At 37.7% G+C, this 71,820-nt stretch overlaps 4 protein-coding genes across 11 annotated transcripts; 1 reads left to right on the forward strand and 3 right to left on the reverse strand.

Annotated features, from left to right (window-relative positions):
- Positions 1-5,420: 5,420 nt before the first annotated feature.
- On the reverse strand, positions 5,421-44,791 carry LOC144311447 (olfactory receptor 6M1-like). 4 transcript variants are annotated; one of them, XM_077893952.1, is made up of 4 exons: positions 44,665-44,791; positions 21,664-21,863; positions 6,701-6,812; positions 5,421-6,484 (listed from the first exon to the last, which is right to left on the reverse strand). In XM_077893952.1, exon 4 carries the CDS (start codon positions 6,452-6,454, stop codon positions 5,507-5,509), a length of 948 nt encoding a protein of 315 aa, XP_077750078.1. In that variant the 5' UTR covers positions 6,455-6,484; positions 6,701-6,812; positions 21,664-21,863; positions 44,665-44,791; the 3' UTR covers positions 5,421-5,506. The 4 variants fall into 4 exon arrangements, with proteins under 4 accessions (XP_077750078.1, XP_077750077.1, XP_077750079.1 ...); XM_077893951.1 differs by lacking the exon at positions 44,665-44,791 and adding an exon at positions 43,783-43,879; XM_077893953.1 differs by lacking the exon at positions 44,665-44,791 and adding an exon at positions 27,765-29,956.
- LOC144305709 (olfactory receptor 6M1-like) lies at positions 23,412-24,868 on the reverse strand. The gene has a single exon (XM_077884770.1). It carries the CDS (start codon positions 24,790-24,792, stop codon positions 23,845-23,847), a length of 948 nt encoding a protein of 315 aa, XP_077740896.1. The 5' UTR covers positions 24,793-24,868; the 3' UTR covers positions 23,412-23,844.
- OR8D4 (olfactory receptor family 8 subfamily D member 4) lies at positions 31,656-44,787 on the reverse strand. 3 transcript variants are annotated; one of them, XM_077893956.1, is made up of 3 exons: positions 43,783-43,880; positions 34,755-34,832; positions 31,656-34,321 (listed from the first exon to the last, which is right to left on the reverse strand). In XM_077893956.1, exon 3 carries the CDS (start codon positions 34,304-34,306, stop codon positions 33,371-33,373), a length of 936 nt encoding a protein of 311 aa, XP_077750082.1. In that variant the 5' UTR covers positions 34,307-34,321; positions 34,755-34,832; positions 43,783-43,880; the 3' UTR covers positions 31,656-33,370. The 3 variants fall into 3 exon arrangements, with proteins under 3 accessions (XP_077750082.1, XP_077750083.1, XP_077750081.1); XM_077893957.1 differs by lacking the exons at positions 34,755-34,832; positions 43,783-43,880 and adding an exon at positions 44,665-44,787; XM_077893955.1 differs by lacking the exon at positions 34,755-34,832 and having other exon boundaries at positions 43,783-43,915.
- A 2,860-nt stretch (positions 44,792-47,651) lies between the features above and the next one.
- TMEM225 (transmembrane protein 225) lies at positions 47,652-51,960 on the forward strand. 3 transcript variants are annotated; one of them, XM_077893958.1, is made up of 4 exons: positions 47,652-47,953; positions 50,219-50,365; positions 50,618-50,752; positions 51,488-51,960. In XM_077893958.1, the coding sequence occupies exons 1-4, from the start codon at positions 47,722-47,724 to the stop codon at positions 51,712-51,714; spliced, it is 741 nt and encodes a 246-aa protein (XP_077750084.1). In that variant the 5' UTR covers positions 47,652-47,721; the 3' UTR covers positions 51,715-51,960. The 3 variants fall into 3 exon arrangements, with proteins under 3 accessions (XP_077750084.1, XP_077750085.1, XP_077750087.1); XM_077893959.1 differs by lacking the exon at positions 47,652-47,953 and adding an exon at positions 49,200-49,610; XM_077893961.1 differs by lacking the exon at positions 47,652-47,953 and adding an exon at positions 49,447-49,610 and having other exon boundaries at positions 50,202-50,365.
- The last annotated feature ends 19,860 nt before the right edge of the window (positions 51,961-71,820 follow it).

Here is a 71,820-nt window from a genome sequence, read left to right on the forward strand (position 1 = left end):
AAAATCAAATAAATCCTATTGGGAAAATCTTATTGCTGGAAGAAAATGCACAAATACAAATTTATATTTTTTCATGAAAGTACAAGTTCTCAGACTCCCTTAAATATTTATGAGCTGTCTATAAAGTCAGGGTTAAGTAGCTTAATTCTAGACAGAAGTATATTTCTCCATTTATCTTTGGAGATAAAGGCCTATCACAAGTTCAGTTATTAGTCCAACAGCAGTCTATCATAGACACGTGTTTCGGGAGCAAAGCTGCCACATTTTAGGGAACATACAAAGCGTTGCTACTTCTTCCTTCAAGCACTGATCCTCAGGGACTTGATGAGCTTTAATCTCAGCCACAGCTAATAAAAATGCTTAGTGCTTACCATGTGCATGTGTAAGGCAACTTGCTAAAGTTGTCCATGCTTTATCCTATTTCACTATTGGATAACCCTATAGTGATACTATCATCTCCACTTTACAGATGAGCTAACTGAGGAGCTGAAGATTAAATAACTGCCCCAAAGTCACTCAGCTAGTGAGTGGAGTCAAACCATGGGCCTAACTTCAAAAGCCATGCTCCTACTTCCTACACCATCCTGTTCCCTTCTGTGGTAAAAACTGCAGTAAAAGTATTTGTGGTGAGTACCTCCCACAGATACAGATCTAAAATCAAAGAAAACCAATAAGAGGACTTGTGAGAGCATCTTTCTCAAATATTTCATTTTACAAATGAGAAAAATGAAAGTAGGATTTTCAAGATCGAGGTGGTAAGAGAACAGAACGAGAACCTGTCTTATGTTTGCCAATTTAATATTATTTCTTTATGGCATTGAGCTTCCTATTCAGTTCACATTTACTAAACACTAATGAAGAGAGTTCTAGAAATATAATATAGATATAGATAGATAATAAATCTCCTATAATCGAGTAGAGTTAGGAGAAGGAAAATTCAGGAAAACACCAAAGAAAATTTGTATTCAAGTCAAATGTATTTGTTATAAAATCTCACTCTTGGCTTGCCAGTAAATGAAGAGGTTTGCTCTATACCACAGACCACCCCTCCCACATTTTATCCCTTTTATATGGGGCTCCTTAAAAGCAAATTATCTTATTTTTCTAAAGGGTTAAGAATAAGGGATTTGTTTTAGATTTTGGTGGCTGGGGTGTTGAAAGTGGTGAACACAGAGAATAGATGTTTACATGGCAACTATTTAAAGGCAATCATGAGATGCCGTCCTATCTAATTTACCACTGTTTCCATTTATTATTTCTTATATATTTTCTCACCAGAACTCCTAACCTGCTCCCCAACTTACAGCATTTCTGGGCATCCCAAACACAACACAACACAACAACACAACACAACACAACACAACACAACAGACCACCACAGCACAAACACAACACAACACACACATGCTGGAAAAGAAATGTGGCACTTCACAGTCTTCACCCCATTGGTGAGGGATGGAGTTCTGCCTTAGGGATGTGAGGATGGCTGAACACAAGATTCCTGATATGGGACAGATAGGACTGTCATTTAGTGTGTTAGTCACATATGCCTACAGCCAAGGAAGGAGGATGCCACATGCCATGCGGGACCACATGGGGGATACACTCAGAGGCAGAATGAACAACTGCTTAGTTGGCAGCCAGCCAAAACCCTTTCGGGGTTTTTGTTTGTTTGGTTTCGTTTTGGTTTTGTTTTGTTATTGTTTTTAAATTTTTATTTAAATTCCAGTTGGTTGGGGATCCCTGGGTGGCTCCTGGGTTTAGCAGTTTAGTGGTTTAGCGCCTGCCTTCAGCCCAGGGCATGATCCCAGGGTCCTGGGATGGAGTCCCACATCAGGCTCCCTGCATGGAGCTTGCCTCTGTCTCTCTGCCTATGTCTCTGCCTCTCTCTGTGCGTGTCTCTCATGAATAAATAAAATCTTAAAAATAAATAAATAAATTCCAGTTAGTTAACATACATGTACTATTAGTGTCAGGTGAACAATATAGTGATTGACACTTCCATATAACACCCGGTGCTCATCATGACAACTGCACTCCTTGATCCCCATTACCTATGTCACCCCTCTTCCCCACATCCCCGCCCAACCCTCAGTTTGTTCTCTTTAGTTAAGAATCTATTTCTTGGTTTGCCTTTCTCTCTCTCTTTTTTTCCCCTTTGCTCATTTGTTTTGTTTCTTCAATTCCAATACAATATGGAGTTTATCTCTCTCTGACTGACTGATTTCACTTAGCGTAATACTAAGTCCATCCATGTTTTTACAAATGGCAAGATTTCATTCTCTTTTATGGCTGAGTAATATTTCAGTGTGTGTGTGTGTGTGTGTGTAAACACATTCATCAGTCTTCTTTACCCACTCATCAGTCAATTGAGGACTGTGTATAATGCAGCTGGTCTGGCTGAGACGGGAACCAAGTAAATGGGGCCTTTCCTGATGTGGGGGAGTATATCTGGCAAAAGTAGAAGAACTTAGTTAGGCCTTTGAGGCCCTTGAGGCTTGAAGATATCAAGACTACACATAAAATAGTAGGCATTTTAATATATCTTCCCTGAAATATATTGCCCACAGGCTCTTGTTTTTATGCCAGCTTCCATTTTGGAGGTGTTCATTCCACTGCAAGGAACTATACATTCCCTTTCACTTTCTCTTCTCTTTCTCCTTCCCTTTCTCTCTTCTCTTTGTAGAAATATGTATATTTGTAGAAGATATATATTATGAATATATATTTAAAAACATGTAATATCTATACATACACATTTTTACAAATATCCATATATCAGGCAGAAAGGCTGATAAGAAAAAATGTGTCATCCATAGGCTGGAGATCCAGGTGAGGCCATGGAGTATACGTTGAAGAAATAAAACTATAGGATTGGGAAATTGTGGTCCACCATTGATACCTTGGTTTGGGGTTTCAGAGTTTGAGTAATTCTATATAACGGCAACACCAAGGTTATAATGGAGCTGATGATTGAACAGGAATGCAAGAGATACTCACTGGAAGTAAGATTAAGAAATTCAAATTTTAGTATATTTTATGAGCTGTTCACATGGATATTAAGGTTTCTTTTTTTGTCTTAAAGATTTTATTTATTCATGAGAGACACAGAGAGAGAGGCAGAGACATAGGTAGAAGGAGAAGCAGGCTCCCTGTGGGGAGCCCGATGTAGGACTTGATCCCAGGACCCCAGGATTACTCCCTGAGCCAAAGGCAGATGCTCAACCCTTGAGCCGCCCAGGCACCTCCTGGATATTAAGGTTTCCTACAATGATAGTAATCTGTAGGATGAAGTGGAAGACCACAAACCTCTAAAAATGTCTTTACTCAATATGTCACCAGTGGTTTTCATGTTTTGAAATTCAATTAAAAAAAAATTCCTTCCTCATTGTCTTATCTGAATGCTCCATGACAGTTCTTTCTTGAAACTTCCTTGAAACTCAGGTAATAAAAGACAGAAACAAATAAATCTTACAAGATTGTGTAATATAAGCCTTGGAGAAGTTTTATCAAAAACCAGAGGAATGGTGATTTGAAAGTGGAAATTGGGAGCAAAAGAACACTGTCAACAATAGCAACAATAATACTGAGCCTGTTCCTACAGCCCTGTACCACTAGCCCCCTGGTATATGGAAGGGAGGCCACTTGCTTACAGGAACCCCAGGGCTATTAGTACCCTCAAGTGAAAGTCAGATTTATGGTAAGATAAAAAGGTACCATGTGGGGCTCTTGGGTGGCTCAGTGGTTGAGTGTCTGCCTTCAGCTCAGGGAGTGATCCTGGAGTCCCAGGATTGAGTCTTACATTGGGCTCCCCACAGGGAGCCTGCTTCTCCTTCTGTCTGTGTGTCTGTCTCTCTCTCTGTGTCTCTCATGAATAAATAAATAAAATCTTAAAAAAATACAATCTTTAGAAGAGCAAGTTTTGGTAACTTGCACTGGGACCTTATTTAAGGGACCCAGAAGGGGAAGATTCTCGTGGATGAGGAAGATGGTTGAGCACAAAAGCTGTTGGGGAGGTCATGTCAGAAAGTTACATTTGTTTGTGACTCTGCAGGACACTATCTAGGGCATGTGCTTGTGGGAAGGGCTAGTGTCAGTTTATAGTCACCAGGCTGCTTGGCCAAATGGCTACCATGGAGTAGCTTAGCTAAACTTTTGACCACCGATAATAAATCCTTTGGTATACTTCACTGCAGCTTTTGAGAATTTGTGATGTAATTGAGATGTCTGTTCAGTTGTTGCTACTGAACATTTTCTTACAACTGAGTCAGGAGGAAGGAATATGTGAGAATTGGCTGGCAAGAGGAAGGATCAATGAATTCATTACATAAAACAGTGGCTCTCTGGTTGTCATGCCCTTTGTCCATAGTTGGAGGGATATAGTTCATCTAGCAAGTGGATGTGCTTTAAAATTTCTATAGGTTATTTTGGTCCATTCCTTTCTTCTTCCCATATTGAAAAAGAGTATTTAAAACACCCAGTTATAGTTGAGTATGGCAAAAGTAAGAGATTTCCCAGCTATCACCACATTTGGGACAAGTATCTAATAAGAATCAATGTAGAAACATTATTATATTATAATAGAATATATTATAATAATGTATTATTATACATTATATATTATAACAGTGTTGATCATAAGAATAATAATCAACATAAAAGTAAAAAGGTATATTTATGTTATTTTTCAGAGTTTATGAAGTTATTATACATTTTCAGTGTCAAGTCTGGCCCAACCTGGGGCCAGATATAGTTGGATACCAAAATTATGTTTAAATTCTCTTACTGGCTCAGGATTTTCATTTCTGTAGTAGTATAGCAGATTGGAGCTTTTGAGTAACATGGGAACTCATGAAAAGCAATAAAACAACACAAAGGGGCAACTATATTAATCTTTATCTAACAATGACCTAAATAAAAACAAATATTGGATATGTTACTGCTCTTCCTTGTTTTGTTATTATTATTATTATTAGTAGTAGTAGTAGTAGTAGTAGTAATTAATAGAGTATTTTTTGTGGTATTTAGTTTTCTAGAATGAAGCCAATCATGTTGCATCATCATAATACCTAGAAGAAGCATTAACTTATAATTATCTGTGGCTGGATTTCTTAGACCATTTAGATTAAGCCTATAATAAGAAAAAGAGAAAGGAAAAGTGTAAAATATTTCCTACTTTGCCAATGAGAAAACAAAAGTTCAGATAGTGTAAATGTCATATGATAAAAAACTAGTATATCCAGGCATAAAATGCATGTTCTGTGTCATTACTTAAGTATTTTAAATTAATTCATGATATTCTGTGTGTGATATGGTCCATTCATAGATTTAAAATGTATTATTTTCTCTATGCTTGAATTGCTTCCTCTGGATCTTGACTAAAATACTTTATATCTGATGCGGCATGAAGCCTTTTTATATCTTCCCACAAATTTTATGGTCTTCAAGCATGCTGTTATTCACATGGAGTCCAGGGTTAAAAATAGCCTTTTTAGGAAAAAAACTTTCAAGTTCTCTTGTGCCATAAGGACATAATTTTGAAGATTGCTTCTCTCAAAACTTCCTTTACCTTTTCATTCCTTAGACTATAAATGAAGGGGTTCAGAAGAGGGGTCACCATTATGGTCATGACAGCTGTCACTTTGTCAAACTCCAGTGAATGGCTCTGGCTGGGCCTCACATACATGAAGATGTTGCTCCCATAGGCAATGGACACAACCGTGATGTGAGAAGCACAGGTGGAAAAGGCCTTCTGACGTCCTTGGGCTGAGGGGATGCGCAGGATGGTAGAGATGATGTAGGTGTAGGACACAATGGTGAATACCAGTGAGGTCAGGAGGACAAAGGAGGACAAGAGGAAGTTTATCATCTCAATGAAATGAGTGTCTATGCAGGCCACCTGCAGTAAAGGGGCAATGTCACAGAAGAAATGACCAATTTCCCTATAACAGTAAGGCAGTCTGGAGACCACGATAATTGGGCACAGCACAGAAAAGAAAGCCCCTATCCAGCAGCCCAGAACCAGCAGGAGACAGACCCTGCTGTTCATGATAACGGTGTAGCGCAGAGGGTTACAGATGGCCACGTAGCGGTCAAAAGACATCACTGCCAGGAGGATAAACTCCACTGTCCCCAGGAAAAAAAAGAAGTATACTTGGGTCATGCAGCCAGCAAAAGATATGGTCTTCTTGTCCTCTAGGAGACAAGCTAACAGCTTTGGGGTAACTGAGGTAGTGTATAGAATGTCCAAAAATGACAAATTACTGAGAAAGAAGTACATTGGGGTTTGGAGGCGATTATCAGCCCATATTAAGGGAATGATGACAGTATTTCCTGTTAGAGTTAGCATGTAGGTAAACAGGAGGACCACAAAGAGGGAGATCTGAAGCTTCCGGATAACAGGGAAGGCAGTCAGCGTAAATTCAGTCACTCTGGTCTGATTTTGCACATCCATCACATGCAATAGCTACTGGGCAGCACGTCTCTGAAAAAAAAATTATAGAGATGAAAATGAGGTTCAGTAAGTTTTCAACTCTCCGATGTCAGTGCTAAAGATGAGGTAGTAAAAGCTTTGGATGAAGAGTCAAGAGTGACTTCATGCTGCTACTCACTCTCCTATACATAGGACCTTGGATAGATTACGTGACTTCCTCTAACCTCAGTATTCTCATTTTTAAAATTTTTGATTGAATGAAATTACCTCCACGGTCCCACTAAACTCTGCTCTTTGCAATGGTTTTTGTCTTTGAGCCAGTGCTTCTTCTCTTCTTTCTTTCTTCTCAATCTACTATTTTCCCAGCTAAGTTCTGTGCCTGAGAAGAGAGAATACTTAACTGAGAATCCAGCCAGTTGGTTTGCAAAATGGTGCAAGGGAATGTTAACAAAAGTTGAGTTCCTTTCCCCCCAAGTTATTTTGACCCTTCAGGTATTGTCCACATAAAAGAATAGAAACCAAGAAAGTCCAAAGAAAGGGAATCTGACCTGCATTTGTCTCCCCTCACTTTTATTATTGGGATTGTGTGAGTCTCAATGTGATATATGGCTGTACCCACATTGTTCGGATGTACTAATAATCAGTCTCTCATGAGGCTGGATAGGTTGTTCTTATTGCTTATACTGGTAAAAAGTTTTTGATGTCTACTCTGTTATGGAGCAAGTAGGTGTATGATGTATGGATCATAATTTACATAACCTATTTCATACATTTGAAAAACATCTTTTTGGAAAATAATCTTTGTTCCTTGCAATGTTGTGTGTATGGCAACATCCAGAAGAATAACAAATCTTTTCCCTCCCATTCCCTGATTGGGAATTCCTACAGATCCTCTTAAATAGGGCACTTTGCCTTATATTCTTTCAGCAATTTGGACATTTATTGTAAATGGTAGTCCAAGAAAGTGGATGCAGATGGATGGTGTTTGAAATGCTTCTCATGGAATACTGCTCAACTTTGGTGAATATCTACTACATGCCTGATTAATTCAATTGAAGTTCTGTCCTTTGGTATTTTATTTTGTGACTAATCTTTTAGTTTTATGTTAAAATGACTAATTTATGAACAAGAGCTAGGATCCCTACAGGCTTGGAGCCCGCGAGGTTCCTCTTGAAAGTAGGTCATTTACCTAATACTCTCTGAGAAAAGTAATTCATAGCAGCCTTTTTTGCCCTAAAGACTTTAAAAAAAAACTTCTCTGAATGGATTTCCATTTGAAAAGTTTGCTGTGACTTTTACGGTTCCTGTAGTTGCTCATTTTTTTTTTTATTCATGATTCATTAATTCCAAAGATAAACTGCTTTTAAGTTATCGAAGGACCTCAAAAGGGTGATCTATTAAAATAGGGCCTTGGTACCAGTAGGTATGCTTCCATCATAAATATGATGATATTCACCCCTCCTCCCACTATCCTATACCCAGGTAATAAACCTCAAGACTAATTACTATAGCATAAAAAGGCATGACCATGTCTGGGTGGATACGTGTTAATGTTACTGAGATCTAACATAAAAATAGAATAGAGCATGATATGTGGACAAGTGGAAATGCTTTGAAATTCCCTTTCATTTTCCCCTCTCCCACCTTCCTTACTGACCATACTAGAGAATAGCAGGTGTTAAAGAGGACGAATGTGGATTCTCATGCAGCTGCCTGCCATCTATTCCAGTGTTGCTTCCATTTGTCTAGCCAGTTGTTTCCCAACTTCCCTAAAGTCCTCCATTTTTCTTCTTGGGTATTTAGTTTCTGATTGTCCTGATAGGAGCTTGATTCCTTCCCAGTGTTGTAAAAGTTAGACAAGATGGGATCTGCAGAAGCACTGTGCCATTTTTCAGCAAGATTCCAAGATAGTTGAAGACAAATACAGTTACCGTTTGCCATGGTTGTCATTGGGTCACATATGAATGGGAAAAATGGCATCGAGAGCTTTCTATTCTGCTGTATTTGGGTCAAATAAACTCTGAGAAGAACTAGAGATGCAACATTGATGTCTTTGGAGAGTCTCTTAACTTCATGATCCTGGAGAGCAAGCTGGCTTTGTGTTGGTCTTCTCCAGATGACCTCTCTAGAGCCCATCCTGTCCAGGGGGAAAGGTTCTGGATTATGGCAATCTGTGACTAAGGATTTAACTGTAACCTTGCCAAGTTAAGGCTTTCATTTTGCGGGAAGATTATTCTTCGTTACCATTTGTGGATCCTTGAAAAGTGGCATTAATGAGACTCCTAAGCATCCTGTCCTAACCATCTGCTTTGTAAAATGCAGATAACGACAGTGGCAGATTGAGGTCCTCAGCTAGGGCCTCTATATACCGTGATGTATATATACTTAGTGTTTGGTACATGTTTGTTAAGAGCATTGGGATGGGGAAGGAGGAACAGAAAAGGACTAAGATGTGGTGGGGGTGGGGATAAGAGATAATTTGGGATCTTTGCCGCTGTCAGTAAAACGTGACAAAATTTAATTGCAACCAAAGTACATTAAGGACTTTCATTTACATACTTACAGTAAAGCTATCATACTTGACAGCTGCCATCACTGTCATTTCAGGGACAGCCATAATTACACTTTAATTCATAAACTATACATGTAAACAAATTTAGGGAGACTCGAACTATTTAACATATAAATATGGATAATTGCATAATAAAGTATACTCACATTATACTGATTGTGGCACAGTTGGTATTTTCTCTATTCGAGTATGCAAGGAAACTGGAATGCTGGCTGTTTTTCCTGCTGCATTCCCTCTGTTATTCTTTCAATTCTGTGATGCTTTAGCCTTGAATTGTGTGTAAATCTCAGTCCTCATCTGAGACGGTTCCCCATGAAGTAGCTAATCAAAACCACACCAAATGGTTATTCAGTTTTGGCTTCAGTGCTCCATCCTTCTTCCTCTGAATGAGAAATTGTCCTTCTTCATTACCTCTGTGGATTTTTCTCCATTCTTTTTGTATTTCCACAGGAAAAGCGAAGTCTCTATTTACACTAGGAATGAGTCCTAGTGTTATATTACCTTGTCATCTTTCATGTGACCGTGTATGTCAACCTGAGAATATTCCTCAGAGTTTCAAGTCCTATGGATTCTGGAGCACATTCTTGTTAAGAGGGACAGAATGGGGGGGCGGGGGGGGGGTTGGTGGTGAATGCAGCAGTCACACACCTGTATCTAGCTAGAGCAGGTCCTCTGACTTCTATTTTGGATCTCTGCCAAAAGTGGCCCGGACTTCCCAAATCTCAGCTGGGTTTTTTTCTTTTTTTTAGTTGTGGGAATGTGACTTCTTATCTATTCAGTGAATTTCCATTTCTTCTGTGGATCCATCCTGATTGTCAGAAGATTTCATTTTTGCATTCCTTGAAACATCTGTCTAAACTCTCACCCTTGGTGAAAATTTTATTTACCTGGGTCACCCCTGTTCATTTATCAGGTATACTGTGACTTGATTTTACATATAACCGCCTTTATTTACTCTCTTCAGATAATAACATTACCCTGCCTATATTAAAATGATTACAATGGGATAAACTGAAATTTAATGAGATTTTGTGTTCTTCTTCAGAGATTTGGTTTACAATGGCACCTGGGACTATGGCATAAGAAAAGGTTAATTATTATTATTGCAATCACAGAACATTAGATTGGAAGTAACTAATCACATTATAAAAGTTAGGGTCTCCTGGGACATTCTCTTGGTTGTTTATTTTATTTATTTAAAGAGAAACTTAGCTGCTTTGAAGCCTCAGGGAACTAGAAACTTGGAAAACTTAAAACATGTTTTTTTCTGAAATAATCATTATGTATTAAAGTAAGCTTTAAGGTGATTTCCAGAGATTATTTACATAGATTTATATGTCTATGTACCTATTTTAAATCCATCTCTTTGATGTACGATGTATGGATAATATAAATTTAATTGTACAGTCAGTTGAGTTTCGACACATGGATCTGTTCACGAAGCCCCCAGCATCACTGTGATGGTTTATAATATTTCCATCATCTTAGAAACTGTCCTGTGCCCTTTTGAAGCAAATGCTCTCCTCTCCTTATCTCAGTCTCTGATAACCACTGAGGTGTTTTCCATCAGGGCAATTTGAATTTTGCAGAATTTTATATAAATGCTGTCTTACTGCATGTAGTATTTTGTGTTTTTTTTTTTTCACTTACTCAGATGCTTTGAAATTAATCCAAGTGTTTCAGGTATCAGTTATTTTTTCCTTTGTATCACTGAGGATTATCTATTATGTAGATTGTGCAGATCACAGTTTGTTTATTCATCAGATGATAGACACTTGAGTTGTTTTCAGTATTTGGCTCTTATGAATACAGTTCCTATGAACAGTTGAGTTCATGTTTTTATGTGAATATTTGTTTTCTTTTCTCTTGGATACATTCCTAGGAGTAGAATTACTATGTTTTATGGTAAGTATACGTTTAACTGTATAAGAAACAGTCATGGTATTTTCCAAATTTATTTTCATTTTTTTTCATCTTATTGTTTTTTGATTTTTTTATGGTTCCCTTACATCTTTCTTCCTCCCTTGTTGTCTTAATTTGTGAATTGATGATTTTCCACAGCAGTATGCTTTGATTCCCTTGTCTTTGTCTTTTGGATATCTACTGTTGGTTTTTGCTTTGCAGTTACCATGAATGAATTGCCCATAAAATCTTTTGTAGTTAGATCAGTCCATTTCATGCTGATAACAACTTAACTTTTATCACATACAAAAACTATCCTTCTATTCCCTGCTCATTCTCCCCACCTACATTTTATGGTTTTGATGTTGTAATGTACAATTGACCCTTGAACAACATGGGAGTTAGGGGCACTGGCCTCTTGCACAGTTAAAAGTTCATGCAAAACTTTTGACTCTCTCAAAACAGAAGTCTTCCCAATAGAGAGTTAATTACCACATATTTTCTTATGTATTATATACTGTAATGTCACAATAAACTAGAGGAAACCAAATGTTATTAAGAAAATCATAAGGGAGAGAAAATATGTTTACAGTACTGTATTTATGGAAAACTGTGTGTAAATGGACCTGTGTAGTTCAAACTTGGGTTGTTTGAGGGTTAACTTTATACTCCTTTTTATTGTATATCCATTAATAAGTTATTGTAGCTATAGGTTTTTTAAAAAAGTTTTTTTTGAAGATTTTATTTATTCATGATAGACACAGAGAGAGAGAGAGAGAGAGAGAGAGAGAGAGGCAGAGACAGGCAGAGGGAGAGGCAGGCTCCATGTAGGGAGCCTGATTTGGGACTCCATCCTGGGACTCCAGAATCACGCTCTGGGCCGAACACAGGCGCTTAACCACTGAGCCACCCAGAGATCCCCTTAAAAAAGATTTTATTTATTTATTTGAGAGAGAGAGAAAGAGAGAGTGACTGCACAAGTGAGGGTAGAGGCAGAGGGAGGGAATCTCAAGCAGACACTGCACCAATGTGGAGTGAGGCTAGATTGCAAGATGCAAAAATCACAACCTGAGCTAAAATCACGAGTCAGAGGCTTGACCAACTGAGCCACCTGGGTGCCTCACTAAAGTTAGTTTTAATATTTTTTTTCTTTAACTTTTATACTCAAGTTCCAGTGATTAACCGGCCACCATATTTTAGTAACATTGCTTCCGTTTTCCTCCTGAACATGTCAAACTCATTCCCTTCTAAGATCTTTGGCTTTAGGTGTTACCTCATTTTGGAGGTCCTGAATTCTTTTTTCCAGATTTTTCCATGGCTAACTTGTCATTAAAGTTAAATGTTAGTATCTCAGAGGTGTTTTCTCTAACCGTTCAATCTGAAGCATCAGTCACTTTCAATCTGTTCACTCTGGTTCAATTCTCTGTGTAGCATTAATCACCACTTGATATTTTCTAATTTATTTGTGTAAGTCATCTAATTACTAGAATGCAAGCTTATTGAGAATGGACTGTTTCTTGTGTTCCCTGCTGAACCCCCAGTGCCTGGGAGCGTGCCTGGCACATTTAATGCTAAATGAATGTTTATTGATAGGATGATTGAATACATGTTCATTAAATGTAGCTAATTGATGTTCAGAACTAATGATACTGCAACACATTCAAGGAAATATCCACCTTCATGTAGCTCACAGGTGGATGATGAGAAGACTCAAGGACTATTGTGGGATTGATAGAGGGAGGAAAGTTTTATGGGATTGTTGGACAAGAATGGCAATGCAGAGGAGGTAACAACTCTTGAAGGACAAGGAATATATTTTTAGACAGACTAGTGGTAGTAGTGCTGGAGGGAAATATTTATGTCCAAATAAATAGAATTTTATAAAATTCTTTTATAAAAATTTTTATAAAAGACTGAAGGGCATGGAGCATCTGGGGACTTCAAGTTATTTGGTAAGTTAGGCACTTGGGAGGAGGAGCAATTGGTGAGGCTGACACAGGTGAGGGACAGATATGATGGTCTCATATGACATATTGGTTTTTTAAAAGATTTTATTTTTTTATGAGAGAGAGAGAGACAGAGAGAGAGAATGCACACAAGTAGGGAGAGCAGCAGAGGGAGATGGAGAGGGAGAAGCAGGCTCCCTGCTGAGCAGGGATCCTGAGGCAGGGCTTGATCTTAGGACCCTGGGCTCATGACCTGAGCTAAAGGTAGTGGTTTAACCCACTGAACCACCCACGCACCCTGCATATGGACATATTGTGAGAGATCATTCAGAATCATTGAGAGAATGCTATTTGATCATCTTTGTATCTTAGAATGTTACTCTGGCAAACATATGGAGGGTTAATCTGATGGAGATAAGGCTAGAGATAGGGACATTGGTTAACCTGCCTTCCCAATAATCCCCTGATGCATAATAAGGCCTTGATTTTTGAAATGTAAGAATGATGAAGAGGAGAAATAGATATGAAGGCTAGGAAGCAGAATAAAGGGCTGACCAGTCCTTATGGGCCCTGAGGAAGGAGTCTCTAATTTATTCCACTTTCTGACATGGATGGCCAGATAGCTTTTGGTGGCTTTTAAAATTATTCAGAAATTCTTGGTTAAACACACAATATGTCATATAGCTTCAAATTCTCTCTTGATGTGCTTCTTTTCACACAGAACCAAAATACATCAGATTGGGCTTTATAAATAATCACAAATAACAAATTCTTTCAAAAGTTTATGTCAATCACTACTGTCATTTGAGGAGAGGTGGTACTCTGAATCATGATCTTTCAAGAGGAGTTAGATTATAAGTTTTTAAAATGAATTTCACTTCTTCCCCCCTAAAGCTATGATTTATTTACATTGGGCATGGGACCTAGAGTCCCAGATTAATTACTGTATTCTTTAGTCACTATGATCATTTAGGAATGTTACCACTAACTTGCTACCGGTGGAAGAAGTTTGAAAATAGTAAATGTTGCAATCAACTCACTTTGGCTCAATACATTTCCATCTAGATTAATCTTCAAACTTTCACTAAAGGAAAAATAAATTCCATAGGACATTTAACTATACTAATAAAACAAAAGAAACAACTGGATTTTTAAAAAGGACAAATTTTAGGTATTTATTCCTATGCCTAAAATGGATATCTAATTTAAGAATATGAATTATGAGAGTTTAAAATGGATTGAATAAAGTAATTTCATATTTATACACCAAGAAGGGGGATCACTTCTTAGATACCTGTGCATCAGTATGGAAATAAATTTAACCTCTTCAAAAAAGTGCCCATCCAAATGTTATTAAATTAACATTTTTGCATCCTGAGCACAGAAAATCTAGGAAATGTAGAAAAGTAGAGTGTGTATTTCCTAATGGCAAAAATGGGTGGAGAGGAGTGGGAGGTGCAGGCTTCCAGTTAGAGAATAAATGAGGTAAGAGAATGAAAGGTGGAGCATAGGGAATATGGTCACTGGTAAAGTAATAGTGTTGTATGGTGACAGATGGTAGCTACACTTGTGGTGAACAGAGCATAACCTATAGATTTCTTAAATCACCATGTTGTACACCTGAAACTAATGTAACATTGTGTGTCAACTGTACTTCAATTAAAACAAAAGTCACCTAAAATATCAGATTAACCAGCATTGACCATTTGGAACATTTCCTTTTAGCCTTTAAGAGATTCTAAACTGTTAAATAACTATGAATAAATTAAAAATTTTTGAAAATCCCTTTTCTAGCTATTTACATATTTACCCTTACAGGCTTTCCTTGTAAGCGTTTCACCTCTTATGTGAACATCATTTCCCCTCCTCTCGACTTCCATTGTGTAAGCTGAATAGAATGTAAGTTTTCTTAAAGCAAATACAACCATCCCAGACATTTAAATACTTGACTCAAATCAAGTTACTGCTACTTGAATCCAATCTTTACGAGGATGTCACACTCATGTGCATAAATAGCAAAAACCTATTAACATATAAATAATTTCAACTTAGCTGTTTAGTGTATAGGATTTAAGCTCTTATTTAAAGAACTGTTCTCCAAGAGATTTGGGGGTGGTTGTCTGACAGCCTGCTCTCTCATAAACTAATGATAGTGATGGAAAGTGGAAAGAAATCATAAAAAGAAAAAGACATTCTAAAAGTGGTAATTGATCTTATAATTGGCAATTTAGGTAAAATTTTGTCTTTCCTTTTTTTTAATGTTTCAAATTTATTTTTATTTTTTAAATTAATTAATTAATTAATTGATTAATTAATTTAATAATAAATTTATTTTTTATTGGTATTCAATTTGCCAACATACAGAATAACACCCAGTGCTCATCCTGTCAAGTGCCCCCCTCAGTGCCCGTCACCCATTCACCCCCAACCCCCCCTCCTCCCCTTCCACCACCCCTAGTTCTGTTTCCCAGAGTTAGGCGTCTTTATGTTCTGTCTCCCTTTCTGATATTTCCTACCCATTTCTTCTCCCTTCCCTTCTATTCCCTTTCACTATTATTTATATTCCCCAAATGAATGAGAACATATAATGTTTGTCTTTCTCCGATTGACTTATTTCACTCAGCATAATACCCTCCAGTTCCAACCACGTTGAAGCAAATGGTGGGTATTTGTCATTTCTAATGGCTGAGGAATATTCCATTGTATACATAAACCACATCTTTATTCATTCATCTTTCGATGGGGACACTGAGGCTCCTTCCACAGTTTGGCTATTGTGGACATTGCTGCTAGAAACATCGGGGTGCAGGTGTCCTGGCATTTCATTGCATCTGTATCTTTGGGGTAAATCCCCAACAGTGCAATTGCTGGGTCATAGGGCAGGTCTTTTTTTTAACTCTTTGAGGAACCTCCACACAGTATTCCAGAGTGGCTGCACCAGTTCACATTCCCACCAACAGTGTAAGAGGGTTCCCTTTTCTCCACATCCTCTCCAACATTTGTGGTTTCCTGCCTTGTTAATTTTCCCCATTCTCACTGGTGTGAGGTGGTATCTCATTGTGGTTTTGATTTGTATTTCCCTGATGGCAAGTGATGCAGAGCATTTTCTCATGTGCGTGTTCGCCATGTCTATGTCTTCCTCTGTGAGATTTCTGTTCATGTCTTTTGCCCATTTTATGATTGGATTGTTTGTTTCTTTGGTGTTGAGTTTAATAAGTTCTTTATTGTGAAAATGTCAATGTTACCCAGGGCAATTTACACGTTTAATGCAATCCCTATCAAAATACCATGGACTTTCTTCAGAGAGTTAGAACAAATTATTTTAAGATTTGTGTGGAATCAGAAAAGACCCCGAATAGCCAGGGGAATTTTAAAAAAGAAAACCATATCTGGGGGCATCACAATGCCAGATTTCAGGTTGTACTACAAAGCTGTGGTCATCAAGACAGTGTGGTACTGGCACAAAAACAGACACATAGATCAGTGGAACAGAATAGAGAACCCAGAAGTGGACCCTGAACTTTATGGGCAACTAATATTCAATAAAGGAGGAAAGACTATCCACTGGAAGAAAGACAGTCTCTTCAATAAATGGTGCTGGGAAAATTGGACATCCACATGCAGAAGAATGAAACTAGACCACTCTCTTTCACCATACACAAAGATAAATTCAAAATGGATGAAAGATCTAAGTGTGAGACAAGATTCCATCATAATCCTAGAGGAGAACACAGGCAACACCCTTTTTGAACTCGGCCACAGTAATTTCTTGCAAGATATATCCACGAAGGCAAAAGAAACAAAAGCAAAAATGAACTATTGGGACTTGATCAAGATAAGAAGCTTTTGCACAGCAAAGGATGCAGTCAACAAAACTAAAAGACAACCTACAGAATGGGAGAAGATATTTGCAAATGACATATCAGATAAAGGGCTAGTTTCCAAGATCTATGTTTCAAATTTTTATTTAAATCCTAGTTAACATACAGTGTAATATTAGTTTCAGGAGTGGAATGTAATGATTCATCACTTATATACAGCACCCCGTGCTCATCACAAGTGCCCTTCTTAATCCTCATCACCCATTTAATTCCCCCCACCATGCCCACCTTCCCTCCTGAGACCCTGTTTGTTCTCTATAGTTAAGAGTCTGTCTTATGGTTTGCCTCCTTTTCTCTTTTTTTCCTTTTCCCTATGTTCATCTGTTTTGTTTCTGAAATTCCACATATGAGTGATATCACGTTTTTCTCTGACTGACTTAATTTCTTTTTTTTTTTTTTTGTGACTGACTTAATTTCGCTCAGCATAATACACTAACTCCATCCATGTCTTTGCAAATGACAAGATTTCATTCTTTTTTATAGCTGAATACTATTCAATTTCATCTATACCTCCTCTTCTTTATCCAGTCATCTGTTGATGGGCACCTGGGCTCTTTCCATAGTTTGGCTATTGTGGACATTGCTACTATAAACATCAGGGTTCATGTGCCCTTTCAAATCTGTATTTTTGTATCTTTTGGGTAAACCCCTAGTTGTGCAATTGCTGGGTCATAGTGTAGTTTTATTTTTAACTTTTTGAGGAACTGCTATGCTGTTTTCCAGAGCAGCTGTACCAGTTTGCATTCCCACCAGCAGTGTTACAAGGGTTCCCCTTTCTTGGCATCCTCACCAACATCTCTTGTTTCCTGTGTTGTTATTTTTGATCACTCAACCGATTTCTGTACATTGATTTTGTATCCTGCAGCTTCATTGAATTTGTGTACCAGTTCTAGCAATTTTTTGGTCAGGGTCTTTTGGGTTTTATACATCGAGTAGCATGTTGTCTGCAAGTAGTGAAGGTCTGACTTCTTCCTTATTAATTTGGATGTCTTTTATTCTTTTTGTTGTCTGATTGCTGAGGCTAGGACTTCCAGTACTATGTTAAATAACAGTGGGGAGAGTGGACATCCCTGCTTTGTTCCTGACTATAGAGGAAAAGGTCTCAGTTTTTCCCCATTGAGGATGATATTTGCTGGGTGCCTTTCATGTATGACCTTTATGATGTTGAGGTATACTCCCTTTATTCCTACTTTGTTGAGGGTTTTTTTTTTTTTTTATCAAGAATGGATACTATACTTTGTCAAATGTTTTTTTTTTCTGCGTCTATAGAGAGGACCATATGGTTCTTATCCTTTCTTTTGTTAATATGGTGTATGGATCACACTGATTAATTTGCAAATATTGAACTACTCCTACAACCAAGGAATGAGTCCCACTTGATGGTGGCGAATGACTCTTTTAATGTACTGTTGGATTCAATTGGCTAGTATCCTGTTGAGAATTTTTGCATCCATGTTCATCAAGGATATTCGCCTGTAATTCTTTTTTTAGTGGGGTCTTTGTCTGGTTTTGGAGTCAAGGTAATGCTGGCTTTGTAGAATGAGTTTGAAGTTTTCCTTACATTTCTATTTTTTTGGAACAGTTTAAGAAGAATAAGTATCAACTCTTCTTTAAATGTTGGTAGAATTCCTCTGGGAAGCCATCTCGCCCTGGGCTTTTGTTTGTCGGGGGATTTTTGATTTACTGATTCAATTTCTTTGGTGTTTGTTCAGATTTTCTATTTCTTCCTGTTTCAGTTTTGGTAGTTTACATGTTTCTAGGAATTTATCTATTTTTACCAGATTGTCCAATTTGTTGGCATATAATTTTTCATAATATTCTCTTATAATTATATTTCTGTAGTGTTGGTTGTAATCTCTCCTCTTTTATTCATGATTTTATTTATTTGGGTCCTTTCTCTTTTCTTTTTGTTAAGTCTGGCTAGGGGTTTTTCAATTTTATTAATCCTTTCAAAGAACAAGCTCCTAGTTTCATTGATCTGTTTCTACTGTCTTCTGTTTGTTTGTTTCTATAACATTTGTTTCTGCTCTAATCTTTATTTCCCTTCTGATGGCTTCAAGTTTTATTTGCTGTGCTTTTCTAGCTCATTTAGGTGTAAGGTTAGGTTGCATATTTGAGATTTTTCTTGCTCTTAAAGTGGGCCTGTATTGCTATATACTTCCCTCTTATAGCTACTTTTCCCACATACCAAAGGTTTTCGACTGTCTTGTTTTCATTTTCATTTGGTTCCATGTATCTTTAAATTTCTTCTTTAATTTCCTGGTTAACCTATTCATTCTTTAGTGGACTGTGTTTTAACCTCCATGTATCTGTGGTCTTTCCAAATTTTTTCTTGTGGTTGACCTCAAGTTTCTTAGCATTGTGGTTGGAAAATATACATGATATAATCTCAATCTTTTTATATTTGTTAAGGCCTGATTCGTGACCCAGTATGTGATCTACTCTGGAGAATGTCCCATGTGCACTCGAGAAGAATGTATATTCTGCTGCTTTAGTATGAAATGTACTGAATATATCAGTTAAGTCTAGTGTGTCATTCAAAGCCATTGTCTCCTTGTTGATTTTCTGCTTAGATGATCTGTCCATTGATGTAAGTGGGGTATTAAAAATCTGCTACTGTTATTGTATTATTATCAATGAATTCCTTTATGTTTGTTATTATATATTTGGTGACTCCCAAGTTGGAGGCATAAATGTTTATAATAATTAGATCTTCTTGTTGGATAGACACTTTATTATGATATAGTGCCCTTCTTCATCTCTTGTTACAGTCTTTGGTTTAAGATCTAGTATTTCTGAGATAAGTATGGCTACTCTGGCTTTCTTTTGACATCCATTAGCATGATAGATGATTTTCCATCCCCTCACTTTCAACCTCAGGTGTCTTTAGGTCTCTTGAGGTGACATATAGATGGGTCTTGTTTTTTATGCATTCTGATACCATTTGTCTTTCAACTGGAGCATTTAGTCCATTTACATTCAGAGTGATGACTGATAGATGTGAATTTAGTGCCATTGTCTTACCTGTAAAGTTGTTATTTCTGGAGATTTTCTATGATCCCTTCTAGTCTTTGTTGCTTTTGATCTTTCTTTCCCACTTAAGAGTCTCTTTTAATATTTCTTGCAGGGCTGGTTGAGTGGTCACAAACTCCTTTAGTTTTTGTTTGTCTGGGAAACTTTATCTCTCCATCTCTTCTGAATGGTAGTGTTACTGGATAACATATTCTTGGCTGCATATTTTTCCCACTCAACACATTGAATATATCATCCCAGTCCTTTCTGGCCTGGCAAGTAGAGTGGATAGATCTGCTGCTTACTCTATTTGTCTTTCCTTATAAGTTAGGGATTTCTTTTCCCTTGCTGCTTTTAGGATTGTTTCCTTAGCTCTGTATTTTGCAAATTTTACTATAATATACCTTGGTGTTGGCTTGCTTTTGTTGATTTTGATGGGAGCTTTCTGTGCCTCCTGGATTTGGATGTCTATTTCCTTTGCCGGTTTAGGGAAGTTTTCAGCTATAATTCCTCAAATCAACCTTCTGCCTCTTTTCCCCTCTCTTTTTCTTCTTGGACTCCTACGATACAAATGTTATTACAGTTTATGGGGTGGCTGAGTTCCCTAAGTCTACATTCTTGGTCCAATATTTTTCTCTCCTTCTTTTTAGCTTAACTATTTTCCAAAATTTTATCTTCTATCTCACTGATTCATTCCTCTACTTCTTCCATCCTGTGGTCATTACCTCCAGGTAGTTTTGCATCTCAGTTATAGCATTTTTTCATTTTGGCCTGACTAGATTTTAGGGCTTTTATCTCTGTAGTAAGGGACACCCTGGTGTCTTCCATGCTTTCCTCAAGCCCAATTAGTATCCTTATGATTGTTGTTTTAAATTCTGATCCAGAATTCTGACAGTGTCAGAATTTAAAACATATTACTTATATCTGTTTTGATTAGATCTCTGGCCATGACCCTCTCTTTCTTTTGGGATGAATTCCTCCATCTTGGCATTTTGTCTAGGTCTCTGTCTTCCGTGTGAGGTCTGATCCTATTTTCACTAGAGCTGAAGCTTTTCAACAGTCTATGGTGAGTAGGTTTGGTGTGTGCATAGGTGGGGTGGGAGGATGTTGTGCTGGTCCTCTGGTGTAGGGACCCACTGCCACTCTGACTCTCAAGCACACTTGCGCTAGTACAGAACACCTGCACAATACAGTCAGTGGGGGCTTGGCATAAGTGGCTCAAGTCTCCATTGTGGACACTATGTTGCTCACTGAAGGTAGTCCATGATGATAGGTGGAGGGAGAAAAATGATGTCAGCCTCTCTGTCCTCCCCAGAGAGGGTCATCCACACCTATGCTGTCCTGGAAGCTCTCACAGAAGAGAGAACAATCTTCCCTCTTATATCCCAAATGCCCCACAGATTGTCACATTCGCCCTGTCTGTGTCTAGGCTATCTGCCCATCTGGCAGCTCAGTGCACCTGTATTTTACCTTAGGCATCCAGGCTAAGCTTCAAAAGTCCAAATTTTAGGGACCCGGCATGGCACAGACCGATGCTGGTCCTCTTAGAAAGGGTCTTGCAGATTTGTCCCATAAAGGCAGTTACATCAATGTGTAGAAGCTTGGATTTTAAAGTGCAGCAAAAAGCTGGTGTCAAGGTTAGCTGCCCTCAGCAGGTGTCTCTGCTTCTATGTAATTAACAGGGCAGTTCAATAGCACCCTCTGGCTCTTTTGTCCCCTGAGAGATAATGTCACCTCTCCCAAATGAACTGCAAGAAGAGGAATTGTCTCTTCCAGTGGGACCCAGGGAATCCTAAGACAACACTGCCCTCCTTCTCCACAGGAGCACTGCTACACCTGCCAGGCTCCACACTGGCCATGGTGAGGACTTCTCCCCTCTGTAGCATTCCCCCCAAAGTACATCTCTGTCCCTCCTACCTTCTACCATGCTGTCTCTTCTCTCCCTCTAGTTGTACAGTTTGTTCTCTGTATCCTCAGATCAATTTCTTGAGTGTTCAGAATGATTTGATATTGTTCTAGCTGTGTTCGAGGGATGAAGCAAGATCCGCTTCTTACTCTGCCATCTTAACTCCTCTTGTAACAATATTTTCAACTATCACAAAATTGTATGAGAAAATCTAGTAAAAGAGAGCAATTTTAGTAAATTGGATTCATAAATTAATCCAAGCAGATTTCTTTGGATGTAGGGTCTGAAACTGTGAGCAAAAGACAGTAGGATTTTAAAAGTGGGCAGTTCCAAAGGAAAAAAATCAAATTCAAAATAGGATTTGAGGAAGATATAATCAAAGGAAGGCTCTTCTGATTACGAAGTGTTACATGAACAGATCTACCTGCAATTCTTTATGGGGTCATTCCTTATGCATCCTGGCTGGGTTACAAGTGTTCCCATAACTGATGCCCTCATAGGCCTCTGGCACTAAACTCATAGACAAATATTAGTTGTGCTCACTTACATTTAGAAGTTTTGCATGAACAATATCTGAATGGAGTTCTTTAACCCAGGGATTTAGTAACATAGGTATTATTGATAACTGAGAGAACAAGACCAAGAACCCACACTATGGAGAGAGTGGATTGTTTCACTAAGACAGTACCTAGTATAGGATTTAGTCTTTCTTTGGGAACTTTTGGGGAGGGTCTATGGCAGTAGGGGGTTATACTGGATTGAGTGCTCTCAGAAGGGTGGGGACAGTGTCAGATAAAGCTGAAATTAGTAAAGAGGTAACAGCCATTCAATTTGGCAAAGTAGGGGAATGTTTGGTGTTTTGTGTTGAATGGTGACCTTGTATGAAAGGAATGCTGTGTGAAACTGTTTATGTCCAGTGGGAGGAAAACATGACTTATGTACAAGCATCACATCAGTTTGTAATAATACCAAGAAATATCTGTGAACATAAGATCAGTTCTGGATGTCAGGGACTCCCTTCTTTGGACTGAATCCTACTTCATTTCTTCGGATCGTAGTTAGTTGTTGAACACCTCATTCCCCTTTGAGGTAAGTCAGGCTTTCTTATCCTTTAAGGCAGCAAGATCTAAATTTCCATGATTACTTTCCTCTGTAGTCTTGCTTCCTAACAGCCCTTTCTCCCCTATCCCTTCCTGGCTACACTGAGCATACTGCCCAGTTGCCCATTCTCACCGAAAGACTCATCAGAATATTAAAGTTTGAAGAACAGCGCTATGCACATTGCTATGAGAAATGATGATAACATTAAAAGAGAATTCTATCTTTTAGACATATTCCTTGTAAGAAGTCCATATTATGCTGATAAATTCAGCACATTTCTACTTATCAACACAATGAATCTGAGGTCAGATTCACATTAATCAAAAATAGAACAGTAATTAATTTACAGAGACACTACTTTATGGCTAGACAACTTTTGCTTTGACCAGAGTATTTTTTCCAAAAAGCAAGCTATATGGGAAAGAAAAAATAGATATAAAGGTGCTTGGTGAATCTAGAGTCAGAACAAGGAAAATTAGTAACCCAAATAAAATATGTAATGGACTCAGGAAAAGATAAAGATAACCTGAGGCTGCCAATTCCACAACAGGCACATACCTGACTTGTGTGCAGGATAGACCTTCTTCCTAGAAGTAGAATTTGATTGATCTTTTAATTTGTTAGTATGTTAAACTCCCCCCGCACCACCACCATATTGACTGGTAGAATTAAAACTCTTGCCTCTTAATCTAGTCAAAATCATCAAAGGAGGAGCATCTCAGGGCTGGTAAAAACATCTCACTTTGTACTTATGCATTCTTTATGTGTGATGACAATATTACTTTTATAAAATGACCTCTTTTATAGCCACAAGGGCCATTGAAATTTGTGCCTAAACAAATACTGGATATTAGCTCTCATGACTCAATCCTATGTTACTATGTGCAAAATATTTCCAGGACTGAGGGGACATGGGATTCTTTTATTCTTTTCTGGTTTTTCATGCTTCACTATTGATGATGTGTTTGGTTTTCCATGCTTCATCTCGCCAATGGATTCTGAGAGCTCAGTCCACTATGGTGTCACTCTTCATACAGCTCCAGGTATCATGTAGAGAAGGCATAGCTCAGATTCCCTGAAATTGCTTACTGTCAAGTGCCCTTGGAATATGGTAGAACTATCCTGCTAATTGACTCTCTCAAGATTTCCTTTACTTTTTCATTCCTTAAGCTGTAAATGAAGGGGTTCAGAAGAGGGGTTACCATTGTGGTAAGGACAGCTGTCACCTTGTCAAACTCCAGTGAATGACTCTGGCTGGGCCTCATGTACATGAAAATGTTGCTCCCATAGGCAATGGACACAACCGTGATGTGAGAAGCACAGGTGGAAAAGGCCTTCTGACGTCCTTGAGCTGAGGGGATGCGCAGGATGGTAGAGATGATGTAGGTGTAGGACACGATGGTAAATACCAGTGAGGTCAGGAGGACAAAGGAAGACAAGAGGAAGTTTATCATCTCAATGAAATGAGTGTCTATGCAGGCCACCTGCAGTAAAGGGGCAATGTCACAGAAGAAATGACTAATTTCTTTAGTGCAGTAAGGCAGTCTGGAGACCACAATAGTTGGGCACAGCACTGAGAGGAAGGCTCCCACCCAGCAGCCCAGAACCAGCAGGAGACAAACCCTGCTGTTCATAATGATGGTGTAGCGCAGAGGGTTACAGATGGCCACGTAGCGGTCAAAGGACATCACTGCCAGGAGGATAAACTCCACTGTCCCCAGAAAGAAGTAGAAATAAATTTGAGTGATGCACCCAGCAAAGGATATCGTTTTCTTCTTTTCTAAGAGACAAGCTAGCAACTTTGGGGCAATAGTGGTTGTGAACAAAATGTCCAAAAATGACAGATTACTAAGGAAGAAATACATTGGTGTTTGGAGACGATTATCAGTCCATATTAAGGAAATGATGACAATGTTTCCTGTTATGGTAAGTATATAAACCATCAGGAGAATGACAAACAGCAAGATTTGAAGCTCTTGAATGACAGGAAAGGAGACCAACGTAAATTCAGTCAAAGTACTCTGGTTTCTCATAGCCATGTCTACTGGAGGGGTGAAGAAAAATAGAATAGTATAAGATGTCTTTCAAATTTTGCTAGAGAGAACATTCAAGAGGGCGAGGATCTAGTCCTGTCTCTGACTGTATTATATAGCTTCAGGCAAATCAAATTATCTTGCTTGGCCTCTGTTCCCATCCTTATAGTTGATGGGTTGGAAAAATATTTCTGTGGTTCCTTTAAACTTCAACTTTTTGATTTCTATTACATGAATATATTTCTTCTCTTTATTTCCTTCCTTTAATCCAAATCCAAATCCAGGTTAGCTGATAACCTCATATCAGACTTTGATGAGGAAAGACAAGTCATCAGACAAAAATTCAATTTTTCCTCCTGTATTGAGGCTGACCAGACTATTAGGATCTGAAGGATTCTCTTAAACTGCAATAAGAATTGGATGGGACACAGTCCCTGAGAGGTGTCTGGATCCATTTTCTAAATAACAAAGAACAAACAGGAGCTGAACTTAGAGTAGAGGGGACTGAAGCCAGGCAGTCAGGTGTCAAAGCTTCAGGGGCTGGTGTAGGAGCATAAAGACCTGGTAGCCAAGATTAGGGTGGCTAGGACTTACACCAGCCATGACAGAGAATAAGTGAGGGAAACAGAGAGAACCAAAGGAGCAGGGAACCAAAGCAGAAGATTTGACTTGTACCAACAAGCATCAGTGAGAAGCAGGGTGACCCTGTGATCATACTGTTATGGAGACCTTGCTATGAAACTTCCAGTGCTGGAACATCAGTGAAGCTAGAAAGCAAATTCTGAGACCATCTCTCAACCACATCTTGGAGAGAAGTGTCCCTCGGTGAGGAATGCCAAGCAATGGGAAGAGAAGCAAATCCCTTCCAGAAGAAAAATTCCCCAAATTAGGCCCCCGAGAACTCCCAGACATTAAGAAGAAGCAAAGAACTTTTGGACAAAGATTTCCAAACAGGCTGACAATTGCACTACCATAAATTGAGAGTATAAAAAAGAAATAAAGAATAAGATATTTTGCACAAGGACAACAGAGTTTGGAACCATCAGATATATTATATAGTACATTTATATATGGAATATTTCAAGAAATAAAGGTTGTAATTTTAAAAGCGAGAATGCCACAAAAAATATCAGTGCTTTTTAAAACTACCAAGTTTACTTCTAAAAAGACCCAATGGGGGCAGCCGGGGTGGCTCAGTGGTTTAGAGCCGCCTTGAGCCCAGGGCGTGATCCTGGAGACCCAGGATCGAGTCCCGCATCGGGCTCTCTGCATGGAGCCTGCTTCTCCTTCTGCCTGTGTCTCTGCCTCTCTGTGTGTGTGTCTCTCATGAATAAATAAATAAAATCTTTAAAAAAATAAATAAATAAAAAGACCCAATGGAATGTACAGAATTTTAAAAAAAGAAAAAGAGTATGGTTGAAGTAATAACTCAATTGTTTCAAGTAAGGTGAGATGGGATGAACAATGGATTAGATATAATTTAAAATACCATGTTGGGAGTGCCTGGGTGGTGTAGTCAGTGAAATGTCCAATTCTTGGTTCAGGTCATGACCTCAGGGTTCTAGGATTGAACCCTGTGTTGGACTCCATGCTCAGCATAGAATTCTGCCTGGGATTCTCTCTCCCCTCTCCCTCTGCCCCTCCCACCCCACACTTTCTCTCTGTCTCTCAAATAAATAAATAAATAAATAAATAAATCTTTTAAAAAAGATTTTTTTTTCAGGTGTACCATATGGTACTAAAGTAATATTGTGTGCCAACTACACTCAAAAACAAAACAAAAATACCCTCCTGGTAATTTATCTCATCTGATCCGGAAAAACAAAACCCCAAAAACCCAACTAGATTAGCAAATAGGAAGATGTATCAAAGGAATTTCTCTTTAATGAAAGAAAGAGAGGTATACTTGCAAAATATGAGTGTTCGAAGGAATGGAATTTTGCTTAAAATATAAAACAAAACAAAATGGTGGAATGGGAACATTTATGTGTATAGTCTGTCGTGTCCTGCAGGAGGGAGCACAGAAAGCGAAGGTGGACAGCATTTACAGAGAAACAGAGTCAGAGCACCAAAGAGAGGATGTGGAGAACAAGAAAGGGCAGGTCACTTACGTGGGAAAACAGAGTGACTGTCGGCTTCTCTACAGCAACTGTGAAACTAAAAATTAGTTAAATAATATCTTAAAGTGTGGCAGAAAATAAACTGCCAACTCACAATGAGAAATCCAGTAAGGCTATCTTCTGTTGTAAAATAAGTATATTTCAGGTAAAAACTTCAGAAATCTGCTACCAAGGGATGAATTACAAAGTAACTTCTAAATATAATTCAAGCATAAGGAAAATAATGGAGATGATTTAAGGTATAAAGAGGAATGAGAAATAAATAAAATGGTAAACACATATAGAAGTCTAAATAGAAATTCTCCATGAAAAGTAATAATAGTGTTGAATTTGTGGAGTTAAGCTAGAATTGGTATAAGGATGATAACAGGATAAAAGTGTGGAGAGGACAATTGGAGCTAAGGCCTTCATTTGAGAGGGGATGAATCATTGTTTTCTTTTAGGTTTTAAGTTAAATAAGCCTCTTAAATTTTCTAGAGTACTCACTGAAAGAATGAAAATACAGTAGATAATTTCCAAATCCGTAGAAAGGAAAAAATGGCATAAGGAAGTCAAAACTCCACTACAACAAAGATGCAGATAAATACCAATGGTTAAAGCAATCCGTTAATTAAAAAATTGGGACAAAGGAAAAGATAAAGTAAGTTGTAGAAACCAGTTCCAATTTATTAATTATCACAATAAAGGAAAACTGAACTAAATTCTTTAAAGACAGACATTGTAATATTATATTAAAAAAACAATTCATAAAAAAAAAAAAACAATTCATGTTGTATTCTATTTATAAGAGACATACATAAAAGATAAATAGAAAAATTGAAAATGAAAGGATTTTTAGAAAAGATTTGTTAGGGTCACCTGAGTGGCTCAGTCAGTTGAGCGCCTGACTCTTGGTTTAGGTTCAGGTGGTGATCTCAAGGTCCTGGGATCAAGCCCCAAAGCAACTTTGTGCTCAGCAAGGCGTCTGCTTGAGATTCTTTCCCTTGGTCCCTCCCTACCCTGTAAAATAAATAAATAAATCCTAAAAAAAAAGATTTGTCAAACATACACTAATCCCAAAGAAAGTTAATGTGTCCATGCAAGTGTCCCTTCCTTTTTGAAAGTTCCCATTTTGCCACTTCATTTTCAAGGCCAACATACTATTGGTATCTGTTTTTGCTATCTTATAGAAATCCAGAAACCCCATGAGAATCTTTGTGTGTGTTTTGTACTTGTAGAGCCATTGAAGAGGCAGCACCCATGCGGAGCAGAAAGTGGCGTCACCAAGCTTTTTCCCAGGGAGCTACACTCAGCATCTCAGCATTGAACTCTGCTTTGAACTGTCTGCCAGTATCTGTTCTTTACCTCCATTTATTTTGTGCATCTATTAGCAAGAGATGTCCTAAAGGTATGGAGAAGAGAAGTTATTTTTGGCATCCAGGAATGCTTAAAGAATTTTCCATATATATTAATGGTAATTTTTTTTTCACTTTATCCCATCTTGGTTTACCAAAGTTTTCATAGCAATGCTATACTTTTAGATAGTGGGGAACTTATATTAATAACTGGCAAAATAGGGCAGCCTGGGTGGCCCCGTGGTTTAGCTCAGCCTTTGGCCCAGGGCATGATCCTGGAGACCCAGGATTGGGTCCCCATCAGGCTCCCTGCATGGAGCCTGCTTCTTTCTCTACCTCTCTCTCTCTCTCTCTCTCTGTCTCTCATGAATAAATAAATAAATAAAATCTTAAAAAAAAACAATAACTGGCAAAATAGGCAGTAAGGCAAAATTAGGGATTGACAGGGCCACTCTTTGATTTTAAAAGTTTCAATTCATCATGAACTTATTACAGTTCTAAATATATCTTTACCTAATAAAGAACTTCAACACCTATAAGGAAAAGAAAAATCATAGAATCATAAGAACAAAGTATCATTGTAGGGGAAGATTTCAACAAATACACTGATTAATATTTTAAATCCTAAAATATTTGTGTGTATGGAACAAGATCAACAAGTCACTGTTTGTATGAACAATTCATTAAATATGCAAATAATTTGATATGATTTCTCTTGCTAGTTACTAAGGCACAGCTCTTACAAAGTTTATCCAAGGTTTCTGTGCATGTGTCCATATTCCTTGTCGCCAAATAAACTTGTTCCCTGCTAAGTGGACCACAGATAAAAGAGGTAACCGAACTTAAGCTGCGTAAAATCTGCAAATAATTAAATATTTTCTCTCTTACCAATCTCTTTTAAAATCCAGGTCTTAGTCTCCTTACTAAGATTTATATCTCCCTTCATTTCCATTGGTCAACTCCTATAAATACAAATTACTCTGGAATCCTTTCATAAGCCCTAACTCTGAAATTGTGGATGAGTCTTTAAAAAAACCAAATAATTTCTCACTTCAAGTTTTATGAGTAAGTGGAGCCATATAGTATAGTGGTAAGTATGTTTGCAGTTGGAAAGCTGTAGTAGGAGTTCCACTGCTGTGATTCCTAGATGTGACTTTAATTTTCTCACTGGAAATACCATAAATATCTTCTGCTTATGATGATAGCAAGGATTGGAATGACACAAGATTCTTATCAGCAAACAACTAACAGTACCTGACACAGTACCTGTTGGCTAAGAAAGCAAACAACATAAACAGGAGTAGGAGCAGCGGATGGAAGGGAAGGAGGCACCTATAAGGATAAAACAAGAAAAAAATACTGTCAATTCCATCTCCATGAATAATAAAAATGTAAAAATATTAATATTCAGTGGAGATGTGGTAACACAGATCTCTATGGAACCTGGACTTCCATCCACAACAAAATCTGTGTGAGGATCCTAAAACGATTTGACCTTGTAAACCACACTGCTTTCTGCATGTGCGTGGTTTAGCATATGCTGTTCTCATAGCAATAAAATGGAAGCTATTGGGACGCCTGGGTGGCTCAGTGGTTGAGTGTCTGCCTTTTGACCCAGGGCGTGATCCTGGAGTCCTGGGATCGAGTCCCACATCAGGCTCCCCGAGGGAGCCTGCTTCTCCCTCTGCCTGTGTTTCTGCCTCTCTGTGTCTCTCATGAATAAATAGATAAAATCTAAAAAAAAAAAAAAAAAAAAAAAAAAAGGGAAGCTATTCTTATACCCTGCAGACAACTCAAAACTGATACTATAAGCATGTATTTTTGTATTTAAATATAAAAAGAAATATAATTTTTCACAATTGTATTTGTTTGATTCCTTGAATGATGAAATGGTGTATTTTTTTCCCCTTCTGATTTGGATTTCTTGGAAGACTCATTACTGGTTGTCCAGGAGTCATTGTACAAACTTACTGCTTCTTCTTTTTTTTTTTTTTTAAAGTGATCTTTAACAGCAATTTTTTAAAAAATTTATTTATGATAGTCACAGAGAGAGAGAGAGGCAGAGACATAGGCAGAGGGAGAAGCAGGCTCCATGCACCAGGAGCCTGACTTGGGATTCGATCCCGGGTCTCCAGGATCGCGCCCTGGGCCAAAGGCAAGCGCCAAACCGCTGCGCCACCCAGGGATCCCTTACTGCTTCTTCTTCAGCAGAAGTCAAACCATCTATGTTTAGAATCTTTCAGTTGTGGGAAATTCACTACTAATTCTTTTATCTTATTCCATATTTGGTTATTTCTGACCCTTTGAAAGTTCCTTATTTGCTCAAGGTATTACCTTTTTTTCCCCTAGTAGTTATTTCTACCAATTGTCCCAGTACTGGCCTGAAGCTTTTTCAAGTCACAATTCTCATCTTCTCAAAAGGTCTTGATGTCTACATTTAGGCTTCAAGTCATAGTTGTGATATGAGCTAGCATACTTTGAGTTTTTGGTATTATGTGCCAGACATTCTGTTAACATATTAAAAATTTAGATGGCTAAAAAATAAAAAAAAAATAAAAAAAATTTAGATGGCATCAGAAGAGAATGTGTATCATCCATATCTTATATGCAATATTTTCTTGCCAATTTTTAGATTTGCAGCTTTGTTTCCATACAACCTTTTTGTTTTGAGCTGTTTCTGATAGGCAAATATTAAATCATCCTTATGATTGATTCTGAGTTTGTCATATTCTCCTGTCAGTTGTTTTAATTTATTCGAGGCTCTGCTATTCCTATGAATAAATTCAATGACCTTCTGAAGTAGGAAGTAGGTATTGTTGTGATCTACATTTTGCACACACAAAAACCCCCTGAAATTTGTAGAGGTTGAATCACTTACCCAAAGTCCCATAGATAGTGTGTGGCAGAGCCAGATTCAAATACATTTCTGTTTGACTCCAAAGACTACATTCTTTAGAGATAAGCATTATATAGATTCCTATCTCCACTTTTGTAGAGAAGAGAGACAAGGTCATAGAAGCTCCAGTTATGGTCCAAATGAGTGACAAGATACACAAAGCTAAATCGACTCAGTTTTCTAGTTTAGCCAGAACAGAAATGTTACTGTCACCTTGTTTTCCAAGTCTGGAAATGCTGGTTTTGCTAATTTGAGTAATTGAATAGCCAGAGCATTTTAGATTCAGAATAATCTCAGGATTGGAAGGGATATTTAGGATCATGTAGTTCTATCGAGGTCTAAAAATCAGTAACCTTCCCAATATTTCTCTACCCTGAGAGACTTATTATAGATGGCCTGTTGTATCTGTACAGCTTTGTCACAAAATCCATCAAGCTGATTACCACTTGTTTTCTGTATTTATTCTGAAAACTCTGAATCCTTTATAGATAAATGGAACTTTGAATCTCTACCTTTTTTTTCCTGTATGTGGGATGTGATGTGTCCTTTCCTCTATGAAAATAGGCCATGAATAAACAGTAATATTTGAAGCTCTTGCTCGCTCTCAAGGTTTTAATTGAGAATAGCTCTTGGGAATATGAGGTGAGAGAGGTTAATTACTATTTTGTAATCAAAGAATTTTAGCCCTGAAAAAACAATCACAAAGTTTAGTTAGAGATGCCAAATAGACACATTCAGGACTCCAGGGGAATTATCACAGGTGTTTTGTTTTATTCAGTTAATAAAAGCTTGGTGGCCTGCTTTAGAACTTTAGGGAAATTGAAACCTAGGAAACTTTTGATGTTCCCCAATAATTGACAAAATGATGTCAGTTTTCCTTTCCCAGGGATGCTGGCAATAATAATCCTGTCACTGCTCTGAAAATGATAAACTTTCCTTTTTTTCCCCTCTGTTAAAATGAAGAAAAATTCTCCTATTTTTGCCAAAACCTACAAAAGGTGAATTTCTCTTCATTTATTATATTAGACTATACTTGGTCCTCCTATTGGCCTAAAAATCCTTAGGTTGGTGAATTGGAGTGATGATTAAGTGCCAATAAGTGAATACAGACATTTTCTAAATTGACTGAATGTAATCTCCAAAAGATACGGGGTTGAGACCCTTCCAAAAGAGAAGATATGTAATGGAGAAGTGTCCAACTGGCATTACTCTCTGACAGTGTCCTTTCATGTGTGTTCTTTGCATTGTGGCTTTTGTCTATTGTGTTTCATTCTATATCACAATATCACTTAGTTTCTGGGACCCATTGGTTCATCCAATCAAAGCCTTGAAACTTTGACATTTCTATTAAAAGTCAGAAACTGTTGGATTAGGTTAAAAAAAATCAAACTATATCTGGATACTGGAGACAAATCTAAATCAGAAGCAGAAATAGCTGAAAAAAATAAAAGGATAGAAAAAAGATATATATGGCAAATATTAACCAACTTTGGTTGATTACATTATCATTCCCAATTCTTATGCACTTTTCTTTTTTTCAAAATTTTTTTTTTACTGAAATATAGTTTACACACAAGGTTACATTAGTTTCAGGTATACAACATAGTGATTCAACAAATCTATATGTTGTGCTATACTTACTGCAAGTGTGGCTACCATCTGTCACCATACAATGCTATTAAGTTAACCACAATGCAATAAAATAAAACTGAGATTTCAGTTTTATTGCGTTGTGGTTAACGACTTGTCTGCTACTTGAATTTATTGACTTTTCGTCCTTAAAATTATATCTTTTTTAAAGATTATATTTATTTATTTGAAAGAGAGCGAGATTGTGAGTTCAGGAGCAGGAGGTGGGTGCAGAGGGAAAGGGAGAAGCAGACTTCCTGCTGAGCAGGGAGCCTGACACAGGGCTGGATCCCAGGACCCTGGGATCATGACCTGAGCTGAAGGCAGACACTTAACCAACTGAGCCATTCAAGTGCCCCTAAATCTATTTTATACATCGTGGATGGAAACAAAGAGGGATTCTCTGGAGAGTACAAATGTTAATAAATATATATTAATTACATTTTAGATATTACAAATTTATGCTATGTATATACTAATATATAAAATTATGTATATAATTTTATCCTACCTCAAATGACTTTTAAAGAGTCAGGGTATAAACATGTATACATGCATATGATGATTATAAAAACATAAATAAATCTTCCTAAAGAACATATTCATTATAAAGATACTTTTCTTTTTAAGAGTTTCATGAGTGCATTTTTTACTTCCTTATTCCTCAGACTGTATATCAAGGGATTCAACATGGGAATCACAGTGGTATAAAATACCGAGGACACTTTCTCCTGGATGAGTGACCTGCTGGAAGCAGGTTTGAGATACATGGACATGAGAGTCCCATAAAATATTAGAACAGCTGTCAAGTGGGAGCTGCAGGTGCTGAAGGCTTTGGACCTGCCCTGCATAGAGTGGATGTGGAGGATTTTGGAGAGGATGAAACCATAAGAAATGATGATCGTCAGGCTGGTGGCTACCATGTTAAATCCGCCAATGACAAAAATCAAAAGCTCATCAATATAAGTGCTTGAACAAGAGAGTTGAATAAGTGGAATGATGTCACAGAAATAATGTTTAATGATGTTTGGGCCACAGAAAGTCAGCCTTAATATACAACCTCCATGGATCATAGCATCAATCAAGCCTACTGAGAAGCCAGCAGCTACCAGCAGAGAACAAGCCCGAGGAGACATGATGACATGGTACAGCAGGGGGCTGCAGATGGCGACATAGCGATCATAGGCCATGGCAGCTAACATGTAGCACTCAGAAATGACAAAAATGCAAAAAAAAAAAAGCTGAGTCATGCAACCAGAATAGGAGATGGCTTTATCGTTGCATAAAAAGTCTGCCAACATTCTGGGGGTAATAACAGAAGAATAGCATACATCTAAAAAAGACAAACTACTGAGGAAATGGTACATGGGGGTGTGAAGTTGAGAACTCAACCCAATTATTGAGATCATTCCAAGATTTCCCGCCACTGTAACTGCATAAATCCCTGAGAAGAGGCAGAAAAGAGGCAGCTGAAGCTCAGGTTGGTCGGTTAGTCCTGAAAGAAGAAACCCAGTCACTTCAGATTGATTTCTTAGGCCCATTCTCTTCTGAGAAATCTGTAGAGATAAGAGGAAAAGAGCCAAATCAGGCAGTCAGAATCCTAGCCTGTCTCCGATTTCCTGTAGCCCAGGTACTTCTGGCATGAAAATGTGCAACTAAGGTTATCTTATCACCTTGGCACCACGCTTGTGCCTCCATTGATGTGCAGGGATTTTGAACCCCACACCCCCCAAGGCAGAACTTTGATAACATAGTAAGTAAGCATCTATTTAACTGTAGGTTTTAGGAACTAGAAATGAACTTTAGCAGGCTCTCCGGCGTGTCAAATTCTTTTAGCCAAGTATGAAATGCTTAACTCTAGAGCCAGAAAGAAGCCTAAAGACACAGGAGAGGCTTTCTAAAGCAAATCAGCCAAAGTTAAATAGGTTTCTTAACTAAAAAAAAAAAATAATAATTAAAAAAAATAATAAATTAATTAATTTTCTTAACTGCAAGATATTTAGGAATCTTCAAGAGAGCTAGGTAACACAATATTTTCCAAGTTCATTTGATTGTAGAGTCCCCCACCTGCTTTTTAACGAAACATATTTTAGCACTAGTGTGCCTTGGAACCTTTTAAGAAACTGTGTTTTCATTTGCATGTTCATTCTATTTTTAATCTAATCACAAGTGATTTCTAGGTAGGAAGTTTATTCTTCATACACTTCGGTAAAGCTGAATAACGGTAGAACAGCAAACCTCCTAAAATAACTTTTGCCTGGGATCCCTGGGTGGCGCAGCGGTTTGGCGCCTGCCTTTGGCCCAGGGCGCGATCCTGGAGACCCGGGATCGAATCCCACATCGGGCTCCTGGTGCATGGAGCCTGCTTCTCCGTCTGCCTGTGTCTCCGCCTCTCTCTCTCTCTCTGTGTGACTATCATAAATAAATTTAAAAAAAAAATAAAATAAATCCTTTAAAAAAAAAAATAACTTTTGCCTTCCAACTCTTGGGTGATCCTGTGGGCTAAGCCTACCCCTCTCACCAAGGCCTCTGAGCATGATTGAATGCTCTATAGTCAGCACTGCTGTTTTTGGCAATGCAAACAACCCGGATATTTGTGCTTCCACTGGAGGCTCCCATGTACTGTGTCCTATCTTTCACTCACACTTCTCTCACGAGGGGACAAAGATGGCACACGACCTGGAGTTACCTGCTTGGGGGCCAACCCAGCCCTTATCTCTGAAAAACTTTAAATTTTTCTTTCAGTGTTGGGCTGTCATAGAGCACTGTCTAGACTCATGTTCACCCAGAGTTTATACAGAGCCCTGCTCAGACACCCGGTTTAGCATTTTCTCAACCTGCCCAGCCTAGGACCTATCTTTCTGCCTGGCTCTTCAAGGAGCCGTTCATGTCCTCCTACTTTCAATCTATTACTGTCACATTAGGACGAAGCACACTTCCTTTGGCCACTTGCATTCTCAAGGATGCAGGTGCCTCCTCCTGATTTCCCAAATCAGTTGAAAACAAAGAAGCTTCATAACACTGAACGGCTGTTCTCCGAAGAATTCTAGAAATGCATGACTTTTGCATTTGCTCTTCTTCTCCCATCCCGAGGGGTAACATAGGGGAACCACGTGCAAAAGAGAGATTGTCCAATTGCACTTAGTCTGATGCTGAATTATTCCAGGATCTTCCTTTCCCTTTATCCCTTACCAATCAGCATACACAAGAATAGTCTGGTCACAGAGACCACAGAGAGAGACAGATACCAAAGGATATTCAAGAAGATACATATACTCAGTTTTGGCCTTAAATCTCTTCTCATGTGTATCTTCAGACTGTCCTGAACAACACAAGCACACTGAGCAGTCTGGCTACGTTTCTAATTGTCCCACATTTCCTCTAATTCCTACTGGAATCAAATTCACATGTCTTCTGTCCTGCCTCTATTCCTTATTCCGTTCCAGGGCCCTGAACCCTTCTGCCTTCTACTGCAGTTAGTTATGATTTTCTCTCCTGTATTTCCTGCTTTTCACACATTTCAGTGCTTTAGGTCCTTGCTACTCATTGTGCAGTCCACAGACCCAGCACAAGCATTATTTGGAAATTTGTAAGATCTGCAAATTTATGTACCATCTCAAAACCTAACCCATACCAATTAAGTCAGGATCTACATTTTGGCAAGATTCCCATAGGATCTGTGTGTATATTAAAGTGTGAGAAGCACTGTTTTAGATTATTGTCTCCTGGAGCTGAAATCATCATTCTTCATTCTTGTTATCTTCCTCTGAACCTCTTTGTTTGCTTCTTCTCTGCACCAGAAAGTGTTCTGGGAAAGATGGGAAGCCCATCTTTGGAAACAGCTTCTCAAGAATAACTTTCTTGGATGGAAGATAAAACTGTATTTTGCATTTCAGTATTTTGCCATCTATGTAGACTCAGAGACTTCAGACAGTGAAAGCTGCAGGTCTGATAGCTTATTTCAACAAATTGTATTATGCCTTTGTGTTGGCAGGAAAGAAATGTTATAAAGTCATACCTTAATCCACGTAGACATGAACAATGCTAACAGTGTGTACATGTTAGCATTGTTAACAATGTGAGCTCGCAATGCTAACATTGCCAAAAAAAAATAATGTATTTACTTTATCTAATCGTCTACCAAATAGTAAGTTTCAGCTTTTAGGAGTTAAAACTTTTTAGGTTGTATATGGCCACTTTCCAAAATGATCTACTATACTGACTCAGACCTGATTCAGATCTCAAATACTTTCAGGAACTCAAAAGTAATTTAATAGCTTACAACGTGTTTTTAAACATTTGAATGCCCCACACAGTGCTATTAAAACTATCACAATCAAAAGTATTTTACAGCTTGGGCAGCAATGCCAGGTCAGCATTGCCCAATAGGAATACATGCAGTCATATGGGTAATTGGAAATTTCAGAAGTCCCCTTTTTAAAAAAAAAGTGAAAACGAAGAGTTGGAAGTCAGTTTTACTACTTCAGTTTATTTAACTTGATATATGTAAAATTTTCTCATTTCAACATGTAATGATATAAAAATTCCTTCTTTAAGGATCTATGTATTATGTTATAAAAATTCTAATGAACTATTTTATCTTATTTTTTGGTACAGACCTTTGAAGTTCTTAATGTGTTTTATACTTACAGCACTTCTAAAATCACACTAGCCACATTTGAAATGCTCAGTAGCCACATGTGGCTAGAGGCTACAGTATTGGGCATCACAGATGCAGAATTTTTTTTCTAAGTCTGACTTGTCAAATTTCCGTGACCCCTTTTTAACTAAGGAAATCATTAGCTCAGAGTTGGCAAAAAGAGCACTGAGCTATGAGTCATAAGATTTAGTTCAACCACTGCCCTGAGACTTACGGTGTAATATTTGACTCATAAATTCTCTTACGGGTTCATATTTTAATCTGTAAAAAATAAGTAATACTTTTAAAATTGTGCAAATTAAATAAGACATAAGGGTAAATACATTCTGTGCACTGTTAGGAGTATATATTTATAAAACTCATATTTTAGATGCTGGTGATTTCACAGATTAATTCACAGATTAGAAACAAGTCTTCTTAGATGAGGTAGGTGAGGAGGCAATGCACAGCTGAATACAAGATGAATGCCCATGTCTTCTGCCCTTTGTTCCTGGGCTCAGTGGCATGCAAACATCAGAACCTCCAGAGCTCCTGAGGATAATCAGCAGTCAATGTTAGAACATGTTTTAGTACCTATGCAATATGAACATTATAACTGTGAAACTCACTTTCCTCCTCTGAAGCCTTGTGCTGAGTGCCTCTTCTTTTTCCTATCCTTTTACATTAGGGATAGAGATGGGATAATTATACCTTTTTCTCCTTAAGTGTGTAAACAGCCACAGCAAACAAAGAGCAAGTTTAAATGAATTTGTGACTTCTAATCTCAGTTCAAGTATTATATGTCTGGAAAGATAAAGTAATCCTCTTGGGTTTCTTACCTCCTGAGGTTTAGCATATTTGTCTATTTGTAAGAACTGTCTCTGCACTGGCCTATCATCCTCTTTTCACATAAGTAAACTTAGCCATTTGATGTGGTCTAGAGTAATGCAATTAGTATGGCCCAACGTTAGGAATTATTTAGAATATAATGCTAAAGAAATGGAATAGATTTTTTAAAAAGGTTATTATTTCCTCACAGAAATTCTTTTAATAGAAATATATACAGAAGTAGACTTTTAGTTTATATATATATATATAAATATATGTGTGTGTGTGTGTGTCATATATAAAAGATTTATTTATCTGAGAGAGAGTGCTTATAAGTGGGGGAAGGGGTGCAGAGAGAGACTCTTTCAAGCCGAGCCCAATGTGTGGCTCTATTTCATGACCCATGAGATCACGACCCAAGTCAAAACCAAGAGTTGGATGCTTAACCAGCTGAACCACTCAGGTGCCCCTGGAACTGTATTTTAGGCATAACACTTCAAGTGTTGTAAAGATACCTGTTAACAGCCCATGAATCATGCATATTGTGAATGTTTAGTAAAATAAATCTCAGATAATCCTATTATGATGTGCTGTGTGTGGAGAGAGAGAGAGAAAGAGAGAGACAGAGAGAGAGAGAGAGAGAGAGAGAGACTGCCTCACCATGAAAGTAGTTTATTTTTGGAAAAAAACTATTTGTTGAGCACCTGGCTGGTTGATGCAACTCTTGATCTTAGAGTTGTAAGTTTGAGCCCCATGTTGAGTGTAGAGATTACTTAAAAATAAAATCTTAAAAAAAAAGCTATTTGTAACTTGTTATACAAATATGTGGAGATGCCTGATTGCAAAATGCGCATGAATAAACATAACCCAAAGGCAAAGAGAAATGTTCAGATTATCTGCTATTCTTCCTTGTAATGTGGATAAGTCAAAGCTGACTCAGGAAAAGCAGTGTCTTTATAGTTAGAGCAGGAGTCCCTTCCAATGTGGAATGTGATCATCTAGGTGATTAACTGTGTGTTCTACTTTTTCACTGTTGAATCAAAGCTGAGCTGAGGCCTTATATATAACCAACCGTTATTTGACTTAGAGTAATCATTCCTGATTCATCAACATCTTTCTCTGATGAGCCCAGCAAATCATTGATCCTCATTTCCATACACGTAATTATATTATTTATTTTCCATCATTGGCATGTGGAATCAACTGGAATGATGCTACTGGGTACAGGTTACCCTAGGAGAGCATTGCCTTTAATTCTTAGGCAAAGGATACAGGATTTGGGGTATTGGGATCAAGTAAAATAACTAATGTGATAACCAATTTAGATGCTCCTTTGGAGATAAAATTGTAGATTTAGCTGACTGTGTACCCAATTACTCTCCCTTGCCTCCTCTGGGGAAGTTTCTATAATGAAATAAAACATGGAGATCAAGAAGCCACACAGAAATGTAAGTGTAAAGACAGAGAATGATTTGGATGCATTTCTATTATTCCTTTTCTCACTCTCCTATGGTTAAACACTAATATTCAGGGCGTTGTCACAACCCAGAGAAATGAGAAAATTATAAAGTCAGATGAGCTAGAATAAAGCCAGGACACTAGAGGTTGTTTTGTTACTTTTTGGTTTTGTTGTTGTATGATTTTTTGTTTTGCTTTTTAAACCCTTCTAAGCTAGAGTTCTTTTTAAAATGATTTTAAAAAGCATTTTATTTTATTTTTTTTAGAGGGAGAGTGCATGAGGTGGGTAGCAGAGGGGGAGAGAGGAGCAGAGGGAGAATGAGAAAGAGAATCCCAAGCAGGCTCCATGCCCAGTCAAAGCCCTATGTGGGGCTTCAACTCACAACCCTGAGGATATAACCTGAGGCAAAATCAGGAGTTGGTAGCTTAACTGACTAAGCCACTCAGGTGCCTTAAAGCTAGAGCCTTCTGAGGCATTTAGTTAGGGCACTTAGGTTCGGGCAGAACCACAGGACCCACTCACAGCCTTATACACTCTTGCTATCATTATCATTAGCACTAGAAATACCCTAATTGGGAGAGTTCCTGCCCCACCACTACCCAACAGTGGGAGCAGCCTCCACCAGGCATTGCTATTCCAGCTCTAACAGAGTTAAGGTCAGGGGGTGAAGACGTATTTTAACACTTTGCACGTTGTACTTTGCCAGGTGTTGATCCAAGAAATGCTAATGGTGCAGCAAGGTCTCACAGAGAGCTGTACTAAAATTAGATTTTTGGGTTTTGCTCCCTCCGATATCATAAAAGGAGATGGCCCAGAGTCAAATTTCACCGACAGCTCCATACTTCAGATTTTATACCTCTCTGAGGGTGGATAGAGCTTATTTTACTGGGTCAAACTCATCAAATAAAGTTTGTGCTTTTTCTCCATTTGAATTCTTCAAGAATTCTTGGTCTTGATATAAATACAAACTTGAAGATGGCCCCCATTATATCATCTTATGCGTCCAGATGTGTCTGCACTGCCCATTGCCCACAGACATTTGATGCAAGTACACACACACACACACACACACGAAGTGAAGAAAAGGTGAATGGACTTGATATTTGTTGATTACCTATCCAGACATTTGGTAAACATTATCCCATTTGCTAGCAGTAAGTAGTCAATGAACTCCATATTATCCTTGAGACTACAAAGCTCAGCATGATTGTGAAATTTGCTCAAGGCCACACTGCTGGTAAGTGGCAGATCCACAAAGAAGCAAATCCACAAAGCCTTATCCCAGAGCCCATGTCTAGAAGGTGGCTGCTTATATTTGGATTTAGATAAAGAGAACTTTTAGTGTCTCCTAGAGGATTTAGCCACATCATTGTACTCGAAAAGCAAACCGGAAAAAATAAGAAAGAAAAGCAAACCGATGTGGAGCAAAGATTTCCCTCAGTAATAAAGCTGGCACACGTGGCTAGAAAAATATCTGCTAATCTTTTTTCTCAATGACCTCTTTAAAAAATACACCAGACTCATTATCTGCATAAATATTCAGGCAATTCATGAAAAAGAAGCCCCAGAAGTAAAGCCCCTCTCATTTTAGGATTCCTGGACAGGTAGGTTTCTTGTACTCCATCTCAAAGACTGATCTCTGTGGAAAGGGGCCAGAAGGATAAGGAACACATCTGAAGACCGGGTACCGCAACATTCCCAGGCAGTCAGTGCTATGACTACAAGAAATTCTTAAATGTTAGTCTGTTGAAGAATCTTTCTGGAACTTGGCAAAATGGGTCCGCTCCCCGCCCCCTACACTTCTGATTCCATAGATCTGGGGTTGAAAAAAATAATCTTTGATTTCAATAAGCATTCCAAAGGGGCACAGAATCAAGAGATCCTGGGCTTTTTCTCCATTTGAAAATGTCAAAACGTCATCACCCACTTCTGTACTTCAGAGGATCCTGTCCTGGAAGCCCAGGCCCAACCCAAACTCAGGAGGATATCCCAGTGAAGAAGAGAATAGGGCAGCTGAGCAACAGGAAAAAATCATCTGAGTGGAAGTTTAGACACAGACCATAAACACGTGCTGTGTAGATAATATCTGCTCATAAACACCACAATCACTACCATCAGGGCCAACAGGTAGAAGGGGAAATCCCACTTTTATACATGTGCTCCAGGGTTTCATATGGATTCTTTATGTCTTTCCCTTTAGGAAGATGTCAGGAATTGCTGTTTCAGCACAGGGAATAGCATACAGTGTTGCCTTGAATACATGTTCCTAGGACAGGCATCAGACAAGCCAGGTCCTCAGGATATGAGGCCCGTTAGCATATGGTCTCTCAATTCCAAACTGCAGTATTTCTGGTGGAGTTCGGGGAAGTAGCCACCTTTCCCTTTAAAGTGAAGGAAAACTCTTTATCCAGCTGAGAGTCCCAGAACAGTATAAAGAATTGCCCATTAATTCTTGGTCCTGGGAGACTGAGGCTCACAATGCTCTTGTTCTCGAAATTCTTGTTTGGATCATGGAGATGCCTAATCAAGCTAATAAGTGACATAGACACTGATTTAGATACATAGTTATTCCATTTTCCCTTATAGTCTCTGGAGTTCATTTTGTTTAGGAAAAGTTTTAATTGCCCCAGATGGGACTATGTTCAATTATTTACAAGTGAATACTGTAATCATGAATGCTACAATATTATACTTTCTACTTTCTAGGATACCTTCATGTGAGAGAACATTTGTGCACAGGTACACAGTCCCTAAAGGATTCCAATTTTTTAAATTATAACTGGACCTTATATTATTATCTGTCTTATGAGTGACATGATTCATGATTTGTGCCATATGTTTCTTTCGTGGACGCTTCTAATTTGATGGCTAATATGCATGGAGTGGATATTCAGAGAAAGAGAAAACTCACGTGGGCTCATTTTGAAGATATTTTAAGATCCATTCCTGTTATTGACTAGCTGCTATGTGGCCTTTGTGCAAGTTATCTAAGTAAGAGTTCTTATTGATAAGATAGACATAATTCTAATATGTTCTATCTGAATTTTAACTTTTTTTGAAGGTCGAATAATATACACAAAAATGTTTTATAAAATATAAAGAGATTATACTAATATATCTATTGAGTATTTTGGGAGGAATAAGGAGGGCAAGGAATAAGGAGGGCACCACTGTGCCAAAGGCAATCAGGTGCATGATCCCCTAACTCCTCTGATTCCACCCATTTTTCAAGATGGGTGCCAGTATAATCCATGAAAACAAACTATGACAGGAGAATGTTATCACATACTTTTGTATATCAACACAATGGACTACTGTGCATTCATTTAAATTATCATTTTACAGAGTTTCTAAGTGCTCATGCTATTAGCTGCATATAGTACATTTTGTTTGCAACCATTTAGAACCATGTTGAACATGTGTCACTTAACCAGAAACTAGAAGGTAACAAGCATAAGGAAATTAGTTGCTGTAGTAAGATAATAACATTTACGGATTTTTTTCCCTACATATTCTTTGTAATATGTAAATTATGGAGAAGAATGAAAGAGGAACCTCTTGAATAGTCTGTGTGAATCAAAGCACATCCTTATAGCAAAGGATACTATAAAGCAGGAAAAAAAGACCTGCACTCTACTTCCCATTCTGCCCCTAATGGGCCTTTTATTTATTTATTTATTTATTTATTTATTTATTTATTTATTTATTTAAAAGGTCACTGTATCCTGACCATGTTGCTCTCTTTTCTTTTTTGATTTCAATTTTTCCTTTCTTTTTAGTAATAATTCAAAATACTTTGTTTCTCACAATTTAGATGTCTTTGCCTTTCAAAAAATATTTATTTATTTGAGAGAGGAGGGAGGGGTCGAGGGAGAGAGAGAGAGACAGGATCCTAAAGCAGATTGCCCATTGAGAGCAGAGCTTCACACCAGGCTGGATCTCAAGGACCCTAAGATTGTGACCTGAGCAGAAATCAAGAGTTGGCCTCTCACCTGACTGAGCCACTTAGATGCCCCTCTTTGCATTTTTTTTTAAACAAACTTCTTTTCTAAAGTTTCTAAGTTATCAGAGACTAAAAAGTTTTGCTTTACCAAGATCTATGTTTTTAACTTGCTCTTGCAGTTAGAGAAGTAGAAGGGAATCGCACTTGATTTTCATACACATCCGTGGTTAGAGAGGATTCTTTCCCCATTGGGTCCTCTGATACATTTCATCTGCAGCAACAGTCTGCCAAAGAAAGACCAGTTTCTCATCCCTCAAGAGAACCAAATGATGGCAAAAAAATCACAGTGGAGGGGTTGAGATGGAGGAGAGAAGACAGTGGATGAACTGTGGAAGACAGAATTTGTATTAACAACTGAGGGGAGAAAACATCTAATAGGTAAAACGTAAAAATGCACTGGTGATTATATAAATAGAAATCATGTATCTGGGGGTAGAGATGAAGAACATAAACAGCTAAGTCCTCCTTTTCCAATACGTTTCTAACACCATAGGTCAGATCTTGGAGGTACTGCTTCCTTACTCACATGTCCCCCTCCCAGGACACTTCAGGGTGGAGAAAGGTGGAAGCTAAGGTATGTCTAATCAATGTCAGGGCATCATGAATTTCAGTGGAAATTCATCTCCCTGACAAATCTTGAATACTGTGTGACAGGTACTATTCCAAACACTGAGGATTCTATTAGTGACAAAAAAAAAATATGTCTTATAGGAACTTATGGTCTAGGAAAAATACACATATATACAAAATATTTTAACATTATGTGACAAATAATTCCAAAAGTATTCACAGGGTGGAGCAGAAGTACAGAAAGGAGACATTAATTGTTATGTATAATATGTATTCAAAGGCTTATTTCTATTAAAAAAAATGAGACCCGAATGTGAATGATTGAATGAATGATAAGATTCCCTTCCAATACCAACACCACAAAGATATTGTCCAGTCTAGTGAGAAAGAAGGTACTTACCTACTCTTTGGTCAGATTTCAGCCATGCAAATCCTAATTACTGAATGAAGACACAGATCTTCTCATTTCCTTTCTCTACAGTTTTCATATCCCACACAGAGATTTACTATCCCAAACATGAAGGTTACTGCTTGAGACATGGAGCAAGAACAAATAAAATCATCTCATTTAAACTTAAAGTTCAAAAGAAGAAAGTTAATTTCCCACTAAAAAAAAATGGCCAGTTACTGAGGGTCGCTGGAAGAGATGGAGGTGGGGGGATGGGGTAACTGGGTGATAGACATTAAAGAGGGCACATGATGGAATGGCCACTGGGTGTTATATAAGACTGATGAATCACTGACTTCTACCTCTGAAACCAATAATACATTATATTTAGTTAATTGAATTTAACATAAAATAGGGACGCTTGGGTGGCTCAGTGGTTGAGTGTCTGCCTTTGGCTCAGGTCCTAGTCCCAGGGTCCTAGGATTGAGTGTCACTTTGGGCTTCCTGCGAGGAGCCTGCTTCTCCCTCTGCCTGTGTCTCTGCCTTTTTTTCTGTGTCTCTCATGAATAAATAAATAAAATCTTAAAAAATAATAATATAAAAGATTAAATTAAAGAAAAAATGGTCAGGATACAGTGACCTTTCAAATAAATAAATAAATAAATAAATAAATAAATAAATAAATAAAAGGCCCATTAGGGGCAGAATGGGAAGTAGAGTGCAGGTCTTTTTTTCCTGCTTTATAGCATCCTTTGCTATAAGGATGTGCTTTGATTCACACAGACTATTCAAGAGGTTCCTCTTTCATTCTTCTCCATAATTTACATATTACAAAGAACTAATTCCATAGTGATGTAACAGAAAACTTGGTAGAATTTCTTTTAAAAAATATTTTAGGGATCCCTGGGTGGCGCAGCAGTTTAGCGCCTGCCTTTAGCCCAGGGCCCGATCCTGGAGACCTGGGATCGAATCCCACATCGGGCTCCCGGTGCATGGAGCCTGCTTCTCCCTCTGCCTGTGTCTCTGCCTCTCTTTCTCTCTCTCTGTGACTATCATAAATAAATAAAAATTTAAAAAATATATATTTTATTTATTTATTCATAAGAGACAGACAGAGAGAGGCAAAGACACAGGCAGAGGGAGAAGCAGGCTCCATGCAGGGAGCCTGATTCAGGACTCGATCCCAGGACCCCGGGGTCATGCCCTGAGGTGAAGGCAGATGCTCAACCACTGAGCCCCCCAGGCGTCCCCCTGGTAGAATTTCTAAAGTTTTCTCTCTGAAGAGAACAAAGGGAAGATATGCATGGAAATGTTTTACATTTTTCATTATTATTCATAGATGTATCTTAAAGGCTATTATATTCTCAAAGGCCCTAAAACTGCTTGAGCATTCAGAAACTGCTTAAGTAATACAGGTAGTGACAAATCACCTTTGTTCCATAATTCTTCACTTTGAGAATGTTTCACACACTACATTGCTCAACATTTCTGTACTTTCTTCAATTTCTTGATGACAAATAAGTTTGACCATTTATATATATATATAAATATATATATTTAGTGACCGTTTGGATAGTCTCTTTGTGACGTGTCTGTTTCATATGTTTAACACATTTTCCTACTGGAAAACTTTTCTTTCTCATATTTATTTATAGCAGTTCCTTATGTACGCTGGATATTAGTCCCATGTCAGGGATGTGTATTTTCAAATGTCTTCTTTTATCCAGCAATAGGCTTTCTCTTTGATATGAATATAACTAAGGCTCTCTAGTGGAATGAGAGTATAAATGCTTCTGGAGGTCATGAAGGGAACTTCTTTAGTATAATAGCCCACAAATGCAGGAACAGAATTCTGCTGTGGTTTCTTGTCAGAAGGAAATAACAAAATAGCAGTCTAACAAAAAGTGAAATTACAAGGGTGGTGAGAAAAAGCCATATCACTCAAGTTTGAGTACTTAGATCCCTCTGAGCAGAAACTGAAAGAGGTATAGACAGGTCAAAAAGGAAAGACCACCACAAATGAGGCAAAATTCTGAGTCCAGGTCTCTGATTGTCACACGAAGTGGGGATTATAAATTCAATTTTGCAAATCTTTACCTTCAGTCATCTCCTCACCAATTCTGAGAAGCCTGGTTTGAGGTCTAGAGTAGGTTACATAGGGTCCAATGGACCTGGGGTCTTTCAATGGATACACTTTTATATGTGTGCTTCAAGTTTGGTAATACTTGCCTTTAATAACATTTTTTTTTTGCAGCTTATTGTAACTTATTATAGCAATGGTAAAGCATATTGCCTTGTGATACTGGAATTTCTACATCAGTAGTCAATCCTCTTGGAGGAACATGAATGACAGTGGTTAGAGCTCCCCATTGGAAGGGAAAAGCTCCTTTCTGCGTAGGCAATCCTGAGAAGAGGTCTGATGGAGGAAAAGTGATATGAAAATGTGAGAAACATAGCCAACAGTTAACCCTTCTTTTTTCACATCCCTGTCTAGGGATATGCACACCCATGTTTCAATGGTCATCCCCAGGCTGGTAACCCCTAATCTGTCTTCAAGTTCCAGAACTAAATTCTATCTATTTTATGTGCCATAGATTCCTTAAACTGAACCCAAACCAGTTTTTACTTACTAGCTTCTTCCTCACCAGACTTGTGCTTCCACACACATTTTACACCTTACTTAACGGCATCATTGACTACTGTTGTCCCTAGCTGGGCACATGATTTCTTCTTTGATTTGTATCTCACAAATCCATCACATCTCACAAGTTTCTCTAATCTGGCTACATCTTTATATCTTTGTGTCATTACCTATTAAAGTTTAAAAGAGATATAAACCTTTCAGCCCAGAATCTGACTCATAAGGATCTATTGCATTGATATAAAAGCATCAATATGTAAGAATACAATAATATAAATTATCATGGATGCCAGTAACCCTCTTGGTCTTTCTGCTACACTGGTCCCCAAAGGTCAAAGGTCAACCCATAGTTGATTCCATGGCAGTTGGCAGCCCTAAAAGCAAGCTGGCCCTGATATAGGAGTGGGCAGGGATAGGAGCTTATTCCCATGCTCACCAGAAGTGATGGAACTGAGGCTTGCAGTTTCGAGAGAAAGGAATTGTCCTGCACACAGAACGGAGATACCAGCCCAGGGACAGCCTGCATTGCATGGCAAACTGATGACTCCAGAAATCTGCTCCAGATCCAGAGCTCCTGTGGTGGTTGGCTAATGTTTCTTTTGTTGCAACTACATCTCAGTTCAAATTCTGCTCAAATCTACTTCCCACAAACACTGGCAGGTGTGACTGCTAGGTATACTCCCCAATAAACTGTCTACACACAATTCTTTGCCTTAAGAGTTGCTGTCCCAGGGAGACTAAATTAATGCTATGGTAATTGCTTACATATCATTTGTCATGCCAAGAACTCTTCTTAAGTGCTTTACATCTCTGAACTCCTATAATCTACAAACTTCTTATGTAGTAGGACAAATTATTATCTGTAAGATCACAAAGCTGTTTGGTGGTAGAGCTAGGATTTAGAGCTAGGATCGTGAGTCCATTTTCTTTTCTTTTTTTGAGAGAAAGAATGTGAGTGGAGGGGCAGAGGGAAAGGGAGAGAGAGAATTTCAAGTAGACTCACCTCTGAGCATGGAGACTGATAAGAAGCTTGATCTCACAACCCTGAGATCATGATGTGAGTTGAAATCAAGAGTTTGCTGCTCATCCAACTAAGCCACTCAGGTGACCCTTGAGTCCATTTTCTTAACTACAAAGTGCCCCTTGTAAAATTAAGTATATTGAGCATTGTTTTTAAAAAAATTTAAATAAATTTAAAAATATACCAAGATATGTACAGAGGTCTAGAAGAAAGATGGCATAGCATGTTTGAGGCAATGAAAGAAAGCCAGTTTGTAGACTGCAATAAGGTCAAATAGGCAAAGAGAGGCCATTAGGTATAACTTTTATCTTAGTTCAGTAAAAAGCTTTTTTTAGGGAGGATTTTAATATAAGTCTTTTGACTCTGAGCTTACTGCATACCATGGTTTTCTACACAAGAAATCAGTAAATGTTTTCTCTGCCACGTTACAGATTAAATAGTCAAGAAATAATAGTCTGTGCCTTATAAATGATATTAGACTGCAATGCTTCAGTGTTCCAAGCCACTTCTTGTGGCTTTGAGGCACTGGTCTATTTCCCAGAGGCCCACCTAACTAGACTTCTTTAGGCTCTCCAAATGAGGACACAAGTTTCTCCAAAACATCCTAAGTTTTGAGTGGTCATTCCCTTTTGTGATGCTAGCTGGCTGATTACTCCTTCAATGATCTTGAATTCCTTCTGCTCTTCACTGATCCCTGGCTCTAAAATTGGGCCTCTTCAGTCAGGCATGTTTAACTTCTTTCAAGGCCTCTAGTTATCACCATATCTGGCAGCTCTGTCTAATATGTGATATTATATCTTGCTCTATAAAGGACAACTCACTCAGGACCTGTAGTCCCCTTGGTCTTTCCACTGTACTAGTCACCAGGGTCAAGGGTCAAGCCAATAGATGATTCCATGGCAGTTGGCTACCTGATAGCAGCCTGGCCCAGATACAGGAGTAGTGGGGAGTGGGATTTATCTTCTCTGTTTTATAGGCTACATCAGCTCCACCACTTCCAGTGCCTCAGCAATTACTAAGAGTTTAGACTTTGTTCTTCCCTTGTGAAGAAGTGATCAAATAAGAGAAGAGAGATGTGAGATATTGGTGGTGGTCTCAGCTTGAAATCCCCACTCGCAATGGCAAAAGTATCACTCAGAGGTATCCAGGCCACCAACATGTTCTTCTCCTCATGGGCCTTAATCTTCTTGACGCTAGGAATCCTCAGAGAAGAATGGGTTGAACTGACATTGGAAACAAAGAAAAATACAATAAGCCACAGTCCTTGGATATGTTGCACTACTCTTTGGCCAGAAGGTCAGAACCATCCTAGAAAGAGATGGGTGGAATGGGAGGGTTCATCTTTCCTTGACTTCCATTGGTCACATCAGCTTACTCATTGTTCTCTGGGGCAAATTCCTCAGGGTGCACTGTGCCCAGTTCCATAATCAATAGTTAAGACCAACTCCAAAATCTCACCATTTCGCATATTTTTGGGAAAAGTTTAGAAGTTCACAGACTTAATTGCTGGACATTTGAGAAGTGTTGGCAGTAGCAGCAGGGTGGGTCAGCACATCTAGGACATGAAGGCATAAAATAAAGGTAACTGGCGACAAGGAAACTATCTTGTATTGCCACTAGAGGAGGACAGGATGAATTATATTTAACAAGAAATCTGTTCTGACAAAAGAATAGAAGGAAAAGAAGCTTATAGAGACAGCAAGATAGAGAGCAGTTTCCTCTGGTTCTCTCATTCAGTTTAAGGATCCCTGCCTTTTAATTCTTTCCCCTTGTCCCTCTTTTTTATTTAATCAAATCTTTTTACCCCATTCCAATTTTTACCTAGAAATTTGTGGTCCTCAGGTGGAAATGAGCCTAGAAGAAATGTCTGTCCTTCTCTCAACACAGCTTCTGCTTTCCAACAGATGGCCTGGAAGTGGTCAGGATCATGATGATTTTGTGTCTCAGCCTTTCCTTTGTCCATAACTTGTTCCTGGGTTTGGAATTTACCTATTTCATTCCTCAAACTAAATATGTCTTCTTCATCACTGTCTTCCTCAGTTTCTTCACAGGTAACTTCCTGGTTCCCCTAACACAGGCTTGGGGACATACTTGGTTTATGGGTCCAGACTGTAGTCTTCCTAGCTCTTTGACTCAGATATGCAGCTTCTGAATTGGATCTACCACTGAATGAGATTGGTTTTTGGACAAGGTGCAGGTGTACAGGGTGGAAGCTTGGAAGTCAGGCATATTTGGGGTTGAGACTTGAATAGAAGAGCCAAAGTTTCTCAGAAGGGACTTTTTTTCCCCTCCTTTTATGAAAGGTATCCTTTTGCTCTGTGCACTCATACTGTATCAGCTAAAGCTAAAGCAAGGTCAATCCGTGTACTACTCTACTTACAAGATCACCTGGATCATTTTCACTGCCTACTTAAGTGTTTCCTTCTTTATGGCCTCTGGTGAGTATATTCAGGGCCTCCAGTGGGTAATAAGAACCAGTCCATACCTGATAGAGAGGAGAGTCAAAAAGGATGGGCAAGGGGCATGGGGAAAAGGTGCCAACCTTGTGTTTTAAAGGGCTAAAGTTCAAGTGGACTCACTCTTTGGGGACAGTCCCTCCAAGGGTAGAGGTGGAGATTAGAGCTGTGTGGAATGTTCAATAAGTTTGCTCCTAGGGCAGCTCTAATTTCTGCTGTTTCTACTGTCTTTCACACTTTTCTCCCTTCAGGGCAGAGATAATCATCAAAGTCAGGATGAAGGAGAGTGGCTGATATGGAATGTTTACTGATGTGGAGAGGGACAGGGTACCTTGGGTGTCCAGTGTGGTGCCAAGGCACTTTGAGGTCAGAGACAAGCAATTTTTGATGTTAAATGGCCATGTGCCAACACTGGAGACCTTTCTTTTCTTCAAAAGTCTTTAAAATGTCATTTGGAAAACACATACAAATTCAGAAGCATGTCTCCTTTCAACATGAGTCCTCGGTGCTGTTGACATGTACAGCATTTAAGCTCTTCTGCATACACTTCCCATCTCTTCTACTAACCACCCCGCCCACCCCGCCCCATGACTTGGGGCAGTTCAAAGGCGACCCACTGGGCTTTGGGTTGGAGTCTTTCCGCTGACACAGAGGGAAATGTTTCTGTAACTTTCCATTGTTTCTTCATCACTCTCACTGGCTTCTCTTTTTCCCCAGGAATTCTCTCTCTCCTAGAGTGTAAAAAGTCCACCAGTGCTTGTGCCTGCGCGACCCTCATCCATACACCTGAAAGAGAAAGTGAGGACATAGAGGAATCTGAGAGTTCTGTAAAAATTGTTTCCTTACCAGAAAATGCAGCAGCGCCTCGTAGTATTGTTCATACAAGGGAAGGTTCTCCAAACAGACCACAACTCCAAACTCGTCGTGTAACCTGGGCTCTATGATTTGACAATTGATCTTTCAGCATATGCTTATCTTAATGGAAACAGCTTTGCGTGTTATGTGCTGTGTGTCTCTCTACAACTGTATTGTCTTTGTTTGGCATTATTTAATGACTATGCCTGGGTCAGGGTCTATAAGAAAATCCAGAAGGTGGCTTTAAAAAAAAAAAAAAACAGTTTCTTCTATTTGTTCACACGATTTAATAACATTTGTTATTCATATAATAATAAATATTATCCTATAACTAATACTTGCCGTATTATTAACTCTATACATCACAAAGATCTAAATAATGTAAAATATCTTTTGTACTTTATTTTATTGTGAAACATTTCAAACATTCAGAAAGAGTACAAAAAATATGACAAACACCTGCACATACATCACTCAACTTTACAAAATTTTAACATTATGCCCTATTTGCTTTAGATGTTTTCAAGTTAAATTTATAGATAAAAGTGATATTCAACTGAAAAAGTTCCCTAATCCCATTTCCCTCCCTTGCGCTTATTCACAAAATGATTTTAATGATGCATTGTTGATCATTTTATACTCATGTTATTTTTACCACTGTACACATCTTTAAAAATTATATAGATTAGTTTTCCAAGCGTGCAGAGATTATTAAAAGTCAGACCGTACAGATCATTTTTTGCAACTTGCTTTGTCTTCACTCAACTGTATGTAAAGGTTTTGTGATTCATTAAGTTTTGTTTTACTTCATTAAAACTACCGTTAAGCTTTCTATTGTAGAGATACAATGTAAAATACTCATTCTCCAGTTGCAGAAAGTCTAGGTTTTTATTATTATTATTATTATTCTGTTACAATAGTGCTGCTATGAGCCTTCTTATACACACCTGTCCATGAGCTGGAGTTTCTCTAGGGTATTTATCTAGGACCAGAATAGCTGAATCAATAAGTGTCTTCATTTTCAACTTACCTAAATGTTGACAGGATGATGTCAAACATGGCTGTTAAAATTTATACTTCAGCCAGCAGTGTATGAGATGAGAGTTCTAGTCTCTTTATGCTTTCCCAACACTTATGTAATTAGTCTTTTTTTTGTCTCTATTTGAACTATCATGGAGTTTTCTCACCTTCTCATTTCATTATTGAGCTTTTGGATTTCCTCTTCAGTGAATTAGTGATCATTTTTTAAATGAATTGCCTATTTCTTACTGATTTGTAGTTCTTATATATTGGAAACTAATATTAACTTATTGTGCCTTGGCTTTTAATTTTGTTTACAATGTCTTTTTTGTTTTACAGAGGCATTCAAATGAAATATATCAACTTTTCCCTTTTAGTGGGTGCTTTATGGCATCTTATTTAAGAAATCCTTCTTTACTCTTTACTCTTGCTGGGAATAATATTTGTGAATGATATAGGGCATAGATCCAGTTTTATCTACTTTCCACATGGATAACTATTTATTTGGAACATTTTTATGGCTTAATTTCTTGTCTTACTGATTTGTTACACCAGTATATTCATACATCAGATATATACAGAAGGGAGTCTGTTTCTGATCTCTACAGCATGTTCCATTGGTCTATTTTTATATCCCTGCATGGTACAACAATCTTAATCACAATTGGAAAAGAAAGTGTTGATATTTAATATGTCCAAGTCCTTGTTCTTGTTCAAAATAATAAAAAAAAAATTATCTCGATTTGTTCTTGGCCTTTTGGTCTCCAAATAAATAGGATTAGCTTGTATAGTTCCACAAAAATCCTACTTATGATTTGATTCAGAATTATATTAATTTATTAGCTAATTTGGGAAGAATTAACAATGCTAATAATATTTATCCATCTAATCCAAAAATATGGTAATATTTATGTAGGGCTTCTTTCATGTCCTTCAACAATGTTCCGTGATTTTTTTTTTCCACAGAGATCTTTTATAGGTAACTAGCAGTTTTGTGCTTTTGTGAGTTGAAATATTTTATAATATTTTCTAGTTGCCTCTTATTGGTGTAAAGTTGCTGATTTTGTATCTAGAAACCTAACTAAATCCTTATTTTAATTCTTATAATTTATCTATATACACTTTCATGTTATCCTTGGAGGAAAACACAGTGGCTGTGGAAAAGATGTTTATTTCCTTCCAATACTTATATCACTTATTTCTTTTTTATTGTGTTGTCTCATTCTTTGGCACAGACTTCCAAGATAAGGTTGAATGGGAAGAAGATTATAAGCATCCTTTCTGTATTCTTTATCTTAATCAAAATGCCTCTCTAATCCTAATAGTTGTTATCATATGCACTGAGAATTTGGCATATTTGCCTCATCAAATTAAAGGACTTCTTATATATCTTAATTTGCAGAGTGACTTTACCAAAAGTAAATTTATTGAAATTTTATGCATCTATTGAAATATCAGTTGAATTTTTTTTATTCCAAAAATAGGATGTACTTTTATGTAAATTATAATTTTTGGAAAATTTTGTTTTATGTATTTTATTGTGAAATATTTCAAACTTACAGAACAAAGTAGAAAACAATGTAACAACCACCTTTGTCTTATTGCCTGGACTTATAAAACCTTAACGTTATGCCCCATTTGTTTTGGATTGTTTTAAATTTTTTTTTTTTTTGGATTGTTTTAAATTAAATTTGCAGACTCCTCTGATATTCCCGTATAAATTTTCCCAAACTAGTTTTCTTCTCCTGTTTCTCATTACTAAACGCTTTGCATGCCTGGGAAATCCCTTTTTAGTCATGTTACATTTGTTTTAATAAACTGCTGAAATAAATTTTCTAATTAAGAATTCTTGAATCTGTCTTTATTTTTTATTTATTTATTTATTTATTTTGGTTGAATCTGTCTTTATAAGGAAAATTTGGCTATAATTTCTCTTTTTGTGCTCTCCTTGCCCAGTTTGTTTTATTTTTATGTGTTATCTTGTTACTTTTGCTTTGTTTTATTTCGGAGGATAGTTTGAATAACCGTTTTTGAAGTATAACACGCATACACAAAAGATCACAAATGAGAAGTGTGTATATAGCTCTTTAAATGTTCACAAAGAGAACAGGCCTGTGTAATGAGCACTCAAATAAAGAAACAATATTAACAGCACTCTAAAATCTCCCTGATGCCATTTGAATACAATATTTCACATTATCATAAATTTTTATTATAAATATATTTTAAACTTCACAAAATAACCATCACAGAAGAAAACACAGGAGAAAGTCTTTATAACTTTGGAGACAGTCATGATTTCTTAGTTATGACACCAAAAGTATAGGAAACAACAGAAAAAATAACTGACTTCATCAAAATTAAAAACTTTTATAGTCAAAGAACACGATCATGGATACTGTGTGTAAGCTACTATTTTAAGTGCTGGAATATTATGACTAAGTAGATATACAAGGTCTCTAGTTTTGGTGGGTAGGGAGTGGCAGGTAATAACAGAAATAATTAAAAGAACAAACATGATAATTCCAGGTATAGACACATGCTTAGAAAAGGCAAAGGGACTAATAACTTAAAGAGAATTAAATGACATAAGACTTTGCCAACACAACTTGTAGATCAAGTCATGAAGCAACATTTCAAAAAAGGGTGAAAAAAGAGCTAAAATGATGACTTTATAACCAGCCAAGCATTCCTTCAAAAATCAAGGCTATTGAAAACAGTTTTAAGCATGTGACATGCTCAAGGAATTCTACATAAACTCTTTTTGGGAAATATACTACAATATGAACTTCCATCTTGGAACAACATTTAAAAAACAAAAGAAGCGGTCTTTACACAATAAATAATAGATATTTAAACAGTTTATATAATAATAAATACACAATATTTAAATATTAACATTTAAATGCAAGACTACCTACTTACATATAAATGTACATGCTTGTGAACGTGCATATGAATATGGAAATGAGTGCTTATTTATATGTAGCTACAGCTTCTCAAGAAGTAATGCAAAAATAAGATAAAGTCGGGATAGCCCCGGTGGCGCAGCGGTTTAGCGCCGCCTGCAGCCCAGGACGTGATCCTGGAGACCTGGGATCGAGTCCCACGTCAGGTTCTCTGCAAGGGGCCTGCTTCTCCCTCTGCCTGTGTCTCTGCCTCTCTCTCTGTGTGTGTCTCTATGCATAAAAAAAAAAAAAAAAAAAAGATAAAGTCTACAAAAACAAATAATGCATGGGAAGTCTGGGCAAAGAACAGAAAAGATACTAATATCAACTTGAAAGCTTGGAAGAATTTTGAAAAGACAAAAAAAAATATTTATCTTCGGGCAGCTCGGTGGCTCAGCAATTTAGCGCTGCCTTCAGCCCAAAACATGATTCTGGAGACCGCGGATCGAGTCCCACATCAGGCTCCTGCATGGAGCCTGCTTTTCCCTCTGCCTGTGTCTCTGCCTCTCTGTCTATGTCTCTCATGAATAAATAAATAAAATCTTAAAAAAAATGTATCTTCAATAATAAGTTATATTTTCAGGAAATTCTACCAAATATGACGTAAAAATGGATTATATCTATTGGTGGCAAGAATGTGGTGTGATTGGATCTCACATAACTGAATTGGAATAAATTTTCTGGAAATCAATATTCAACAGGCATTCTGTAAACTAAGTATCTCCAAGGGATATGTTCTAAGGTGTCAACAAATTGAGAATTTTGTGTAGTATATAATTTCCCACATGAATATATGTACAAGTATTATCAAATATATAAATGATCTTTTTTTAAAAAAGATTGTATTTATTTGAGAGACAGAGCAAGAGAGTGTGACGAGTGTACAGGAGCGGGGGCAGAGGAAGAAAGAGAAGCAGACTCTCCACTGAGCAGGGAACCCAATATGGGGCTGGATCCCAGGACTCTGGGATCATGAGCTTAGCAGAAGGCAGACACTTAACAGAGTGAGCCACCCAGGGGGCCGCTGTAAGTGATCTTTTAAATCTTCAACAAGAATAATTGTGCAAAAAGCAGTTAGCAGAGGATAATAAAGTCAGGTTGAAGTACAGGTCCAAGGTGGTTTTCCCAACTCTTACTTTCTCAGTGAACTTTTCATTAGTTTACTTTTTTGCATTTAAATCTTTGATCTGGGGATCAGATCAAATCTGATCAGATCAGATCTGACTCAGCAGTTGAGTGTCTGCCTTAGGTCAGGGCGTGATCCCAGGGTCCTGGGATCAAGTCCTGCATTGAGCTCCCTGCAGGGGGCCTGCTTCTCCCTCTGCCGATGTCTCTACCTCTCTGTCTGTATCTCTCGTGAATAAAATAAATAATTTAAATCTTTGATCCGTATAGTACTGCGGCATGGCTGTAAAACAGGATGCAAGATGAAGATGGGAAAAGGAAATTTTGGAGATGAATATTTACAAATTTGATCTTTGAATTGTGGGGCTGGGATACGATATAGAAACATCTCCAAACTAGAGGGACAGCAGTTAATTTATCCTACAGGGATGGTTTACTTGAGTCATTGCCCTTCTCAAGCTCTGGTCCTTTATGTGGTCCCCAGTGACATTTGGCTTGGGAGAGCACCTGGCAGGTTTGCCTACCCCACGCCTGGTATTTACCTCCTGCTCTTGTCAATAATCCCTTTGCACTAAAACTAGCAACTTCCATTCCCCAAAGCCCTGTCAGAGGCCTGAAGGAATCTTTTGTAGTCTTAAATATTTTGACCTGAATTTATATATCGATGATTACTATAGGGATATCCTAAATGGAAAGCTCCAGGTAAGTGCATCATGGCTATGCTCATGTATTTCTCAGGTTTTTCTTCAATCATTTGGAAATGGTTAATCCTGAAATTATCCATTGGAGAAACATGGCACCGAGATTAGTTCATGACTCTGCCACTTGCTAACATTGAGAACTCAGCAAATTATTTCACCTCTCGGGGTCTCTAATTTGAATGACTTGGTGTTAAAATCTAAGACCATTTTTCCTGCTGTGGTCTCTCCACTTTCAGAATGAGGAATAAGATTTAAAATTAGACTAAGTGGTTCCTATTTATTTATTTTAAAACACAACTTTTTTGCTTTTTTTTTTTTTTTTAATTCATGAGTGACACACAGAGAGAGGCAGAGACACAGGCAGAGGGAGAAGCAGGCTCCATGCAGGGAGCCTGACGTGGGACTCGATTCCTGGTCTCTAGGATCAGGCCCTGGGCTGAAGGCAGACGCTAAAACCGCTGAGCCACCTGGGCTGCCCAAGTGGTTCCTTTTTAAAAAGCAACACATGTTCACTTAAATAGCATAACTGAACAAATAGTTTAAGCCTCTGTGATTCTCTTAGCCAGAGAGAATTCACAAACCTTAAATCATTCCTTAAATTGGATGCTGGAATGGCACAGCTGGACAGTAATAGGGCCTACATTTGATTTTCTCACTCCCCTGTTCATAAACTTGAAAAAAGGAACTCTTTAACCTGACATTTACCTGAAGGTGACGTCACAGTCAGCCTTCTATCTACTTTTCCGATATTATCTCTTACCACTATTTCTAGTTCAAGCTAGACATTTTCACTTTACCCAGACATTCCCTTCACTGTCTTTTCTCCACATATTTTCTTCATCTGTCTCTTAGCTCTGAAATGTGTCATTTCTCTTCCACCCTATTTCTGACAGTTAAAAATCCTTTCCAAATTTCATGATACAGCTACCATTTATTTATATGTAAGATAGGGCTACCTAGTACCCTTCCGGCCGTTGAGCTAAAAGGTTTCTATACATGATCTCATTTCATACTTAACCCAAAACTCTACAGGTTAAGTGTCATTATGCTCATTTTACAACATAGAAAACTGCAAGGTAGGCATCGTTGCCCACATTATACAGAATAGATTTAGAACAAGTAGGAGTTGCCTGGGTGCTCACAGTTAATGGGTGCCAAAGCCAGGGTCTATGCAGAGGTGCTAGGTACCTGCCATCTCCTTTGTCAAAGTTTGTTGGTATAGTGTTAGCAAATGTGAAAGTTACTGAGCACCTGTTTGGTGCCTGCGAGTACAGATCCTCAAATGAATGAAACATACTCCTTTTTTTTTTTTTTAAGATTATAAAAAAAATTCTTTTTTTAATCAAGGCTTTTAAACATGGAACAGATTCCTTGAATAAAATGAAAAGTCTCCAATATATTGAAACATAAACCACCATACATACAACACCTGGCAGGAAAAAAAAAACCCTGCCAGTTTACACAATCCCTGTGACAGCCATGGCCTATCGTCAGATGCTTCCTCTATGTACCAAGTGATGAAACATACTCCTGCCCTTAGCGTTCCTCGGTCTTCCAAACAGAAGGAATATTTTCCTCCCAATATTTCCTCCCAATATAATCTTTTAGGACATTTATCACATTTTAAATTTATTCTAAATTTTTAATTTATTTTTAAGTAAACTCTATGCCACACATAGGACTGGAACTCACAACCTCGAGATCAAGAGTCTCATACTCTACCCACTGAGCCAGCCAAGCACCCCAAATTTATTCTTAATTTACAAAGTGATTATTTCCTTGTCTTTTCATCTGAAATAATATATACAACATATACATGATAATAAATAACATTTTAATAAATAACTAATGCACTATGTTTTAGTTGCTGATACTCTGCTTCAAACGAAAAATTCTGAGAGTAAATCATCACTGAATTGGATGGAAGAGAAAACTCATACTTGTATGTACAGAATTATACCTAACAATGTGTGTTGAAGACCGACTATGCCAGTTAAAAATCTGAAATCTACATTTACATTTTTAGCTATAAGATCTATTGCAGTGAAGATCCCATAAAATATGAGGAAGGTTTCATATGTGATGATGAACTGGAGTAAAATCTTCCCCATCTTGGCTCATCTGTAGCAGTACGTCTGCTTAAAATTAGTTTGGAAAAAAAAATCATATCTTCTTTAGGATATTAATCATACCTTATTTAAATATGATATTTTTATATCATACTTAGAATGCCTCACTGAGGCAAATTTGGCATATTTTTATCATTTTCATTTTACTGACAAACTAAAGTTGAGAGACGTTAACTTTGCCAAGATCACATACATATATTAGTGCAAAACTAGAATTAGAATCTAGACTCTCTGATACGGTTTCCATAAGAGTACAGGCTTTTGTCAGGTTGTTCATAGGATCTTGGATTCAAACTAGTGTATTCTCTATTGGTCCAAACAGAACATCTTGTCTAATTCTTTAAGGTTTTGTGGCTAGTCTTACAAAATATTTCATATCAGGAACGGGATTTTTTGAAGGTATTACTTATATCACAATTTCCTAAATAGCTGTTGACTGTGTGGGAGATATTGATAGAGAATTCAAAAGTGGCACCAAATCATTGTAACACAATTAACCTTGAAGGTTATTGCTTGATTTTCATTAATGTCATTAATGAAAGTTATTTAAAGGTCAAATGGAGCTTTTCTTTCTTTCTTTCTTTGTAAGTACTGTTCACCAGAACTTTCTGTGATGATAGAAATATTCTAATCTGTATTCTTCAATATGTTAGCCCCTAGCCACATGGAGCTATTGAGAGTGCTAGAAATGTGGCTGGTAAAATTTAAAAACTGATCTTTCAATTTAAATTAATTTAATTTGGACAGCCTGGGTGTCTTAGCAGTTTAGTGCCGCCTTCAGGCCAGATCCTGGGTGTGAGACCCAGGATCGAGTCCCACGTCAGGCTCCCTGCATGGAGTCTGCTTCTCCCTCTGCCTGTGTCTCTGCCTCTCTTTCTCTCTCTCTCTGTCTCTCATGAATAAATAAATAAAATCTTTAAAGAAAAAAATTAATTAATTTAATTTTAAGTTGTCACATGTGGCCAAGGGCTACTGTATTGGGCAGCACAAATTTAGATTATTCTCATTGGAGCTGAAGTGTTTCAGAAAGGTGGGAATTCGAGTAAACAATAAAAGGCTTTCCAGCTATTTTTTTTCTAGGTTTTCTGTCTATCCTGCATTTTTCTGGTGTTTTGTTTTATCCTTTTATTATAATATTTCTTTTAATTTTTTTTCAGGCATCATTGAAGTACACTTACAAAAAAAAAAAAAAACATGTAATAGAGAGCACAGTTTTGTATAAAGTAGGCACTCAGGTTGTTGGATGTGGAGTTATCTTTAGACTCAGGCCACAAGGACTCTTGCCCAGGACCACTTACCCTCAGAGGGGCAAAGCAGCAGAGGTATCAAGGTGAAGTGCCCAGGGGTCCAGTTTACCCTTCCCTACCATGCTTTCCATACTTAGGACTTTGTTTAAATGGTCCTAATCCCACTTCCAGTTTTTTTGAGGATGGCATTCCCAAGGATGGGCTGTGACAGGAGTAAACATCTCCCTATGCCTGAGAGATTGTCTGGGGGTGACTACTGTATTACTGGTGGTGGGGCAGGTGCACACACACACACATGATGAGGGCCTCTCCCGTGTGGGATGGAGCCATTCTGAAGACAAAGCAAGCAGGCTGGAGTTGTCTTTTCTCGTCCTGTCACATTTCAGAGCAGAATTCCTATGTGACCAAGACTTCCAAATTCAGACCTGGCTTTCTGGACCTTACAAAGGTATATTCAACAAGTGAGCAAGAATATATTTCATTTAACAGTTTACTAGCTTTAGATGTAACTTTAAATAACTGGACATTGATCTCAGGTCTCCATTTGTACTCTCGCTATGGGAGGGGGTGGGGGCAAACGACCCCACAGGCACTTCACTTTTGCCCCTCTAATGCCTTGCCCCTGTGAAGGTAAGTGGTCCTGGGCAAGAGTATTTTTAGCCTGGATCTAAAGGTAATGCTGCATCTAACAAATAGTTTCTACTTTATACAAGATGGTGCTCTCTATTATTTAACCCTACTATCTAAACAGGTACTGTGATGTCAGGGGTCACCTGAAGAGAATACCCCCAAAATGCTTCCTGGTGGCCAGTCACCAGTCATTCTACCTTCCCCTCTTTTCTTCCCTCCTTTCTTCAATCTCTCCCACCCTCCCTTTCTTCCTTCCTTTTCTTCTTCCTTTAACAAATATACGTTGATTTTCTATTAGGTATCAAGCCCCATTAATATTCTAGGTTAGGAAGATCCATAAGGCACAGTCTCTGTCTTTATGGTCTTATAGGCTCATAGGAGAGGCAGGTGCTTGGATAATGATTTCATACAGAATGAAGCTATACAGAGATATTATGTGGTAATGGTTCATGCACCAGTTTGAATTAGTAGCCATTGCAGTTATGAATTGTGTAGGCAATTGGAGAGGGGATATGGTGCATATAAAATACACTGCCTGTACTTGACCTTTACTCTGATCTGACTCCATTTAGGCTAAGTTTATAGGGCTGAATATTTAGCCAAGAAAGGCTGTGCTTCCTGGGGTCAAAAAGTCATGCATGAAGACTCTAGAATTTGGGGTGCCTGGGTGGCTCAGTCAGTTAAGCCTCTGCCCTTGGCTCAGATCATGATCTTAGGGTCCTGGGATCGAGCCCTGCATCAGACTCCCTGCTCAGCTGGGAGTCTGCTTCTCCCTCTACCTTTGCCTGTCCCCTTACCACCATCCGCCCCCCCTGCGCTTGTGCTCTCTCTGTCAAATAAATAAATTTTTAAAATCTTAAAAAAAAAAAAAAGAAACTGAAATTTACTTGGCAGATATGTTGGGCAAAACCTTTCCATGATATGCTCCTTAGGGAGAGAGGGAAAGTTAGACTGGACACCTGAGATTAAAAAAAAAAAAAAAAAAGGCAGTAAATCAGAGGTGATCGGAAATGAAGATTGGTCCTAGAGTAAGATATCTGCTGAAGCCATGAACAGAGGAATTTCATTTGGGCATATGCAGAGACTGGTAGGAAGCAAAGCAAGCAGAACAAAAGATAAAATATTTTATACTAGGTGGGGCTCGATCTCACAACCCTGAGTCCATGACCAGAGCCGAAATAAAGGGTCAGAAGCTCAACTGACTGAGCCACCCAGTATCTCCAGCACATTCCTTTCATAGATGAATTTCAAAGTATCCTGTTAAATTCCTTAAAAATTTCTGGTGACATTTTGGCTAAAATTACTTAATATTATAAATTTGAAGGGGAAATGTTAAAAATTTAAAATATATTGTAGCTTCTTATCCTTCAAACATGGCATACGTTTAAGGTTAGTCAATAAATAAATCAGTCAGATTTTAGATTTTTTTTATATGGGTCATACATATGTCTCATAAAGCTTAATTTAGGTAGTTTTGTAGCATTTGGGCTTATTGGAAATGAGAGTATAATCTATTTTTCTTTTTTTTCTCCAGAACTGTTTCAGGAAGACAAAAAATGTCATTGTCTTTAGAATTTAACTTTCTACTATGATATTCAGAATTTATTATTTTTTTTATTTTTAAAGATTTTATTTATTTATTCATGAGAGACACAGAGAGAGAGGCAGAGACACAGGAAGAGGGAGAAGCAGGCTCCACGCAGGGAGCCCGACGTGGGACTCGATCCCAGGTCTCCAGGATCACAGCCTGGGCCAAAGGCAGGCGCAGAACCACTGAGCCACCTGGGCTGCCCTGATACTCTGAATTTAAACCTATGTTGTGTTTAGGTTAATTTATAGTTACCTCTTTGTTGGCTATATGAGTTTTTTCTGAGTGTGGGAATAGAATTACATTAGCATTATTGAAAGAATAAGGAGGGTCATCGTTTTTGTGGTTACTAACAGTTAATAGAACTTTTATTCATTCAGCAATGATGGATTGAGCTTCTGGTTTATCATGTGCCTGAAATTGTTTTAAGTTCTGGACATATAGTAGCATGTGGGATAATCTGTATCTTGATGGTTTGGTAGATCCTCTCTACAAAAGATTTTGCCTTTCAGGAAGAATCTTTGACTAACCTTACAATTTATTTTATTATTATTTACACAGTCATGTTTCCCCTTTAAATAAATTGGTTAGTTTATTTATATTTTTTAATTCATTTCACTAGATTTTAAAATTTATTTGTATAATTTCACATAGACATAATTTGGCAGTTCTTACTGCTGTGTATGTATAAGTAGTGTTTTCTTTTTGGACTTGTTCAAACTTTCCATAGTTTTGTCTCTAGCTTATTATTTTATTCAAAGAAAGCTTTTGATTTTATTATTATGCCTATAGTTTTCTTTCAGGGTGGTGCTGGAGTAGGAGGGATATCCTTCCTTTTTGATTCTCAATATTTTTCCTTTTTATAGTGTCTTCTGTTAGATTTTTAATTCATATGTTTTCTTATTTTTAATATTCAAATATAGAAAATTATGGTTATAATTTTTCTTCTTACTACTTTGTCAACCATCTACAAATTTTTTATAGTACTCTCATTATTATTTTCTAAATATATTTAGTTTACATTTGAATTCTTAAATGAAAGATTTAATGAAAAGATATAGTATAGGGGCCCCTGGATGGCTCAGTCTGTTAAGCATCTACCTTTGGCTCAGGTCATAATCTCAGGGTCCTGGGATCCAGCCTATCATTGGGCTTCCTGCTCAGTGGCAAGCCTGCTTCTCCCTCTCTGTCTTCCTCTGTGATCTCTTTTCTTGCTCTCTCAAATAAATAAATAAAATCTTAAAAAAATAAAATATTAATTATTATTAATATTAAAAATACATATAATTTACAAGATATCTTATTTTATTTTTATTTATTTATGACAGTCTCACACACACACACACACACACAGAGAGGCAGAGACATAGGCAGAGGGAGAAGCAGGCTCCATGCACCGGGAGCCCGACATGGGATTCGATCCAGGGTCTCCAGGATCGCGCCCTGGGCCAAAGGCAGGCGCTAAACCACTGCGCCACCCAGGGATCCCAATTTACAAGATATTTTAAAATTTCTTAGGGGATTATTTGTTTTGCCTACTTTTCCACTAATTTCTTTCTTTCTTTTTTTTTTTTTTTTAAAGATTTATTTATTTATTTATGATAGACACAGAGGAGAGAGAGAGAGAGAGAGGCAGAGGGAGAAGCAGGCTCCATGCCGGGAGCCCGATGCGGGACTCGATCCCGAGACTCCAGGATTGCGCCCTGGGCCAAAGGCAGGCGCCAAACCGCTGAGCCACCCAGGGATCCCCTTTCCACTAATTTCTAATAATATAGCATAAATTCTGTCATTAAGAATTTATTGATTTCTTGAATTTTTTTCTATGATGTAATATTTAGACAATTTGGGGGAAAACACATAGGTATTTGAAAAGAATGTCACTTTCTCTCTTGGGGAGTACACTGCTTTATAAATTTATTAGTTTAAGCTGATTAGGTGTGTCATTCAAATTCTCTGTAGCATTATATATATTTTGCTTACATAATTTGGCAGTTTCTCACATCTGGACTTACTATTTACTTTTTTTTTTTTTTGTAATTATAACATGTTTTTCTTTGATATTTTGAAACTATATTGCTAGATGAATAAATCCCAAAGTGGTTTTTTTTTTAAGTATATTTTTAAAACATTTTTCTTATAATGGTTTTTTAAAATTTGTAATTTTTTTTAGGATTTTCTCCAAGAACAATTATGTTGTTTGTGAACGGGGACAATTTGACTTCTTTCCTTCCAGTCTTTTTTATTCACAAGAGACACAGAGAGAGAGAGAGAGACAGAGACAGAGACAGAGACACAGGCAGAGGGAGAAGCAGGCTCCATGCAGGGAGCCCGACGTGGGACTTGACCCTGGAACCCCAGGATCATACCCTGGGCCAAAGTTGGCGCTAAACCACTGAGTCACCAGGGCTGCCCCCTTCCACTCTTTATGTCTTTCATTTGTTTTATACTGATAAGTGGGGCCAACTTTCCTTTGTTCTTGACCTAGATGAAAGTAGTCAAGATTTCAGCATAGATTGTTTGTAAGAATCTTTTATGAGGTTGAAAATATGTCTGTTTCTAATAGTTATGAACAGATGTCAAAGTTTGCCAAATGCTTTTTTCCATATCAGTTGAAATGATCATATCATTTTTTCTTTTATCCTATTAATATGATAATTTACAGTGTCTGCTTTGTAAATGTTAAACCATCCTTACTTTTCTGAAATAGACCCTACTTTGTTATGACATCCTATCATGTATGTGATATAAATGTCACATATATTAAGAAAACATATCAACATAACTTCACTGTTGATGTCACTATAAAAGTGTTTTTCAGCTTTTCTCCATTTGAAATTATTTCTTTCTCACTTTCATACCTTGATAGTGACTCACTGTGTATAATTTACACTTAAGGAGTTTACCTCCTTGAGGATAAAGAATCTACCTAAATTATTTAGAATTCTTATCTCAGGCAGGTGTGTTTATTCTTCCTCATTTATTTATTCAATCATATATTTATAGCATGGATATTTATCTTATGCCTTAGATTATAATCCAATGCTACTTTATTTTGTTGCAGGAATTGTTTCAGCTTTGGCCACCGAGAGCTTGTTTATTTTACTCCTGTGTCCTTTTCACATATCTCATCGATTTTTTTTTTCTCTCATCGATTTTTTTGAGTGCTTCCATACTTTCTTTTACTAGTGTTCCAGGCTCCTCTTGCATTTTCCTCCTCTAGTCCCAGAATCCACTATTTCTCTAAGAAGTCCTGGTTCATTTTAATAGTGACTGCAATAGAAAGCAAGATGTGAGTGCTATGCGTGCTTTCGTAATGGGATGTCATCCCTTTCAGGTATTTTATGCTGACAGACCAAGGATATATATATATATGTGTTTACTTACCCGTGTATATGTGTGTGTGTGTGTGTGTGTGTGTATAAATATTTTGATATGTAACCATCTTAATCTTTATTAGATAAGCATGAGTTACACTGATGCCTGATGCCTCCAACTCTAGTCCATTATAACATGGATCATTCTAGGCTTTTTTTTTTCTTGCCTATCTGTAAGTTTATACTCCAACAGTGAGAAACTTGGCTCTTTGCATTGTCATTCATTTGCTTAGTTGTTCAGCTCCTATATACATGTATAGTGCTACCAGAATTGTCATCCTTATCTCCATGGAAAACTACTCTTATTACCTAGAGTACAATGTTCTTTAGCCCTACTGACTGTACCTATTTCCAAAATCACTTAGATCAGTACTTTTTCCTCTCACCCTCCTCAGTGAGATTGTTTCATACATTTGCAATACAATTAGATTGTCTTGTAACATTGTGCTTTTCACCCTGGGATCCCATGACCTCCTAAAATTTTTTAAAAAAATATTCGCATACATTAAGGTTCATTTTTTATAATCTAAAGGTTTATGGGTTTTAACAAATGCAGAGTATTCTGTATCCACTAACACATATCAAACAGTGGATTCACTGTCCTAAATGCCCCCCTGTACTTCACCTATTCAACATCCTCTCCCCACAAGCATGGCAACTACTGAGCGTTTTATCATCTCTATCTATAGTTTTACCTTTTCCAGATTATTATATAATTGGAATCACAATCTCTGGCTTTTTCAGACCAGATTTTTTCACTTAGTAACATGCACTTCGGATTCATCCTTTCTTTTTTTTGGGTGGTTTGACAGCTCCTTTCCTCTTATCAATGAATAATAATATTTCATTATACAGATGCAACTTGGTTTGTTTATCTATTCATTCCTTGAAGGAGAGCTCCTTTGCTTCCAGATTTTGGTGATTTTGAATACAGCCGCTATAGATATTTATGTGTGTACATAAATTTTCTAATCAGTTGGATAAATACCAAAGAGTTCAACCCTTGAATTGTATGGCAAGACAATGTTTAGCTTTGGAAGAAAATGCCAAACTACCTTCCTAAGTAGCTGTGTCCTTTTGCATTCCTACCAGCGACAAATGGGGTTTCCTGTTGTTCTGCATCATAAACAGCATTTGATATTATCAACTTAAAAAAATATTAGTGATTTTAGTAGATGTGTGTAGGTGTATTTTTTGGTTATTGTTTTAATTTTTAATTTCCTAATGACAAATCATGGTTAGCATCTTTTAATATGCTTTTATGCAACCTTTATATCTTCTTTGGTGAGACAGCTGTTCAGATCTTTTGCCCATTTCATTGGATTGTTTACTTTCCTATTGTTGACTATATGAGCTCTGTGTATATTTTGGGTTCGAATCTTTTACCATATACATGTTTTGCAAATATTTTATTCCAGCTAGAGCTTGTCTTCTGATTTTCTTCACAGTGTCTTTTGTAGAGCAGAAGTCTTTAATTTTAAGAAAGTCTAATTTATAATTTTTTTCTTTTATGGATTATATTTTTGCTGTTGCATGTAAAAACTGATCACCAAACTCAAAATTAAGTAAATTTCCTTTTTTTGAGGGTAGAAATATTACAGCGTGAATTTTACATTTAGGCCTATGTCTCATTTTGAGTTAATTTTCATGAAAGGTATGAAATCTGTGTACAATTTCATTGTGCATATGGATATACAATTGTTCCAGCATCATTTATTGCAAAGACAACCTTTTCCCCACTGAGTTTCCTTTGCTTCTTTGACAAATATCAGTTGTCTATTTTTTTCTGGACAATCATAATCTATTGACCTATATTTCTATTTTTCTCTATATTTAATATCATGCTGCCTTGATTATGGTAACTTTTTTTTTTAATTTTTATTTATTTATGATAGTCACACACACAGAGAGAGAGAGGCAGAGACATAGGCAGAAGGAGAAGCAGGCTCCATGCACCGGGAGCCCGACGTGGGATTCGATCCCGGGTCTCCAGGATCGATCGCGCCCTGGGCCAAAGGCAGGCGCCAAACCGCTGCGCCACCCAGGGATCCCAGATTATGGTAACTTTATAGTAAGTATCGAGATCAGTTAGTGTCAGTCATGCAACATTGTTTTTCTTCAATATTCTGTTGGTTGTTCTAAGCTTTTTGCTTTTCACATAAATTTTAGGATCAGCTTGTTGATATCTATAAAATAGCTTGCCAGGATGTTGGTTGAGATTGTATTGCATCTATAGGTCAGAGTGCTGTGGCGCCACTGTGGAAATGGTCAAGAAAGAATTCCTGAGACCTTTTCAATGCAAAAGGGTGTTTTTATTAAAGCACAAGGACAGGACCAGGGGGCAGAAACAGCTGCACTGTGATTGTGAGTAGTGATTGATTATATATTTTTATGTTGCGGGTGGTGGTAGTGGTAGTAGAGATAAGGAAGTTTTTATTTTATTATTTATTTATTTATTTATTTATTTATTTATTTAGATAAGAAAGTTTTTAAAGGGATTTTCTTTTCTTTTTTTAAAAAAAGCTTTTATTTATTTATTCATGAGAGACACAGAGAGAGGTAGAGACATAGGCAGAGGGAGAAGCAGGCTCCCTGCAGGGAGCCTTATGCGGAACTTGATCCCAGGCCACCCCACCCCCATTGTGACCTGAGCCAAAGGCCGACACTCAACCACTGAGCCACCTGGGTGCCCTCTAAAGGGATTTTCACATGCTAAAAAAGGATTTACAGGATCCTGGAGATTTGGCTATTGTCAAACTAAGGTTGCTTTGTCCCTCTAGCAAGGTATTACCATTAAGGCAGCAATGAGTTTCTGGAGGAATATCACACTCTGCATATCTCGGGAATTTATCAGTGGGATGCAGGGTTTGAGGAAATTCAATGTTATCTACATTTCTTTTGCCTTTGTCCTTCTCATCAAGAGTATTCCCAATTCCTCTCTCTTGGTTTGGATTGTATTTTTAACCCCTTCTCCCCATCCTATGTTAAAGTTCTAACCCTTAATGTCTCAGATGTGACTGTATTTTAACACAGCTCCTTTACAGAGGAAATTAACCTGAAATGAGATCTTTAGGATTGACCTTATTGCAATGACTGGTGTCTTTACAAAAGGGAAAATCTGAAGCACACACATGCAGAAAATGGAGTGTGAAGATGAAGGCAGGGATGTAGGTGATGGTTCTACAAGCTAAGGTACACCAAAGATTGGCAGCAATCCACCAGAAGTGAGGTGAGAAGCAAGAAACAAATTCTTCCTCACGTCTTTCAGAATGAACCAATCCTGCCAATACCTTGATCTTGAAACTTCATCCTCCAGAACTGAGACAATACATTTTTGCTGTTTAAGACACTTAATTTGGGGTGCTTTGTTAAGGCAGCCCTAGCGAGTGAACACAATCCCATCTCTTATGACATTGATACCATTCCTTTTACTGACTCCTAACTTTAGTTATCCATCACCCAATGCATTATTAGTTTTCCCTTAAGAATAAGAAACATTTTAAAAAGTTATTTTATCTTCATTTATTCTTTCTCTAACACTCTTCCTTTTTTTTTTTTTTTTATGTCTATGCAAGTTTCCGATCAACATCATTTTCATTCTCCCTAAAGAACTTCTTTTTAACATTTCTTGTCAGGCAGGTCTGCTAATGATGAATTCTTTCAGCTGGAATTTGCTGGAGGAACGTCTGTATTTCTTTAATGCTTAACGGATAATTTTGCTGGATTTAGAATTCTAGGCTGGTGCTCTTTTTGTCTCTTTCAATACTTGTTTAGATGTATCAATCAGCCTACTTATTTCCTGCTTTCTTGGTTTCTGACAAGGCTTACACTCTAATTCTTAATTTTTGTTCCTGTCTTGTTGAGAAATTTTTCCTTCTGACTGCTTTCAAGATTTTTCTCCTTGTCTTTGGTTTTCTGTTGTTGACTATGATGTACCTGATGTGGGAAACAAAGGCAAAAGAAAAATTAAATTTCCTTACAACCTATAGTCAATTATAAGTCAATTATAAGTCCTTGAAACAGGCAGAGTGACCTTCCTCTAGGGACTCAACTGCTTGATGTTCATACTTTGCTAAGGGCAAAAGACAATCTTAGCCCAACCCCCAGGATCTTGTGAGTCTGTCTACTTTAACATATAAAAATTCCTTTGGAAACTTCCTTTATCTCTACCCTCTCAAGATACATGTTGGCAATCATTCCCCAAGCATATGACCCACTGATATGCATATGAAAGTTTTCATACTAAAATTTGATTAGACAGTAATAAATGACCTCTTCCCAACAGCTAGTCCCCTTATGGTCCTGGACACCTTGCTTCCAAAATTTTTTAGAGACTTATGCTCTCCCTAACCCCCTCCCAACTTGAAAGTATATAATGGGCCACTCCTCATGACCCTGGTGCAGCTCTTTCTGCCCTCCGGTCCATCCCCGTGCTTTAGTAAAACCACTTTTTTGCACCAGAGACATTTCAAGAATTCTTTCTGGGCCATTGGCTTCAAACCCTAATATCTTTCCTACATCATACATAGGTATAGTTTTAAACATTTTTGGTATTCTGTTTGGTGTGCTGTGACCTCCCTGGATCTTTGGCTTCGTATATATCATGATTTTTAGAATATTCTCACCCATTTTTATTTCGGGGACTTCTTATACTTCATTTTGTTGCTCCTTGTGGTATTTTAATTGTGTGTATATTGCACCATTTAGAACTATATCCCAAAGTTTTTGGATGCTCTGTTCTGTTTATCTCTGCCATTTCAATCGTTTGCATTTCTGCTTGCATTTCAGCTGACCTATCTTTAAGCTTGCTTGTATTTTCCTTGGCTGTGTCCCTCCTACTGATGAGCCCATCACAGCCTTTCTTTATTTCTGTTACAGTGTTTTGGACTTCCAGCATTTCACTTTCATAATTTTATAAAATTTCCATCGCTCTCCTTACATAACCAACATGTTCTCGCAGGTAGCTCACTCTCTCTGTTGGGGCCTGTAACATATTAATCATAGCTGTTTCAACTTCTTTACTCAGTTATTCTACTATCTGTGTGACAGGGGAGTCTAGTGCTTACTTTGTCTCTTCAGACTGTGCTTTTGCTTGATTTTACATCCTTGTGACTTTTTTGTTGAAAACCAAGCATGGAATATAGGAATAATAATAATAATAATAGGAACTGAGGTAAAGAAATCTTAATATGAGAATTTATGTGAATCTGGCTAGTGGTTGCAGGAGTCAAGATTTCAAGTTACCCTGTGGTCTCCCACATTGCCTTTAGGCATCCTTAAGTACTTGTTCTTAGAGAGTCTGTACCTTGTGGCTGCGTTAGCTGTAACCCACTGTTATCACACTGATGTCGTTTTGGAACGCAGGTGAGATTTGGTGGGATAAGGTCCGGGGTCCATGACCAAGAAAGACTTCTTGAGATGTCTTTGGCACAA

The sequence above is a fragment of the Canis aureus genome, chromosome 3 (assembly GCF_053574225.1).
Source record: "Canis aureus isolate CA01 chromosome 3, VMU_Caureus_v.1.0, whole genome shotgun sequence".
Lineage (NCBI taxonomy): Eukaryota > Metazoa > Chordata > Mammalia > Carnivora > Canidae > Canis > Canis aureus.

Bases quoted from the DNA above. Each gene is read 5' to 3' on its own strand.
- LOC144311447 (XM_077893952.1), bottom strand. From the start codon at position 6,454: ATGGATGTGCAAAATCAGACCAGAGTGACTGAATTTACGCTGACTGCC.
- LOC144305709 (XM_077884770.1), bottom strand. From the start codon at position 24,792: ATGGCTATGAGAAACCAGAGTACTTTGACTGAATTTACGTTGGTCTCC.
- OR8D4 (XM_077893957.1), bottom strand. From the start codon at position 34,306: ATGGGCCTAAGAAATCAATCTGAAGTGACTGGGTTTCTTCTTTCAGGA.
- TMEM225 (XM_077893958.1), top strand. From the start codon at position 47,722: ATGCTCACCAGAAGTGATGGAACTGAGGCTTGCAGTTTCGAGAGAAAG. The intron at 47,954-50,218 runs GTGTGACTGCTA...GCTTTCCAACAG, and splicing joins CTTCCCACAAACACTGGCAG to ATGGCCTGGAAGTGGTCAGG. The intron at 50,753-51,487 runs GTGAGTATATTC...CTTTTTCCCCAG, and splicing joins TTCCTTCTTTATGGCCTCTG to GAATTCTCTCTCTCCTAGAG.